Below are 67,761 nucleotides of genomic sequence, written 5' to 3' on the forward strand. Positions count from 1 at the left end.
AAAGCGTTCTATCAAATGGCGCCGCTGCACGCCGAAGGACTCTGGACATAACGTAATAACTGGAATACATCCATAAAAACCCCCTCCCTTACCTCATCATCTTTTTAATTTTCATTTCTCATTACATTACTAACTCTTTTACGTAATTTTTTCTACTAACAAATAACTGTGAGCCAAGTTTTGTTTATCTTCATTAGCACAGTCTAAGTACTCCGTAGGAATTTGAAGTACTAAACAGACAAAAGAGTCTCGGACGAGACTGAATTAGTAAGCACGCGAAACTAACCTGGAGTATCAACACTCCGGTTTTCGTGTGAGCCACTTTCCTTTTTCGATTACTTTTTGGGCTCTTTGGTCCTGTTTTTCTAGTAAGCATAAGCTTGGGAGTAGTCGATCGCTATACGAGGAATCGCGGGACGCCAGGTTTCAAACTCTTAAACTCCTCAAACTTTGTCGAGGATATTATTTGCTATAACCTGTTTTACCTCGTATATTTGTATGTTGGAATGAGAACTCTGTGCATGTAAAGGTGGTTCGTCATCACATATTCACGTAACACAATTAATATGATTCGTATATATTTTGATATATGCGTAGCACCAAACCACTTGCTTAGAATATTTTTGTATGTGTATGTTACATCAATTCACATACGCAGTATTCAATTGCATGAGTTCGTTCTTGACATTCCCCTAACTCACACATAGTTGCACGTATAGGTAATATAGATTTGCATGGGTAGACTTTTCAAGAAACTAGTATATGTTAGTTAGTTCTATTTTGGCATCTATCGCTTTTAATTGCATATTTCGTAATCAAGTCTCCATAATACACTAATCAATGAAAAAAAAAAAAAAAAAAAAAAAAAAAAAAAAAAATTAAAAATTAAAAATATTAAAAAAAAAAAAAAAAAAAAATCATAGTAATTAAAAATTTTCATCTAAATCATCTTAATAACACCCCGCATAATACACCATCATAAATCATCCTATTCCATCAGTGCCTAGGAAACTTGAAAAAAATTGAGGTTGCCTAATTAAGGAACGTGCTAGCACGAACAACCTCCCCTCAATTCTCTCGGAGACACCTCTGCTGGAATATTCACACGCTATCCTAGCTTCCCTCGCCGAAAGTTAGCAAATGTACCGAAGGCGTGTTTCAACTCCCTCCTAAAAACTCCAGTCATTATTCGTTCCTTATGAGCACTAAATTAAAATTTATATTTGTATGAGACTACGATCTGGAAAACATAAGGAATTAGAACTTACATATCATCGCCGAAAAATACAAGAAACAACTGCTTATGTTATCTCCTAGGCATAGTTCCTCCTCTCGTAAATCAACCTCGCCAAACATCTCCGCTTCCATTATCTCCTTTAATTATGGTCAAGAAAACCTCCACGGTCGAAAACCCCTTTCGATTTCTATCTCGCCTACTGGGAAGGACTCGCTTCTGCATTAAACTCGATCGCGATTGTAGGTGATTTTCAGATTCCGCCAAACATTTTCGGTTTGTTACCTGCTTACCATGGTTTAGACCATGAAAAACCGCATAAATCATCTTCGTCGGATGCAACAAGTAGTCACCACTTTCCGCCATCCGACCGTTACCAACGAACAAGTCTTGCTTAGGTTGTTCCCCTTCACCTTAGCTGATAAAGCTTCAGTTTGGCTCGCCGGACAAGCGCCGCAATCCATTGACACATGGGCCAAACTTGTTCAAGCATTCATGATAAAGTTCTATACTCAAAAGAAAACTACAGAAATGCTTCAAAAGATTCAATTCTTTCGCCAGCACCCCCAGGAATTCTTTTCGGAAGCGTGGAGCAGATTTACTGATCTACTTCTCGAATGTCCCCATCATCAACTCGACACCGCTGTATTAGTTCGTTCATTTTTCAATGGTCTCTCTGACCATCAAAAGGAAACATTAGACATCATGAACGGCGGTTGTTTCATGGACAAGGGCGCTACTGAAGCATACACTTTTCTTGAGAAACAAGCCTCACGAAGCACCCATTGGGGAAACACTGATTCTTCTAGATCTTCTAAAGACACTCCTACCAAAGTTACGTCTATGTTCGAGGTCAAACCCGATCCGGAATTAAAAACTCTAATCGAGACCTTAAACAAAAAGGTCGATGCTCTTTCGGTACAAGTAAATGAACAAAAACCCAAACAGGTCATGGCCGCCAACGCTTCCCCATGCCCTCTTTGCTTAAGTCCCGAAAGCACCCGATTCTTATTGTCCTTTGGTATACGAAAGTGTCCTCCCCAACCTTCTGAAGAGGCTTGTGCTTTCAACATCCCTAACGCACCTTGGCGACAACATCCGAATTTAGCTTGGGCACCCCGTCCCAACAACAAGCTCCTCCAGTGGCAACAACGCTCTGTCACGACCACCACCAATTACAATTCCTATCGTCAAGGAAATCCTCCACAATTTCAGCAAGGGCAAAGTAATTTTCCCAACAACGCAAATATGGGATACCAAAACAACCGCAACCTTGTTCCCGCTAACCAAGGATATGGCTACCAAAATCAACCCATAAATAATAACCGTGAACTAGTTCCCCGCCGCCCTTTGGTATAATCCACGTACCGATAAAACGGCCAAACTTTCCCCGACATACATGAATCAACATAATCAAATCCTAGCTTCTATCCAACAGTCTCTCCAGCTGTTAGCTCAGGATAAAAGTCAAAAGGGCGTGTTCCCTGGCCAAGCAGTTCCAAACCCTAAGCCTCCCAACACTGCCTTTGAACTCAACAATGCACCAGGACCTAGTAATCCAAGCCAGGGTGAGGTAAATGCCATTACCACTCTTCGTTCTGGCCGAACCATCGACAATAATATACTTATGCCAGACGAGGAATCGACGGAAGCCACGACTAACGTCCTTCCAACTCCTACCTCGCAACCTATAATGGACGAAGTTGTGCCATCAAAATCTACACCTACGTCCCTAGGAAAAGACACCACTGATCCTTATACGCGATTCCGTCCAAAAGCTCCGTTCCCTGCCCGTTTGGTGAAGAAAAAACATGATGAACATTTTGATGAGATCCGTGAAACCTTCAAAAATTTGACCATAAACTTACCTTTCCTAGATGCGCTAAAGCATTTACCCAAGCATGCCAAGTTTTTGAAGGACATGTGCACCACCAAACGACGTACAAATGTACCTCAACAAGCGCCTCATCGAAAGCGGTTTCCCATTACCACTACCAATGGTGTGGTGAAGTACAAGGACCTGTGTCGACCAACGGTACCATGCACGTTAGGGCGACAAGTATACCGCCATCGCGACTTTTAGACCTAGGTGCCGTGTTAACCTACTTCCCTACTACTTATTTAAGCAGTTAGGTCTTCATGAATTGAAACCTACCAATATGACTCGCGAACTCGCGGATCGCTCCATCAAGTACCCAAAAGGCATAGTAGAGAACGTTATAGTAAAGGTCCAAGATTTTACTATCCAAATTGATTTTGTCATTCTAGATAATCGGGCGTAGCTTGTGACTCCATCCCTATCATCTTGGGACGCCCCCTTTCCTTGCAACCGCTAACGCTCTCATAAATTGTCGGGATGGTTCAATGACATTGTCTTTTCGAACCTTTCTCCGAACTCAACGTATTCAAAATAATGAAACAATTTCCCGATCCTATAATGGAGGGCGAGATTAGCCTGGTTGATAGTCTGGAACATGATTATTTCAGAAACTCTTTTCCCCCAGACGAGATACACCAGTTTCTTTCTTTTGATAATCCGGAGTTTGACGATGACTCGTACATAAGGGATGTCCATGCATTATTAGAGTCAGTACCACTATTTGACCCTAATGCGTCGGTGCAAACTAATTCAGAAGAACCGGATTCGCTCTTTTCCATTGAAGAGATGATCCCTCACGAATCCTTGATCCCCAATCCTCCAACTCCGGATTTAAAACCTCTACCCCCTGATTTGAAGTACGTACATCTCGATCCCGATGGTAGTCACCCTATAATAATTTCTGCTCACTTGACTACAGACGAAGAGACACGTTTGATTCATGTCATTCGTGAACACCGCTCCGCTATCGGATGGTCCTTAGATGATATCAAGGGAATAGACCCTAGCATATGCACGCGATCGTATACATCTTGATGACGCACAAAGACATCACGAGAACCACAACGCCTTTAATCCCGCCATGAAGGAAGTAGTGAGAGAGGAAGTTCTACGCTTACTTGATGCGGTATCATATACCCTATCTCGATAGTGATCGGTTAGTCCCGGCCCACGTTGTTCCCAAAAAGTCCGCATTCAGGTTGTGCAAAATGAAAATGGTGAATGCATCTCCACTCGCATTCCTTTGAAATGGAGAATTTGCATTGACTATCGCAAACTTAATGTCGTAACCCGTAAAGATCATTTTCCTCTCCCATTCATTGACCCGGATGCTAGAACGCGTTTAGCCGATCATGCTTACTTACTACTTTTTTTTTGATGGCTATTCGATACTTCCAAATTGTCATCGATCCCGCCCGATCAAGAAAAGACAACTTTCACGTGTCCCTTTGGAACCTTTGCTTACGCATCGAATGCCTTTTGGTCTTTGTAATGCCCTGCACTTTCCAACCGCGCATGCTTCACATTTTTAGTGATATGGTGGAACGTTATATGGAAGTCTTCATGGACGGCTTTTCCATTTACGGAAATTCCTTTAACGACTGTTTATCCAACCTTGCCAAAGTCTTAACGCGTTGCGAGGAGAAAAATCTGGTACTCAATTGGGAGAAGTGTCATTTCATGGTTACCAAAGGACTTGTTCTAGGTCATATTGTTTCAAAAGACGGGATAGAGGTTGATAAAGCTAAAATTGTTAAAATTTCTTCGCTACCCTTCCCACGCACAGTTCGGGATATCCGTGCCTTTTTAGGCCACGCTGGGTTTTACAGGAGATTCATTCAGGATTTCTCTAAAGTTGCTCGACCCTTAACCAATCTCCTGCTTAAGGATGCAGTATTCGACTTCAATTTCAATTGCAAACAAGCTTTTGATACACTAAAAACCGCTCTGACTACCGCTCCTATTATTCAACCCCCTGATTGGTCTCAACCATTCGAAGAACTGATGTGTGACGCTAGCGACTTTGCTATTGGTGCCGTGCTAGGCCACGACGCCGACGACAAACCCGTTGTCATTTATTACGCTTAGTAAAACTCTTAACGACGCCAACGTAATTATACCACAACCGAGAAAGAGAGTTCCTCGCTGTTGTCTATGCTTTGGATAAGTTTCGCCCCTACCTAGTTGGAACATCGACCATAGTATATACTGACCATGCCGCAATTCGGTACTTACTCGCGAAAAAGGACGCAAAACAACGATTGTTCCGCTGGATCCTTCTCTTACAAGAATTCACCCTGGAAATCAAAGACAAGAAAGGAACCGAAAATGTCGTAGCCGACCATTTATCAAGGCTGGTTGGTGACATCGATAGTGATTCTCGGGTTATCGGCGATTCCTTCCCAGACGAATACTTGTACTCTATTTTCTCATCTCCATGGTACGCGGATATCGTTAACTACCTAGTTACTGAGGAAGTCCCCTCCTTTTGGTCACGTCCTGATCATAAAAAGTTCTTATCCACTGTAAAATATTATTTCTGGGATGAACCCTACCTCTTCAAGTATTGTTCCGACCAACTCATTCGTCGCTGCATTCCAGACTGGGAACACACCGACGTATTATCCTTTTGCCATGAACAATCTTGCGGAGGGCATTTCAGTGGAAAGAAAACTGCGGCCAAAGTGTTACAATGTGGTTTTTACTGGCCTACCCTTTTTCGCGATGCACATGAACATTGCGTAGCTTGCATTCGTTGTCAACACCTAGGTCGAATTACCAAACGAAATATGATGCCCCTAAGTCCTATCTTGATTGTGGAAATTTTTGATGTTTGGGGCATTGATTTTATGGGACCCTTCCCTATTTCTCAAGGTTTTCTATACATTTTAGTCGCTGTAGACTATGTGTCCAAATGGATTGAGGCACTCGCGATGTCGCCGAATGACCATAAGACTGTCGTGAGATTTGTAAAAGAAAACATTTTCTCTCATTTTGGTGTTCCCAAAGCTATCATCAGCGATGGGGGTACACATTTTTGTAACAAAATTTTTGGGTTTTTAATGAAGAAATATGGAGTTACTCACAAGGTTGCTACTCCATACCACCCACAAACGAGTGGCCAAGTGGAAGTCTCCAAATGCAGAGATAAAAGTCTATTCGGAGAAAACTGTCAACCCATCAAGAAAGGATTTGGTCTCTCCGCTTTATCGGATGCCTTGTGGGCATACCAAACAACATTTAAGACACCCATAGGGATGTCTCCTTACCGCATTGTTTTGGAAAACCTTGTCATCTGCCGATTGAACTTGAGCATCGTGCCTTTTTTGGCCATCAAAAGCCTCAATTACAATATCATCGAGGCAGGTGAGAAGCGAAAACTGCAATTAAATGAGCTTGAGGAGATTTGGAGTGATGCTTATGATCTCTCGAAATCCTACAAAGCTAATATGAAAAGAGTGCACGACAAGCACATTTTGCGTAAGGATTTCAATATTGGCCAAAAAGTTTTACTGTACAACTCCAGTTACATCTTTCCCCGTAAATTGAAAACACGATGGTCTGGTCCTTTCATTGTGTCAGCTGTGAAACATTATGGGGCAATCTCTTTGCTTAATCCAAAAGATAACAGTGAATTTCAAGTCAATGGACAACGCCTAAAACATTACCACGAATTACGCCACCGGATGTTGAAATGACTCTTTCTTCGAAACCCGGTATACACCGACTAGATGTTTAGCTTGGCGTACTCAATCTTGTTCTATAGAGTGCGCCATTTTGGTAGCCGGGCCATCTTCTATCTTATGATCTCCAAAGTTCTTTGAAGTGTGTGGTTGCAAGCGCGGAACCTTAGTCCACGGAAACTCTTTTACAGAAACGGAGTATAAATGTATTCGCAACACGAGCAAACGGTTGCTTTTCGTAAACGATGGGTACCTAAAATTTCACCTCCTTCCTTTTCTTCCCTTTTCTACTCTCTACCTCGCGAACTTCAGCTAATCATTTGGTGTAAGTCTCACTCATCACGAATAGGGAATGGTCGTAGTTCTTTTGCTCGTAAACGACGTGCGCGAAGGATGGGCTGGTGTATGCATTGCCAAACACCCTTCCCGTCTGTAGGCTGACTTCCTATCCGATACTAGCCGGTTTAAGGTATACTTTTGTCTAACACCAGCTGCGCAGGATAATCTTCGTCGCCGCGCCGTTTCTCCTACAGGATGGGATTCGTCTTGAGAATCTGACAATAAAAGACTCAATTCGTCTTGAGAATCTGACGATAAAAGACTCGATTCGTCTTGAGAATCTGACGTTAAAAGACTCACCTTGTAAATATGTTTATTTTGTTACCTTTTTCCCTTTGCATTAAGTTTTGCACAAGGGATGCGTGTCAAACCTCAGATGTTGCATACTTGGAACACAAACGGGCAATGGATTCCACCGGACCCAACCCTAGAATTGGTTACTTTGAGTCCCTTGGGGGGGCGGTTTGAGGATAACCGTATGTAAAAAGGGCAATTTTAATAGGCGTCAGAAGCGCGCCGCGGTCCAGATGGTACCGCCCCCGCCCCTAACCCCATAATACATAGAGGTGAAGCCACCGATCGGGATTGGATTGGGTTCGCTCGAGCCGACATGACAGTTGTCTACGATTTAAGATGGTGACTCCCCTGGACATTCAGTGTTTTTCACGTATATCTCCCTTGTATGTAAATAAAACCCTTACAATTTCCTTCTTAAAAAAAAAAAAAAAAAAAAAAAAAAAAAATGTGACTTTCAAGAATGACTCATACAATTGGATAGAATTTTTCGTGCCGATCATTTCGATATCTCATTCGTCCAATTCGGAGCCCAAACGAGTCATGGGTACGCGATTTAGATTTTAGGTTTAAATCGGGCTTTAGGCTTGATTTGGGCTTCGAAAAATTTTTGGCCCAACCCAAATATCGATTTCTCGCCCATTTAAACCCAACCAACCCGGTAACACGCCACACTATTCCACGATTCGCCTTCCTAAAAACCGGATCTTGCCCCTCTCGCATCGTCTCGCACGAGATAGGCCCACACTAAAACCAGGTCTCGCGCGAGACCCTCACAGCTCCGATCAAAATTTCCCTCCGTCAGATCATCCCAATTCTCCCCCTCATCAATAATCCATAGCCATCCTCCCTCTTAGATCAGCAATGGCTGGAAACAGACGGATTTGTGTGGAAAAAAATTTTGGAAATTTGTTTGAAAACGGGATGTTTGCTCCATTCTTTGATCACGAAATTCACTCTAGAGGATGGGAGAGTTTGTTATATGCCAATGGAGGGCTTTATTCTAAGGATTTGGTGATGAAATTCTACGACAATGGAAGCTTTAATGGCGACCATTTTTGGATCACCGTCGAGGGTGTGCGACACGAAGTCACACCGGTGTTGCTCTCCGGGATCACGGGCATTCCACTGGTCGACCACGGCCTGACTCAGCAGCAGTCCGTGTACCCACGGACTTACGACCTAATGCTCGACACGCTTATCGAGGGAGAGTACAACATCGACGGAAAATGCGCGTATCAGCGCTCGGTGCGACGAAACCAGCTAGCAGTAACTCAATGGCTGGGACTGAACGTCATTGGCACCTCGAAGCCTTCCGACATCAACAAGACCTTCCTCCACCTTCTTTGGATCCTCCAGGAGCGAAAGGGTAACTTCTGCATCGTTACCTTTCTTTTTGATATTATCACACATGCCACTCTTAGGTCAGCCCCCCTTGCCGTTCTAGTAACGCAAGTCATGATTAATCTGGGATTTTTGTCTGCCACCCCACTACTCCCTATACCACAATATGAGAATATGCTGGTGTTTAAGAAATGCATACAAGACCCTTGGGAACCCACAGCACCTAGGGCAGCCGAGCACGCTAGCGTAGGATCCTCTCACCCACCATACTTTGATGAGACTGCCATGAGTAAGATCACCCAACCCATAGAGGCCCTACGTGCAGTGAACAGTGGTCTGAGAGACATGTACACTCGCCAGGTATCGATGAGACGTACCTTGGGCGAGTTAAGGACAGATATGACCACTCGCCACGAGTCGATGACAGACAGCATGGGTGAATTCCAGCAGGAGATGAGAGCCTCCATGACTACATTTCAGACGGTATGCTTACTTTCGCCGGAACCCGGTTTCAGCGAATGTTCATGGCGAGCCAATCGATTCGAGCTCGGTGATGGATACTCTTGGTGATATCCAGAGCGGTTAGCCTCCACGGGAGCTCAGATCTTGCGACGTCGCGGACTCCTCGGTTCTTCTTCCTCGCAGCCCGAGGATTACGCTACAAAGCACCGAGGATCATCGGAGCTAGTTTTATTTATTCGGTCTTGTATAATATTATATCGACATTTTTATTTACGTGTTTGTACTTTCTAGCTTAATAGAGATAGTTCCTAAAATATTTTTATTTTGACATATTAGCTATATCTAATATTATAGTATATAGGTAGGAACATATATTAGTAGTAATAAATTATATACATATATATATATATATATATATATATATATATATATATATATATATATATATATATATATATATATATATATAAATATATTTCATATGTCATACTTAAACAACAAATTTTAACGTAACTAACACGTTCAGAAACCAATAATGAAAACGCATCTATAAAAACGGTCAGAAAACGGTCATGAACCACATCTAAAAAACGGTCAGAAAACGGTCATGACCACATCTAGAAAACGGTCAGAAAACGGTCAGAAAACGGCAATTTTCTTTCTATAAATAAGTTCAACTCTTCCTCCATATTCACTTATATTCTTCCCTCTACACTTCTTATTCTACAATCCGTTTTTGGATCACTCCAAGCTCAAGATTCATGGATGCACTAGAAAAGTTTGAGCAAAGAAATACTTGAATATGCTACTCAAGTTTTCATGCTCGGTCGGTTTTTTATTATAGTCATGTTGTTAATGTGGCATATAGTTCTATCTAATATTTAGGTTTGTAGTTAAGTCATCGTATCATTATGTTGTGTTTCCATACCATTGTACGTTCTTACATCCTATTGTGATAATATATCTACGTTTTCCTTGTCCTTCTACTACGTTTAAAAAATAATAATAAAAAAAAAAAAAAAATAATAATAATAATAATAATAATAAAAATAAAATAATAAAATAAAATAAAAAAGGGGCACTCCTTGTCATATGCCCCATTCTTCTTATCCACACTTCATCCACTTTTGCGCATATCTTAGAAGATACACGTGGTCTAACTACCCTGTGACACCTCAATACGTATCTTTTACATTTTTCGGATGGGTGCCTATTTATACCAAGGATAGACACCTCAAAAATTTAACTTCCCTGTTTCCAAAATAATTTTTCACCACTCCATCTTTAATGGCCCTCACTAGAAGTTTCGTGCCTGAGCAAAATTTTATGGAAAATTTTCAAAATGGTCTTTTTCATCCTTTCTTTGACACTGAAATATTACGTAGAGGATGGTACCCTCTTTTACACCATAAGCAAACATTTTATTCCAGAGAATTAGTCTTGTTATTTTATAAAAGCGGTTATTTCCAAAACGGACAATTCTTTGTCCGTGCTAATGGATGCGAGCGTGAATTGACTATGGAAATCATCTCTGAGGTACTTCAAATTCCTATTACAAACCAAGGAGTACACCTTCAGGATTCACCTTTCGATAATATCCGGCATCTGATATTTGCAACTATCCTTCACGGCGAATAAAACCGGAAGAACAGTATTGTTTATCAGCGATCCTTACAAAAGAACCAATTATCTGTGATCCAATGGGTAGCTCATAATGTCCTAGGCACATCTAAGACTTCCGAAATAACAAAACCACTCCTCCATTTACTCTGGGTGTTGCAGACTAACTGAAATGACTTTTGCATTATTAAATTTCTCTGGAATGCGATTGCACGTGCTAGGAAAAAGGCAGCTCCTTTACCAACCATTGTAACACTTATCATGATAAATTGGGGTTTTTCTAGCAGTTCTCCTCATACACCTCTTCGAACAGCTAACATTCTTACCATTCACTCAGTATGTAGGAACGGATTCTGGAACCCCGACGTTGCAAAGAACCATGTCGGTACAGGACCAAACGACGATTGTTCCACCGATAACATTTTTACTGAAAATGCATTATGCAACGTATTTAATCCAATGGAAGGGCTTCGCTTAATTCAACAAGGACTGATGACATTATTCAAACGTCAGAACATTATTATCACCAGCCTTCTTGAATTTCAGGACCTGCGGACAATAAACGAAGAGGAACAAGCACAATTTTTGCACGCGACCACAACCAGGTTCTTGGCAAATCACACTCTCATAATGGAGAACCACGCCAAGATTTACCAAACGAAAGCAAAATGTTGCAACAATACAGGTAACGGGATTGATTGGCATAGAAAATCTTATAAACGGATCCCTTCCACAACAGGATCCTCAAGTTACTTGGGCCAATGAAACCATTTAAATTTTGCAATTTTATATTATTTATCATTTTCTTTTTAGTTTTTAATTTTCGTATGGTAAATTGTTTCTACGTAATTATTCTCATCATGCTCTAATATTTGTTTATCCTTGTCTAAACAGGTCACATTTTTTCACACAATGGAAGCTCCAAAGATGATTCCAGAACAATCCTTCCATTCATTGTTGAATTCTCCGGCATATGGACATCTTTTCAGAGACTACATCACTCAAGTTGGGTGGAACTCTCTCATTTTACACCCGGAGCACACATACTCCCCAGGTTTGGCAGTTTATTTTTATAATAACATGGAAGATCTACCACCTGTCCAGGGTTTCCCTTTGAATGGGTTTACACTACGTATTGGAAACACCCGACACGCTTTTTATGAGCCAACAAATATGGCTCTAGACCTTCCTCCTCTTCAGCCAGACCTCCCCATCCAATACATGATAGAGAATGACCTTAATGACTACTCTAGGGAGGATTTTGCTGCCCGCTATGGCGATGGCCTTGCCCACGTCAAAGAACGTGCCGAAGCTGGCAGATGGCCAGAATTCACTATTCCACTAGCCATATGACCATGAATGTGGGAGCTGCCATGTTATTTATTCTTCCTCAACATCATGGGAGATTGGCATTTTTCCACGGCATCAAAGGAAGCGTGTAAGACATTCCATGCATTGGCCCAAAGAACGCATACCACCTTCGACATTCTGAGAACTAGTAATTGAGAATCTTAAGAAGGCTCGGTCTTTTCGGCAAGACTATATCACCCTGCCAGTTACAGCATGCAGGATAGTGAGGACATACTTCCCTGAGTTTGCAGCCACCTTTCAAGACTGGGTAAAGGTCGACTCTATGTGTCCAACAAACAAGATAATTCGTTCCTTGCGATTTCGGACATGGACACGCCCTGCAAGGTATCTCAAGAAAGTTCGTTCGTTCCCTAATGATGATAAAATGATAGCTCATCTAGACAATGCAAAGAAAAGGAAGTGGAGTGAAGTCTGGAAAGCTATGATAGATTGGCGGGATGCTTGAAGGAATGGCATTTCTACAGGGGGACGAGGCAAGGAAGGACTATCCCCGTTCAAGGTTTGGGGGCAATGTGAGTTGATGCATGTACATATTTGTTTTATGTTTTGATGTGAAATAAATAAGTGACCTAACAGTGTGCTACTCTAACGATTGTTCTTCTACTTTTTATGATGTATAATATATAGTGTGTTACAATAAATTTCTGTGGGCGATGTCGACTTTATTTTGCTCAAAGCCTCTCGTGGGTATACTCTTTCTTCCTCTTAAACACTTTGAGGACACGGTGTCCGACTGTTTGGGGTGGTGAGAACCTTTTGCAAAAATTAGGCATGCATAGTTGTATATAGTTTACTTAATATCTAAATAAACGTGTTAGTGACAAATTCTCGTTTCTCTTTCTATGATGAAAAATATTTAGAAATCTCACCCTAGCATCGAATTAGGACTTGTTCTTAGAAACTTAATTTAATACGTTATGCAATAGTTTTACATCTTTTCATGAGCATTCATGCACCGACTATCATTAAATGTATACGCATGAAGTTTAAGGACCCAAGGTTAGACAACTTAGTTTCCATATCCCGTAAGAATCTAACCAAAAGCCTCAAATGTATGATATATGAGTAATGACACAGAGGAGTAGTTCTTCCGAATAGAGAAGTTCACACATCTACTTACTTGATCACTACCCAAATCCTAGGCGAGAATTTAGGCCTTCTTTGGATCGATATAGCCAAAAATTCGCACCTGTAAAATTTTTTTTTTTTTTTTTACCGCTAATTAAGCCTTTGAACCTTTCATTAATCCTTTCTACTTCACCAATAAAATCATTACCCATCTAGTAACCACAAATAAATAAACTTACCTAGATGATGAGTATGAGAAATAGGATGAAGTCTGCAGAAAAATGAAGAGAAAAACCTTGTCACAAATCAAAATCGGTTACTGTTTTAAGAAAAAAGAAAAAAAAAAATAGAAATATGTTTCCAAAAATCAAAAAGAAATATCAAGGTTAGAATTTCCCCAAAGATCAAATAAAAAGGAATACAAAAGCTTGAAAAATCCAAGTGTGGAAACCATGTTAGAAGCAAGAAAAAAAAAAGGATTTCTCTAATATAAATATCTCAAAGACCTTATTCTCTCATACTTATCATTTTTTGAATTTTCTATTCCAGTTTTCTTTTACACTACCACCTAAGCCCCATAACACCTAATAAAGACCTCTAGCTCAATTAGGAATAGGATAGTGTGATAATAAGTAGTAGTTCGCGACTTCTTCGACCTCGGCTCCTCATTTTGTCATTGAGTATGTGAGGAAACGTGTGCCCACTGCACACTGGAGATAGCAAAACTTGGAGTGGAAAAATAAGAGAGAAATTGTGTTTCGACACATACCCCGAGAACCTAATTAAGGATACTATCCAAAGGATCCGAAAAACCCCGCTTCAGTACATTTCATTATTAGATTACTGCATGCACGCTCATACGTAGATGTTTCGATTATTGTATGTATATTAACTTGAATTTCGAAAGAATAAAATCCTTATTTCCCTTGCTAGTGAGATGTCTAGATACCTGAGATTAATTAAGGAAACAAGCCTTTGTTCTTGAAGTCGTTGTAGTATAAATGAAGTTTGTGAGTATCTTCTCTGGAAAACTCTCACGAGGCTATAACTCGTCCACTAGGGAATTCCTAGTGGTTCAAGGCCTTGTTGCATACGGTCAATGCAACCGCACTCTGCGAAATGAGAGTTAGCTTAGGACAACACATTTTTGATCACTTATCGTTTTAATGTCTCTTCTTTGCTTGAGGACAAGCAAAGTCTTTGTTTAGGGTGTGGTATAAGCACCCAAAACTGTAATATTAAACCCCGAGAGACATAGCATTTTGGTCGATTATGTGTTTAATAATCATGTAATAATTATATTTTCGTACTTTTGCAGGTTTCCGCAATTTAAATGAATATAGTGATAAAACGTGCATCAAAGTACAGGAATGCGGGAATATTTGGAGTTTCCCACTCGACCCCGTGAAGCCGAAGTTTCCAAAAGAACAGAACCAGTGCGGGACGGGCCCACATATGGAGAAGCACGGAACTTCCGAAGCTCAAATCGGATAAATCTAGGTGCCGACGTTGGCTAGTGAAGCTGCCAAGTACAAGAATACGGGAATATTTGGAATTCCCGCTCAATCTCCGTAAAGCCCAACAAAAGCCTGACTAGAGCCGAAGTTTCCAAAAAACGAACCCGGTCGCGGGGAAGGGCCCACATATAAAAGGCGGGAAACTTCCGAAGCTCAAATCGGGTAAATCTAGGTGCCGACGTTGGCTAGTGAAGCTGCTATGGCGACCCGGGCGGCGTCTTCTGTAGAGGACAAAAGTAGTAAAAGCGCCAATTTGGCCGCCCATTGGACACACTAAGTGGACCCACTCTGCTGGCCTCAAAGGCATGACGAAGGCATAGGCAGTGGCAAAGGATGGTTTCAATTTGGTACCACCTGGCAAGAGAGAAGACACGTACCAATTCAAACCAGGTGGTTTGAATTGAAATTAGCTAAAAGACAAAACACAAAAGTACAAAACATTAAATGAAAGTTTTGTTTCGTAACAAAACTTTGGGTCAAATTAATTCACATAGAGACAAAACTTAGATATTCAAAGTTTTGATTCTCTCAATTCAACAAAAGGCCAAAACCCAATTAAAACCGTCTCCAGTCTCCAGCCTATATATATGAGGGGGTCGCCTTCATTATTTCCCCTTCAGCATTTTCATGCTTTAGCTTCCGCTCAATTTAGTTTCTTTCAGTACTTATATTCTGTCATTTTTATTTCAGCAGCTTAATACAGTAAGTTATTTTACCCTTAATAACAGTCATTTCTTTTCTTGTTTAATTTCTGTCCTGCATTTATTTACTTAATGTATACAGCAAGTTTTATTATTCTGCTATGATGATGAGCTAATTCCCCCGGGGGAGGGTTATCTTTGCTTCGTGTGAAAATCGGATTGACTCGTTAATATTCTAGAATCACTACTTAGGAATTAGGCATAGAATTAACACCGGTCCCAAAATGATGAGGATCGTACAAAGTTAGATCTTGATGCTCGAACGATCTTCGCGACTCTGCAGTGTCGGACTGACTCCCGGTTAAATCGGTGATGTGAACTTGTGCGAGAGGCGGAGATAATATACCGTAGATCGCGGTATTATTAAAACTCCTTATGCTAGTGAAATGCGACCTAGAGATGTGGGCATGCACTAGGGATCAATACTCGACGTCGTCTCCGAAACGAGACGAACTAGAGATGTAGTGATTTAGTAATAAAAACTGTTGAAAAATGATTCTTGCATGAGCATGATTAACTCTCTCCCTGTTTCTCTACATTTTGTTTACCTATATTTAATCACCGTAGTAATTTACATTACCGTTAATTTAATTAAATCCAACTAAAAAGAAACCTAAAATCCTACTCACTTAAAGTTGTAATTCCAGTTGTGAACCTATCCGAGCCCTAAGGTTTGGATGATCCCTTACTCGACCTATCCTACCAATCCCACGTGAGTAAGGTAACTTGACTAAAACGTACGACTATACGGACGTTGGACTTTGGACTTTGGACTTGGACTGTGGACCTCGGACTTTGGACTGTGGACCTCGGACTTAAGGAAATAAGTAACTGAAACCAATAAACGTGCCTAAAAAGCGTTCTATCAATGAGTCTGATGAGCACAAGCCATGAGTGCAAGGCAATGTTTGTGTCTGACTTTTAGTTCAAGTAATAAGTGTTCTTCAATAAACAGATATATTCGGGCCTATTAGTGGTTTGGATGCCATAAAAAGAACGTTGATAGTGTTAATACTTTAATAAATAAATCACTTTCCTAGAGTGTAATGAATTTTACTCATACCCAACAAAAGCCTTCACAAGCCACATAAAACAGAGACATACAGGGCAAGGTTGGACAACGATATACTACCTGTACCAAAGATCTTAGTAGAAGATCAACTATAACTACCTTACCTATGGATGTGATCCTTTCTGGAATTCTGGAAAGCAAAATCCCCTAATATGGGATTAGTCTCCAATGATTGGTCACACCATTAGCCAAATACACTTACATTGTGATTGGGTGTTGTTGGTTAAGGTATAAATGATGTGCTCGAAACTGTTTTGCATTTAAATTTAACTATTTGGTTGGGTTGTTTGTTGTTAGTTGATTATCTATTTTGGGAATGGTCAATCATAATTAGAGAGGAATTTCAGACTTAAGTTAGCTTGCTATTAATATTATTGTTCGTCATAGTAATGCACCTCCCAATTGAAGGAGGAATTTTGGGATCAAGTAAGCCTACTACATGTATACTGAATATTATGTACACTTAGGCAGTGAAGTAATCACTACCAAAAAATTGATATCTACCAATGGATCCAATTTAGATACGCCAACGGACCCAATCCATAATTCTATTCTTGAGGCACATTATCCGTCGGCAAAAAGCCCAGGCCCCATCATAGGCAACTTTTTGCATATTCCAACCATAGCGACGGTCTTCCTAGGGATTTAATCCGCAACAAACTTCAACCCTAAAATCCTAAAATTTATTCTCGATGGCCGTATTGTTATTTCACAGCTAAATTTTTCAGTAAACCGCCGGCTTAACTTTGGGCGCCAAGGTGAAAATGTTCCCCCCCAAATTTCTATCCTAAAAAACATAAAAGAAAAGGAAGAAAAGCTTTTGCCCTATTACTTTTTAAAACTAAAAACGGTGGAGAAGGAAACCTTCAAGCTTAAAGCAGGTACATTTCAAATCAAAACTTTCCTTTTTGTTTATGTTAGTAATTTGTGTCAAGTTCGAATATTTTCTTCATATTTGAAAATGTTGGATTTTTCTTGGGTAATTTGTTACAAGTGAAGAAATAATCAAACAAGAAGAACACTTAACTTTGACGAAGAAGATAATAAGGATGTGAAGAAGCTATTAGTTAGATTATTTAATAAAAAGAGGTTTAAGAAAAGAAGAAGTGGGGTTTTGAAGAAACTGTTGAAACTAATTGAACAAGGGTAGAGTTGAAAAGGAAGAACCAAACTCGAAATGCTACTTTCAATTCTCTCTGAACTTATGAACTCACCTTTTTATTAAGTGGTTTTCAGCAAAAAATATGGTTGTTAGTAAGAGGTATATAATTTACGAACTCACCTTTTTTTATTTTCTATTTTTCTTTTTTCTGATTGACATGTTTTGGCTACTTAGTCTAGCTTTATACTAGGTTATCGAAAAAAAAGTCTAGCTTTATACTCTTTGATTTCGTAGGATTTGTGTGCATGTGCGTGTGTTTTGTTGCTGTTGTTTTTTTTTTCCTCCGCATATAATGGAACTTTGGGTTGTTATTGGAGAGAGGCCTTTGGTCTCACTCTCGCTATTCACATTCCTTTAAGGAGTGACTTATATATGTTTTACATGTATGTATTATATGTATTGCTTCCATATGGATTTTATAATTTTTATTGGCCTAGCTTGCAAGTGTTGAATTTTTAATAACTTTGTCGACTAGCATATAATTTTTACTATTTAGCATATTTAACCTTTTTACTTGCTTGCTTGATGGATAAAATCACTTGGCCAACTATGTTCACTGTGTATGGTACTTGAACAGTAAAATGTTATTATTCTTTTTTTGAAATGATTTGGCCAGCTATCTTAGATACCCTGTTTTGTTTCTAGCTCAACATCCATTGACATGTCCAGGACTGTACATACGCATTAAGTATCATTGCTTATATTTCTGGGTTTTGTATGTACCATGCATGGCCATGTTGAGATAAGTTATATCCTCACTTGAAACCAATCCTTATTCCTTAATGAAGTAATTGACTTGATTGTATACTTTCTTTCTCAGATTTGATTGGAAAGTCTGGTTTCTCAATTGCACGCTTGCTTTTGCTTAAGGTATGAAAAACTTTAGCTTTTCTTTTACAAATTTTAGTAAACTTTGTTATTGGTACACAAATATGAGTGAAATGTCAATTTACATGCTGATTCCTATGTCAGAAGACCACTCTTTCTATCTTGAGTAAAATTATTGTAATATAACTTCATTAATGTGTCTGAAGTGTTTGTTAGTTTTGTGTTTTGATTGGGATCTGATTTTGATTGATGCTTGTGTAATTTTCTTTATCATCTATAGTCACACCTAATGGAAGCCTCCAGTTCCTTGATAGACAAGAGTTGGATTAATTTGAGATACCCAGATAAACGTTTCATATCTGGTTTAGAAAAGTTTGTAGAGTTCACAAAGATACACCATCGCAATAAGGTCGTTATACCTTGTCCATATGGTACGTGCCGAAACCAAGGCCTGGCCAAGACGCATGATGAAGTCACTGTACATTGTTTCAAATATGGATTTGATAATACATATCACTTTGGTTTGTGCACGGTGAAGTAGTAGAAGAGCATAACGCAGAACCACCATCAAATTTTCAGGATGAAATCCATGATGAATGGGACATGGCAGATGCCCTTAATACTGTGGTGGGAGAACTTAGTGCTAATAACTTGGACACGCTCCTTCAATCGAATCCAACGGGTTCCACTGAACAAAATGAGTTATTTAAAGATGTGAAATTTAGTTCTAATTTGCATGAGGCCATGAGTGAATTATATCCAGGAAGTAGGGACTTCACTATTCTTAGGTTTGTTGTGAAGTTGTTTAATTTGAAAATCACACATGGTTGAACTGACCAAAGTTTCACTGCATTGCTTGAACTATTCAAGCTTGCTCTGCCAAGTGGGAATAACACGCCAAAAAACATGTATCATGCAGATAAAGTAATCAAGGATTTGGGACTTAAGTACGATAAAATTGATGCTTGTAGAAATGATTGTATGCTTTACTGGGGAGACCACAAATCTAAGGTATCTTGTCATATTTGTGGGGCCTCGAGGTTTAAATCTTTAAGCATTTATGAACGAAAGAAAGTGGTCAGGTCTACTGCTGCAAAGATCTTAAGGTACTTTCCACTTACAGATAGGTTAAAGAGATTATATAGAGTCAATTGGGTGGCGAAAGCTATGTGTTGGCATTCAATTGGGAAATCACAGCCATGTACAATGGGGCATCCAGTTGACTCGGGGTATGGAAGCTAATTGATACAGAATTTCCAGAGTTTGCTGCTGAGCCACGAAATGTTCACTTAGGGCTAGCAACTGATGGCTTTAATCCCTTTGGGTCTTTAAGCTCGTTACATAGTTCGTGGCCTGTGATGTGCGTGACTTACAACCTTCCACCTTGGTTGTGCATGAAACCCCAGTGCACCATGCTCACAGCACTCATCGAAGGTCCAAAACAACCAGGTAAAGATATCGGCGTGTTTTTGCAACCATTGGTCAAGGAGTTAAATGACTTGTGGCGTGAAGGGGTAATGGTAAAAGATGCTTCAAAAGGAGATGTATTTAAAATGTGTGCTATTTTGATGTGGACAATACATGACCTTCCTGCGTACGGAAACATCTCTGGTTGTAAGACTAAGGGGAAATTTGGTTGTCCAGTTTGTGGTCCAAATACTTCTTCTTTTTGGCTTCGTAATGGAGGTAAACATGTGTACATGAGAAGTAGATGTTGGCTGCCTTTGACGGATGAAGCCAGAAATGATACAAGAGAAAACACCTTTGATAAAAGTTGCGAGCTAGAGTAGCCACCAGCAAGGCTAACGGGGATTGAGGTTGATATCATGACGAAGAATTTGAAAGCGAAAATTGGAAAAGGCAAACAGAAATAGAATGTTACCGAGTGTGATAATGACCAAGAAAATGATGGTGGCTTGTGTTTTACCAATAGTTCCATATTCTTCAAGTTGGATTATTGGAAGTACATTGAAGTTCGTCACAATCTTGATGTCATGCATATTGAGAAGAACTTTTGTGAAATCTTGATTGCAATGATGATGAATACAAAAGATAAAACGAAGGATAATGTCAAGGCACGCAAAGATTTGAAGCGTTTGAAGATTAAAAAGAGGTATTGGTTATCCCAGGTGAATGGAAAAACAGTTATGAAGCCAGGTATTTTTTGGCTTAACAAAGTGGAGAAGAAATGTTTTCTTGATACTTTGCGTAATCTGAGTGTGCCTGTTAGTTTTAGTGGCAATTGGTCTAATATTGTCAAAGTTGATTTAGTGGATTTAAAGGGGTTGAAGTCTCATGACTACCACATTTTGATGCAACACTTGCTCCTAGTGTTGATTCAGCATGCCTATAGAGATAGCAGAAAGAAGGAAGCTCGATCCATCATCAATGGCATTTGTACTTTTTTTGTTGCTTTGTGTTCTAGAAGAATAGACATTGAAACTCTCAATGTACTTGAAAGAAATATGATCAAAATGTTATACGCGCTTGAGAAGCACTGCCCCCCATCACTTTTTGTTATCATGATGCATTTGCCCATTCACCTTGCCCACGAGGCTCGTGAATGTGGGCCTGTTTGGGCTAGATGGATGTATACATTTGAAAGGTACTCATTTTGTACTTATTATCTTCTCAATTTTGTTTCTTTACTTTCTGTTACTTCTCTAATGCACTATTTGTCGTTTAAACTTTAAAGGATGATGAAGACTTATAAGGATTATGACTCAAACAAAGCACATCCCGAGGGTTGCATTGCTGAGCGCTACTTGAAAGAAGAGACCCTTATTCATTGTGCAGTATATAAAGGAGGGGGTGGTATTCTAGAGAAACTTGATAGGTGATAACAGTGATTTTACGTATTCTAACTATCTATGTGTGAACACAAATAATCAAATTACGTAAATACGTGTTTATATCAATATTCCTACTCTCAATAATGAAGTAATATCAGAGAGTCAGGATTCGTTCCACTCTTAAACCCTCAAGACTTAAATTGAATTCAACTAATCAAACCCAAAAGGAACAATAGTGAGAGTAATGATTTGATGTGAATTTTCTATTCTACCATTCCCAACAATTGAATCTAAACAAGACATAATATAAAGATTTGAACTTTATTTGTTTAAACTCAATTTGAAACTACTCATGCAATAATTGAATTAAACTAATAATGACAAATAAGTAAATCTAAAGATTTAAGCTAATAAATAAATGAAAATGAAACTAGATTATGGAGAACTAATTAACTTTATTTATCTAATAGAACAATAAGAACAAGATATGATTGAATGAATAACAACTATTTTATTTATCTAATGAATGATATTCAATGATTTAAATAACTAAGCTAAAACAAAGAATGAAACTAATTAATGGAATGAAAACTTCAATTAATTAACTAATCTAGATCTAACTTTTTCTAACCCTAAACTCCATTAACATTAGCTTCCTAACCTAACTGCCATTAACAAAGAGTCAAGCTTTTGTTTTATACTTCCAGATCCAAAAATCGTGCATGGGCTTGGAGCCATGTTTTGGGCGGAAAAAAATCGGACCCAAAACCCAATTTCTTTTAGTCCAAAATGGGCTCTTCAGCTGCAGTTGGCTTCGACAGATGTTTCGTCCACTTTTGCTCCTTTGATTGGGCCAAGGCTTGGACCATTGGAAAGCTCTTTTCGAGCCGGTCATTTTGACATAAGCTACTCCCAATTCGAGATCCGAGTCCAAAGATACGGCCTTTGGAAGTTCTCACGACTTGTGCTTTTCAAGCCGCCCGTGTTGACTTTTCAGCTTTTGGTAGGCTTTACAAAGGCTTTGTCTCCTTGAATCTTGGCCTTTATTCACAGAACTCCTTAGCAACCGACCTTTGCTCCTTTATCTCGCTAAAGTGGCACATTTCGCACATAATAGACTTTGAAGCCCTGAAATGCATAAAACACAATGTCGATTATTAACTCTTAATTATTACTCACATAATTGGTCTAAAAGTATGATTGTTAAGGGGTTAAAACTACAGTTTTGGGCTCTTATCAATAGGGTAGTAGAAAATGAAGCACCGGTTTTGCCTTATTTGGTTGATAGTATTCCTAATCACATAGTCGACGAGATTGGGCCGCTTGGTGTGGGCCATGGCTATGGGTTGGAAGGGGTTGAGTATGAACAAGCACGTGGTTGGGTTTTAAAAAGCCATGTCAAATATGATTATTGGCATAGGTACGTATACCTTCACATTGATTGAAATTACACGTTAGCTAAAATGAATGCAATTTCTGATTTATTGAATAATTTGTAGGAAGTACACCAAATTCATTGAGGGCGATGAGACAAACCGAAGGAGGAGGGCGGGCCAGTCCGAGGTACCCTTGTCTAATGATTTCAAGACATGGTTGAAAAAAATAGCCTGAGTTTTAGAATCAAATGATGTCCAATTCAAAGACATTGTTAGAGGACCTACAAGATTTGCAACAACGCGTCGCATAAAATATTGTGTGAATGGTTTTCTCTTTGTCACCAAAGACCATGAACGAATGCAAAGAAACCAAAACAGTGGTGTTAGCACAAAGTGCATGACTACTCTTCATCTAGTTCTAAGGACAAAAATCCAGTTGAGGGCGATGTTGAATACTATGGTGTTCTTAGGCAAATTGTTCGATTCACGATATCGAGGGGGGTACAAGACTATTTTGTTCAAGTGTGATTGGGTTAAATGCACTCAAACTGGTGTGAAAATGGATTTAGAAGCAAACCTTAAGTTGGTGAACTTGTCTAACTTGATTAGTTCGGACCGCATGGCTGATAAACCATTTATTTTTGCAGAGCGTCTTTGTACAAGTTTTTATTCGGGGCGATCCTATGGATCCCGACCGCATGTAGTCTTAGAGGTTCCAAAAAAATGTATTCAGATCAAGATGAAATGTGTCTCCTATCGGATGATAGACCGGTGAATATTAATATAGATGTATGCCCTTCCAATACCATGGAGGGATGAGGTAGTACCAACCAAACCTAATCTTAAGATATGTTTGTGGTTGTGGAGAACAAGAAAACTAAGAAGAGAAAGAGATTTAGTAGACCATGACTTAGTAGTAGTTCTTTTTGTACTGTTTTTTTTCCCATGCTATATATTTTGTTGAATGGTCGCCATGCCTTACAGAATTTTAAGTGGTTATGTCCTTATATATAAATGAACTACTTAGCTTGAACTATGTATTGATTATTTAGTTGAATGGATGCATCCCTTGCACTCGATTTATTCTCGTCTTCATTGGTTATTTATTATTTTGTTATTTGCTTCATGGAATGTCTATTTGCTTTAGTGAACATGGACTCTCACTACTCAACACCAAGTGATTCAAACTCACCGGACGATAGTCGACTTATGAAGGAATGGGTAATGACTTTCAGTTTTACATTTAACATTCTTCTTAATATTTTTTACGCAATGGACGGACTTAATTGAATATTGTTTGTTTGTGCAGATGATGATGCCAATATCAGGTTCATCACCTGCTTCTAAAAGAGAGGCCCTTCAATTGGCATTGAAGAAGTTGAGGGTCACCCGTCCGAAACTCATAATGCTGAGACTAATAGAAAAGGCCAACCAGTCATGCCCATAGAAAATGTCACTAAATTTGGCACAAGATTGGGATATATTGCTCGCCGAGACATTCCAATATGTCATAGTGATTGGCAAAATATTGATAAGGAACTCATCAAGAAAGTAGTTAGTACTTTGGGACGCCAATTTGAGTTTGAATATGAGAAGACAATTGATATTGATTACACATGGCAAAAACTGAATGAAGCATGGAGGAATTACAAGCACACGTTGTATGAAGATTTTGTCCAAGATGAGGATCCTTCCTTGGTGAAGGAAGTCGCACCTTATAATATTCCATTGGAGGATTGACACCAATTTGTTGATTATTGCAATACGGATAAGTTTAAGGTATGTGTCTGTGTTTATAAATATTGTTTTATGTATTGTCATAGTTGGTTAATTATTTCTTTTCAATGTACGTGCTCTTGGTTTTTAGTAATTTTCAGTTTTTGATGATTTGTCATTACATTAAAATATGAAGGCCATGAGTGAAAGGAATAAAAAGAATCGCGAGCAACAAATTATGCCTTCATGTCTGGGAAGAACTTCAGTGGCTATAGCTTGGACTGAATTGGCTTTGGGGAAAGGTATTCCTGAATCAGAAATTACTAGGACTGAATCATATATGCTTATTCACAAACCAAAGGAAATGACTCCGCGGAGACAAGAATTAATGGTTAGTGTGTTATACTAGTTTTAATTTTTTTAGTACATAGTTAATTCTTTAGTACATAGTACATAGTTTTCAACTGATTTTGTTAATCTTAATAGAATTCAATTAAGAATCATGTTGCGGAGCATCTCGAGTCCCAAAATGATTTGGCTAGAGATGCTGTTGCCAAGGTATAGTTATTGGCATTTCATGGTAACTTGTTATTTGAGTTTGTCTACTTTCTCAATGTTGTTCACTGAAAACAGGTTGTTGGGCGAGATTGCAGGGTCGTTTTTGGGGCCTCGATGCGGGGGTTTGTAAAAGCGTGTGTTGTGAAAGGGGGACTCTTTGATGAAAAAGAATGATGGTTTGATGATGGCAAACTCTCAACTTGAGAGGAGGATTGAGGCCATGGAGGTGAATATGGATGCTAGAATGATGAGGCAGATGGAAGAGGTTAGAGCCATGTTCATGAGCCAAAGAGGAACTTGTACTGACAATGTTACATCACCTCATTCTCGTGCTAGTCATCAAAGCCCAAGTGCTCTGGTAAATATTTAAGTTGTCATCATTTTATTGAAAGTAGGTAGTTGAAGGGAAATGTGGTATGAGACCATAAGCACAAAGTATATGAGTGAGTGTCTAGTTTGAGGATGTGGTATGAGTTTGTAAGTACAAAGTCTGTGAAATTGACATAGGGTCTTAGGAACACTTAGAAGGAGCGGACATAGACCTAGTTTCCTTTGGCTCCCCCATTTGTACTCGTCCGAGCGAGGTGGCATCCATTTACATTGTTGGGTGGTTGGTTCTCTTGGACGACTTTACCAATGCGTGAATATGCAGGGATATTTCTGACTGCGCTTATAGTTAAATTTTTACTTTCTGCATTTGCATCTGCCTAGGATATTTGATTGTAGTGCTTGTAGTTAAATTTTGATTTTCTGAATTTGCATGAGACAGACCTATCTCTCCACATTTGCTTTTTCCTACTTCTTGCGCCTTTCATCCGGATCATAACTTTACACCTTTAGTTCTTATTGTTGTGAGGCATTGCCGTATAGTTGGAAGTGTTAAAAATTGAATAATATCCGAACACATAGAGGGAGTAGACTAATAACACAGACAGTCTTATACATTAATATCTTGTTTAATTCCTATTCAGGTAGTACAAATCGAAATTTGAAACATTTTTGAAAAAAAAACCTCTCATTTCTCAACTCTTGGGGATTTCAAAGTCTGTTTTCAAGCTTGATATAATGGAGTCTTTCCTATTTACATCTGAATCTGTGAACGAGGGACACCCAGACAAGCTTTGTGACTAGATTTCTGATGTAGTTCTTGATGCTTGTCTTGAACAAGACCCTGACAGTAAGGTGGCTTGTGACCTTAAGAGGTGGAAATGGAAGGTTTTTGAAGATAGCAACTCTTGTTACAGGCGCGCTATGGCTTGACTAAGCCTACTTCTAGATAGTGGAGTTTAGGGAGGCTGGTTGAGCTAGCTGTCGCTTCCTCTGCCTTTGGTGCTGATTCAACAAGATCAACAGAAACAACAGAATCAACAGCGACTGAATCTGCCTACCTAACGTCAACTCTAATGGTACTAACCTTTAGTTTAAGCGGTAAATAGTCAAAGTAGTCAGCTGCGGGCTGAGGCGCAAGAGGAGATATGATCCTTGGTTACCAGTAAATAGTCCCACCCTGTGCTTCTAGCTTTACTTAGGTTTTTTAAGTCAGGTCTCTCGAGCCTAACAAGTTGCTGAGTTCGGCTTTCGGGGCTACCTACTTGAATATTGCTTCTTCTTTTTTTCTGGTGGGGAAAGTCACTCCGCGGTACCCTTTGAGGAATGAATCATGACCTCAACTATAAAGCTTCCCACTAATTGGGCAGTAGCAGGAAGGACATGAATGAGGTAGTAGAAGCAAAGGTATATCGCCCTATCGAAGCGGCTTTCTCCTCTCCACAGTGTAGGCTGAGTTTGAGGGTTCGCAGTACCTCTCCAAGTTAATGTCTGGAGCAGCCTATGGTCATTTTGGTAGGGATGAGGCTGATTTCACATGGGAAGTTGTTAAGCCCCTCAAGTGGACAAAACCACCAAGCCTAACTATCCGGGAACTTGATGGTAGCCGTCTCGCTCGGTTCTCTTGTCATGAATAATGTGTTTGCAACTTGCTGCTATTTAGATACTATCTTTTGTCTTTATTTGACAACTTTTTACTTTCTTTTTCTTTTGTTTTATGTTGCATGTAATACCAGCTAGTGAAATTATTTGGATTGACGGGAGTATAAACTAGATAAATACTGCATTTGTATGGCATGTGGTACAAGGTTCTATGGCTTTATGTATACGGTTTAAACTTGAAATCCAGATTTTTAATTAAAATGTTTTCTTTGCAGCTGGGAAATGCGCAATACATTGGCAAAGATTGTGAATTGCGTGGAGGTTGGCCGCTTGATATTGTTGCTAGAGGTGTTGTACAAGACGTCGATCCTAACACAGAGTATGGGGAAAGGACTTTGGAAGAAGGGAACTTCAAAATTTTTGTCCAAGTTGTGCGTGACCATAACGCAACACTGCCATGCCATCATAATGGATGGGTAAGGACTCTTGGTCAGGTTGTGCAAGGAGGTGTTATATGGCCCAAGGAGTTGTTGGTGTTTGCATCCCATAGTTCGTCCTCTTGAACTGTTTATTGAATGAACTTTTTTGTCTAAAAACAATATGTGCTCTTAGGCTTTTTTTGCATGGTTAGCTGTTGGTTGTGGATGTATGGCTAGCTTGTCGGGGATGTGATGTGAATATTTGGTAATTTCAAGATGTGAAGTGAATATGTTTTTTGCCAAAATGAATGTTACTTGAGATATATGATTTGTGTTTGCAGATTTTGTAAGTTGGTTTGTGGTTTGGTGTTACATAGGATCTGTATCAACAGGAAAACTCTTTTCAATTTTCATGATACAATTTGAATTATGCAAATATATATAGAAAAAAAAATTAAAAAAAAAATTATTGTAAACCGACGGACATTATCTTTAGCTGATCTCATATTTACAAAATGGACACGTCAGTCCATCCTTGGGGACATTTACCGTAGGCGTAGGTAACCAATGCCTACAGACAAAATCCCAAACCAAACCGTCGGTATAGCCGTATAGGTAACCAATGCCAACAGATATTAACCCATATAAAACCGTCAGCGTAGTTAACCAATGCGGACGGATAAGATCCCTAATTAAACCGTCCCAATAGATAACCTGTGCCGACAGACAGTGCCGACGGATGTTATCCATGCCATAGGCTATGCCGACAGAACAAATTAGGGCGGTACGTGTTCTGAGATGAAGTTAAGTAGGCTTTAGATCTAAGGCTACGGCTCTTGTCCGTAGGTATATATCAATTATTTTGTAGTGAATGTTGTGGTAACCTTCTAATGTGGACATTAAATTCTCTGATGACATTTGTGAATATTGAGGTGGATCAAGAACTCAATTTGCTCTAAAAGGATATAATTTGAAGCAACATATATTAATTATTAGCCATTTGCTCACTCATTTGAAACCCACCTTGCAATGTAGCAACTTCCTAGTGTTTATTAATTTTGTATTTCTGATTTAAAAATGAATTGGCGATATCATACATGAAGTTATAATGCAAGCTATTCTCCATTCAATCACCTTAAATTTCATATCAGTAATTCAGTACAAGAAATTTGATGATTTAAGATGTTTATTTATATTACAAGGAAATGAAATATGCATTGATAATTATTATGTACTAGCATTTGTTATGAATGTTTTGCAGTTTTTCGTTGGGTCATTGCCGATTTTCGGTTTTGAAGTGGATGATTTCGATCAAAGGGAAGCAGTCTCAATTTCCTATAATGCTTATAGTCATCTAAATTTATCCCTAATAATATTCATCAGAGGATTGTTGAAGTACAAGCATTATGTAAATATGAAGAGAACAAAAATGAGTTTGGGTTTTCTTTATTTCTTTTTTTTTTCATGCATGTTTGCTTTTCCAATCAATCGACTTGATGAATGTACACGATCTTGCACAATAACAACACATACAAATAGTGAGAGATGAGATGGTTGAAAAGATAAGAGAGAGAGAGAGAGATGTGTTTGATTGAGGTACGTGAAGAGTACAGTTGTTGAGGGGTAACCTTTACTATAAGAGTCAAGTTTTAATGGACTCACGAGGGTCTCTCTCTGTGCTTCTCTTTCTCATTAATTCTGTACATTTCCTACAGCATCACCTGCCCAAGCCTTACTAGTTACAAATAGGATTCCTGTTACTACAGTAAGTCCCTTCTTTTTTTGTTGGAACCAACTAGAGTAATTCAATCACAGTGGTTGGAGTTAAAATTTCCGTATCTGTTTGTTCAGGAGACCTTGGGAGTTTACCAGGTTGTGTTTGGTTCAGTTTACACACCAAGAAAAACGCAACTCTTCAAAGAAGTAGAGGCTGCTGGAGCCATTGTTGTGAGTGGAGTAGAAATGTTCCTCCACCAGGAAATGGGCCAGTTCAATCTTTTCACTGGATGAAAAGGTGAGCTTAGAATCTACCTCTAGTTATTTTAAAAGCACATAAATACTCTAGAGTTTAGATTGATACTTGCTCATTAGCCAGTATTCCTAGCTAAAGTTATTAGCAATATGTGCTGCACCAGGCCAAATAATTTTCTGATATATGTTCATGTTCAATATTGCATTATGTGAACGAATATCTAACATAATCTTATATCTATGTTTGCAGCGCCAGACGACTTCGTGTGGGAAATTATTCTTGCGAAGTTCTGATTTAATGAAACAAGAAAAATGTTGTTTCATATATCTTAATAATTGTAAAACTGTTTATTGGTCTGAAATCGTACCCTTAATTGAAATCGATTATTTTTATACAAAGCTTCCTTGGTTACATTTCATGTATATTCACAAATCATTCTTTCTACTTATATAAGAGGCGTGGGCAGCCGCCGTTTGTGCCCTTCGTCCTCTATTTTGTCACATTTTCTTTCCTAATATCTAGCTTGGCCCCACTGCCCCACAAAACCTTCGCTACTATTTTTCCTTTTAATTTTTTTAAATGTTATATATACGACACGGAAAACATAAGTGCTGTTATTAATTATTGTCATTAGTTTTTCTTAGCAATATTTGGTTTAATTAATTTTGAAACTCTTGCATGTAAAATCAACTAAAAAATTGTTGATTCCTAACAAGACGTTTATAACTTGGGAAATGCTAGAATGTCACGAATTAAAATCGCAAAACATACACAATTTGGAAAAATAATCACAAATTAGAGTATGATGTTATTACTTATCACATGTTATTATATTATTTCAAGGTATTTTTTGAGGATCCCACGAAGTTAGAAATCAGAAACTGGATGCAACTGCTAAACGACAAAAAAGAATAATTAACGAAAAAATCAGAAATTGGATGCAAATGCATTAACTTAATCAGAAATCGGATGCAAATCCATCGTACTAACCTCAAAGAATAAATAGCTGGAAATCGAAAATTGGATGCAAATGCATAATTAACGAGAAATCAGAAAATAGATGCAAATGTATTGAACTAATCTCAAATAATAATTAACATAAAATCGGAAACTAGATGCAATTACATTGAACTAACATAAAAGAATAATTAACGAATAATTAACGTATGGGAAATCAGAAACTATATGCAAATATATTGTAACTTTTAAAAAATAATAATTAACGGGAAATCGAAAACTGGATGCAAATGCAGTGAACTAACCTCAAAAAAGAATAATTAACGGGAGATCAAAAACTGGATACAAATGTACTTAAATAACATCAAAGAAGAATAATTAACGAAAAATTGATAATTGGATGGAAATGCATTGAACTAACCTTAAAGAATAATAACTAATGAGAAATCAGAAACCGGATACAAATACATTTAACTAACCTTAAAGAATAATTAACTAAAAGTAAAAAAACTAGATGCAAATATATTGAACTATCTAACCTCAAAGAATAATTAACGGAAAATAAAAAACTGGATGTGCAAATGCATTGAACCAACCTCAAAAAAAAATTAACGAGAAATCAGAAACTGGATTTGCAAATGCATTGAACCAACCTCAAAAAATAATTAACGAGAAATCAGAAATTGGATTTGCAAATGCATTGAACTAAACTTAAAGAATACTTAACGGGAAATCAGAAACTAGATGCAAATGCATTGAACTAACCTAAAAAAAAATTAACATGAAATTGAAAACTGAATGGAAATGCATTGAACTAGCCTCAAAACATAGTTGTATTGGGAATGTCTGGACAAGTATAGTTTTACAGTTAAAATTTAGTTTATCATATCTATTTTTGTATGATTGAGAATGACTTGCTATTCAAGTAGCTTCAATATGATTTTTGCCTTATTGGGCATTCTTATAGAACTTTAATCAAACTTATTTTATTAAACAACTATTAAACAACAAAAACAAGTCGAAATGTTTTATCAAGGGCTGGGGTTTTTTTTTTTTTATTGAGAGTGGGGTTTTAACGTTACAAAAAATTTAGATGAATGATTAATATAATATTCATATTTTATAATTTTGCATAGTTGAAAATATTTTTCAAAATAATTTAATATAATGACACCCGTTCGTAGGACGGGTTCGAAAACTGATAAACATAAAATGAGTAGTTTACCTACGAAATGAACTATGAATTCAAAACGTAAGTAAACTAAAACTGAACTTTTACGAGTCTATTATCAAAGATTCTACTCTCGATGCGAATTGCACTAAGTGGAGTAGGAAGTTCGTTCCACTCCTAGTTCTCTAGCACGGATTGTTCTCTAAGTCTAAGAAATCAGTCTTAAGTCAATGAGAGTTTTACGAGGGGTGATTATACTACGATGCAATATGAAAAGCAATATGTTGAATGTCACTACGAACTATATGGAAATACTAATGTTCTTGAATCTAGATAAAGAATTAGAGGGGAATTGAATCCACCTCGAATCCAACTTAACAACCTAGTATAGATTGTCGTATCTCGATTCTTACGTTTTCACGGCAAGAATTTCGAGTCTAATCCCTAGTGTTCATGGCATTTCTACCGGATACTAACTAGCATGTGAGGTCGTCCACCCATTCTCATGGCGAAACACGACCTTCTAGAGTGGAATAGATTCTACAACCAATTCTATACTAACCACTAAGTTTTCATCAAGGCTTCATCAACCCCTCTAATGGAGGTTTTAGCCTTGATTCATCAAACTAACATTTCCCATTGAATCTAAACTAAACATAATGTTAGAATTTGAGGTTTACTTACTTAAACAATAATGAATCTAATTTAATGACTGGAATGAATTAAGGACAAGAATTTAAATTAGATCTAGAATGGAAATGACAAAATTCGAAATGGACAACTAACTATTTTATTTATCTAATCAATCAAGAACAATGATTCAAAGATTTAATCTAAAACAAGAATTGAAATAGAACTAAAACTTAATTTAATTAATAAAACTAGATCTAGAATTCTATATATTAATTTAGGTCTAACTAGCTACCATTAACAAAGAGCTAAGCTTTTGTTTTATACATCCAGATCTAAAAATCGTGCATGGGCTTGGAGCCATGTTTTGGGCGAGAATCGGGCCCAAAAACCCAATTCTTCGGTCCAAAAAGGCCTCTTCAGCTGCAGTTCGCTTCAACAGACTTTTTCGTCCACTTCTGCTCCTCTGATTGGGTCAAGGCTCGGACCATTGGAAAGCTCTTTCCGATCCGGTCGTTTTGACATAAGGTAGGCCCAATTCGAGGTCCGAGTCCAAAGATATGGCATTCGGAAGTTCTCAATTTGTTGCTCCTTTATCTCGCTAAAGTGGCACGATTACGCATATAATGGACTTTGAAGCCCGAAATGCATAAAAACACGTAATCAGTATTAACTCTTACTTATTATTCACATAATTGGTCTAACAGTATGATTATTAAGGGGTTAAAACTACAGTTTTGGGCTCTTATCAAAAACTAGTTTAAGTGAATAGTACTATATGCAAACATGTGCCTATTTGAACCCTAGATGTGTGATTTTTTTTTTGTTCTCTACTAGAAATTGACCGTGTCTTCGAGTACAATTTCTTCTCCCAAAATAGCTACATTGAATTTTAAAAAAAAAAAAAGCTTTCTTCTACCAACATTGTTATTTCTAGCAAATTAATTTAGTTTGTTGGTCAACAATGAGCGAGGCCTTTCGATCTAGACATAAATGATATTTGGGTATACTTCTTGTTAAATTTGTTACTAATTAAAATTTGAATTCGATAATTTGTTGAATGAAAAGTAAAGTTTCGCCCAAAAAAAATGTAAAGTAAATCCCATGTGAAACATAAATATTCAATTTTGAGGAAACTTTTTCATCAGGGTAAAATAAAATTCCATAAATAAGAAAAAGGAGTATGAAAACAAACAGAGATCACTGTATGAGGTAGATTCTCAAGAAAAACGAAGCGTACGCATACACTAACAATAATGAGAATTATATTTTTAGTTAAATAAATAAAAAATAGTTTTTGTCTCATTATAATAGCACACCTTATTTACTTGTGATATCCAAACAAATAATACTCCAAATCAACATATGCACATATATTTCATATTCCACCTTGCCAACACTCTTAAATTGATGATGATGAAATTAATCAGTCTTGACACCAGATGTTTGGATCGGAGATCCCTTCTTGCTTAGTGTTTCTCCTTGAGAAGTCCATGTTCCTTTGCTGAGCAAAAAGCGATGTTCCCATCCTGCAATTTTAGATAGAAGACTTGCCAAAATAAACACCTTGAACCAAGCTTGTTTCCTAACTTGTTTGTTCACGCGACATGCACCATTCACTATTGCTATTGTGCATTGTATTATCTAAATTTACACCCTCTGAACTCACTTCTATTCTTTTTCTCTCTCACCTCTCTGTCCCCCCCCCTCCTTTCTCTGCCTCTCTCTCCTCTTTATATCACCCCCCTTCTTTTGGTTCGTTGATTCCTTCTTCATCCAGCGTTCACTGCCTCTCTACGTGTCGCCTCGGTGTCCTATACCTTTAGGGTTCTGCATACTTGATGTACTGCACCATGTCTTCTCTTTACTATTCCGCATCTGGCCCACCTGCCATAAGGAACCTCATGTGTCACGAATATGGCTACTACAGATGCCCTCTCTCGGTCCCATTGATGGTCAGTGGATAGACAATGGGACCAAGATTTAACTTTTCCCAGTTTCCTCGTCCTTTCACGGTATATCTCTCTTTTGTTATGCTGTCATTTTATCATTAGATCTCACTTGCTCTTTCTTGGCACGTGTCCTATTTTTATTGACACGTGGGAAGGGCGCAAGTGAAGCAGAGCCTGGCTCTTCGAATTTCATGACGCCACGTGTCACATTCCCTCTAGTCTCTTTCTTGATATATTACCCTTTTACCCCTGTCGCTTTGAATCCCGCTCAAAATTCTCTCTTCCTTCAAAACCCACTCAATTCCCTTTCACTCTTCACTTTCTCTCCTATTCAACTTCCCCTTTATTTCTCTTCACTCTGGTGAGATCTTTCCAGCGCCGTTCGAGTTCTGGTTTGAGTTTACTCCCCGTTTGCCCCTTGTTGCTTCGCACTTCAAGTTTGTTCTCCTCCCTCTTTTCTTGCAACCGTTTTGTTTTCTATATTCATTTTGTCACTTTTCAGTAATGTTTCACACTCTTTGCCCTTTCCCTACTTTTACTCTCCTCCTTTTGGGTCAGTTTCCCCATCTTAGTGTTCATTTTACTATGTCTGAATCAGAATCGACGAATACCTCTACCACCAGATCCGACGGATCTGAGTCCTCTACGCCCAGATCTAGTAGTCACACCGCTGATAGATCTGAGTCCCCGTCTTCTGGCTATGCCAGCCCTGCCGCTGTCCCCTCTACTTCAGGGAGGAAGGCTACTCTTCCTCCACCCCCATCGTATTACCGTAGACCTAACTTAGATGCAGTTAAAGCCGCTTATGGCATTTCGGGAGACGTGGTCTTAGAGCACGTGCCTGGCATCACCCACTTTCCTTACTTGGTCGAACCGCGACCAGGTTGTCTTGTCGCTACCGTAGGCCAGATAGTGGCTGGCTTACGTTTTCCCTTAACTTTGCTGGACGTCGAAGTATGCAACCATTTCAACATTCCGCCATTTCAAGGCATAGACAACTTATGGCATGTCATGTATGCCGCTAACCATTATAACGAGACCAATTCTCCTAAAATCCAACTCCACGACATAATTGCCTATTATTATATATAGAAGAGCACCAAGTTTGGGAGTGTAGGGTATCAGTCCTACTGTACTCGTCCGTGGAAGAAGTCTTTTGTCCTCCGCCTCACAACTTCTGACAAGGTGTGGCATTACTACCCGTTGTATGTGTCTGGAAGTTTTATTTCTGTGGACCTTCCTTCAGTAGTTTCTCTAAGGCACCTCAATTTCCTTAAAAGTGGTAAGTAAAACTTTTTGATTCACATGGCTTCTGTCTAACTTTGTTTGTAACTTGTCTTTCTTTCTGTGATCCAGGCTGGAGATCTGATTCGCGATCTCAACTTTATGCTACCATTTCTTCAGAGATCTTTCAAGGGCTCCGTGAGTTTGGGAGTGCCCAGTGTGAGGTTCTCGGCATAGACCCCGATAAAGGCACTCTTCTACTTAACCCTTCTTTAAAAGACGTCGGTAAGTACCACGACCCACTCCACCGCCTGCCGCCCCCTAAGAAAGAAAACCAAATCATCACCCCTCTAAAAAGGAAAACGTAAGTCCCACAAGTCATTCAGATATACCACCAAGATTTAGCACTCCCAAGCCGTTGGCCAACGAGTTGTGGCCGCTCAATCTCACACTGCTACTCCTGACCCCGCCCCTACTTCATATTCCTTTTTGGCTAACTGGGAAGACGATTTTGCCAACCATACCTCTCCTTCACCTCCCACTGCCATGGACGTCAATAAGCTCAAACTCTGGGATAGCGACTCAGATGGTGACGAGCCCATCGAAGTTGCAGCAAAAGGCCCCCCCAGCAAAAAAGGCCAGGACCACGGCTCATGCCCCCTCTGAAACACGGTGGAGCCATCGCGGCCCTCGGCTCCACTGCGCCACTCTGGGAAGAACCCCGTCTCGTTTGGCCCCCTTTCCTTTGGTCCAGTTGAAGTCTGGCATCCATAATTCAGGGCTAGAGATCACGATGTTGCCGTGTTCTTGTTCTTCAGCTCCCATCTCCCTAGGGACCAGGTATATGGCGACTCTGGCTCGTTCGCCTCCCATAGGGCTTCCATCTACACCGGTTGGGAAAGGGTTCATTCTCCATCTCTCTTTTCTTTTCCTTACTTTTTTTATAACTCTTGCTAACACGTGTTTATATTCAGCTGAGTCTTGACATTTGCTATGTTGTGTGCGGGCTGACTAACACTCTGGAGACCCTAGACGTGGTGAAGCAGGAGATTCACGGTCCTGATGGCTGGAAAGCCAAGTATGAAAGGCTGGAAAAGGAAAGGGGTGATGCCCGCATCGTGGCTCTCAAGGCCCAAACGAAACTCCAATGGCTGAGGACAAGCACAGTGACTATGTAGCGGGGGTCACCTCCAAGATGGAAAGCCAGAAGGAGGCCGAGAATCTCACCGCTCAGGCTACCTTATACAAGACTTTGAAAGAAGCCACAGATCGCTTCCGAAGCTTGGCTACTGATAAGAGCCCAAAACTGTAGTTTTAACCCCTTAACAATATTACTTTTGGACTAATTATGTGATTAATAAATAAGAGTTAGTACTATTATCATGTTCTTATGTATTTCAGGCATTGGAGTCGAATATGTGCAGAAATGCGCCCCTTTTGCGAGATAATGGAGCAAAGGTTGGTTGCTAAGAAGTTCTATGATTAAATGCCAAGATTCAAGGAGAAAAAATCTTTTTAAAGCCCAGTCAAAGTCAACGCGGGCAGAAATAACTCACAAAAGTCAGTAGAACTTCTGAAAGCCGTATCTTTGGACTTAGACCTTGTCATTGGGCCTACCTTATGTCAAAACGACCGGCTCAGAAAGAAATTTCTAATGGTCCAAGTCTTGACCCAATCAGAGGAGCAAAAGTGGATGAAAAGGCTGTTGAAATCAAATCTAACTGAAAATCCCTTTGTAGACTGAAGTAATAAGGTTTTGGGCTCGATTTTTCAACCCAAAACATGGCTCCTCAGCTCATGCACGAATTTGTGGATCTTGTCTCCTCCATATGAGAGACAAAGACTTAACTCTTAAGCATATAGAGTTTTTTACTTAGCAAAAATCCAAGAACTTAGTTTAGATCTAGTTTTTTAACATTCAGTTAATTAGTTTTAGGACAAGGAATGAGTTTTATTTTAGAATCAGATTTAGTTTTATAATAAATAATTAGTTTTTCATTTCAATTTAGTTTTATGATTTAATTCTTATTTAGCTTTAGTTGTCTTAAATTCATAATTAGTTTGTCTTACTTTCATTTCCTAAATTCAGTTTTAATTTCAGTTGAATTCTTAAACTATTGTTAAATTAGATTTATAAAGTTTAATAATTTATTCAATAATGAGTTGTTCTATTTGTTCTTGTTTTAGAAATAATAGTATAATGATTCAAGGCTAAAACCTCCATTAGAGGGTTTGAGAAAGCCTTGATGAAACTTGATTGTTGTTAGCGTAGAATCATTTGTAATAATCTATTCCATTCTAGAAAGCAATTAGTTCACCATGAGAATGGGTTTGATTGCTTCACATGCTAGTTGTTAGTTGGTAGAGATTACCATGAACAATTAGGGATTAGAAAGACCCAATTGCTATGCGGAAGCATTGCAATTCGGATTACGACAATTTCTCGCTAGTTGATTAAGTCGAATTAAGGTGGAATCAAATCCCCCTAATTCCTCCTCATATTGTTAATTTAGTATTTCTGTAGTTTGAATTATCGTATCTTGATTAGTTGAATTACCATCGCAGTATAATTTCCATCGTTACTCTCATTGACTTTGATAGAACTGATAATCGTCGTTAACTTTAATTCTAAAAAACTAGGAGTGGAACGAATTCTCTACTCCACTTATTGCAATAGCATCGAGAGTGTAGAGAACTTTGATATAAGTTAGAGGAGAAATTAGTTCTAGTTTTACTTACATTTGAGTTTAATTACTTATTCATAGGTAAAACTAGCATTTTTACCTTCTATCAAATGGCGTCGCTGTCATCTTAGTTATGTTTAGAATTGTTTACATTAGTATTGTTGGTCTTCCCAAAGTCCCATTAAACCCACCCACCCTTGTTTGGTTGTAACAATGATTGTCTGGTTTAGAAACTAAAAAAAATTTCCGGAAAAAAGCCTGAGTGTAGCGCCATCCAAGGCTAAGTTCGAGCCCACTACCAAGAACACTGAACTCGAGTTGGACCTGAGCGCGACCCGCGCCCTATCTAGGCTATTTCTAAGTGCGACCCGCGCCCTCTTCTGGAGCAGCCCAATTTTCACAGGTCAGTTCAAACTTCCATTTCTTCAAGTTATTCAGTGTTTCTAACTTGTTAAATACACTGAGCTCGTATAAACAAAACGTTATTCATAAGCGAAGCAAGGAGGCATTCAAGTACTTCTTTCTTCCACTCCTTACATCTCTTGTTAGAGGATTTATACTAGCATATCAGGGTTGTTTTGACTGCTGTCGTGTTTATTTAATATTGAACTTAGCCTTGCATGAGATTAAAGTCAGGTAGAGAAAAAACGATTAACGTAATCTATCGTGAACGTCAACACACAAACCTATCTAGTATACCACACACTACACCTGAAATAATGGCTGAAGAAAGAGAGTCTCCTCTCTTTGACTTTTACAATGCCCTGAATGATAGCCCAAAATCTTGCATCGTTCTTGTAGACCCATTGGGGGATTTCCGAATCCCCCCAAATATATTTAATTTGTTACCCGTTTTTCATGGGTTAGACCATGAAAAACCTTATCAGCATATGCGTAGGATTGAACAAGTCCTTACCACATTCCATCATCCTACGATTAGTACGGAACAAATTAAACTGAGGGTGTTTCCTTTCACCCTAAATTTACAAAGCGGCGTCTTAGTTAACTGCCCAAGCGCCTAATTCTGTGGACTCATGGGCCAAACTTGTTCAACTATTTATGGAACATTTTTACCCACCATTGAAGACAGATGAAATGCTTTCCAAGATTCATTTTTTTCGACAGAATCCTCATGAATCCTTTTCAGAGGCTTGGAATCATTTCACTGACCTTCTTATAGAGTGTCCACATTATAACCTTGCGAAAGACACGTTAGTTCGTGCCTTTTTCAAGGGACTTTTACACCACCATAAAGAGGTCCTAGATATAATGAATGTGGGTAGTTTCCTCAGTAAAGGAGCCTCAAAGGCTTATAAGTTTTTGAAGATCAAACAAAGTGTAATAATAATTGGGGTGACGATATCCCCCGCTCCGCTAGTTCTTCTTCAATAGTTAAGGCTGCCGGTATGTTTGAGATTAAACCTGATCCTGAGTTTAAAACTTTAATCGAATCTCTCACTAGAAAGGTAAAAGTTATTTCTGTTCAACAAAAGCCTATTCCCATCATGAATGTCAACTCTAATCCCTGTAATTTCTGTTTGAGTCCTGCGCATCCCGACTCCTATTGTCCTTTAGTCTATGAAAATCAATCCGCTCAGCCGGACAATGTTTGTTCCATTAATAGCGAACCTAATGCATCTTGGCGCCAAAACCCTAACTACGGTTGGCAAAATAATCAACAAGTTACACCTCCAGCGTATAATAATCAAAATGTTAGGCCATCAAACAATTACAATCAAGCTCCACAGAGACAAAGACAAGGACAAGGTAATTATAATAATTATACCAATAATAATTATAATGCAAATAGAGGCACTACACCATAACAACTATTTTGTAACAGAGCTAATTTTCAATAAGTAACGGAAATAACTATTACTCTTTAAGTAAGAGATATATCCGTTACTTCTAAGTGCAAGTGTTACTTAAAGTCTTGAATTAATTTTTAATAATATATTAATGATTATATTTTGATATCCTAACATTTATTTCCATGAGAAAAGAAGAAAAATAGCCAACAAAATTAGGGAAATTAAAAAATGAAAAAGAAAAATCAATTTGGTCATGCGCATATCCTTTCCCATTCTTTTTTTCTGGCTAATGCTTAAACACTTAACAAAACTCTAAATTTCGGCTCCGCACGAAACAAAAAACCCCCTCTAAAGAACCCTACCTTCTGAAAACATCTTCTTTTGGGTTTTCCCTTTGCCTTGTAGAATCTCAAACTTTCATTTTCTCTCTCCTCTGTCTTTCTGACAACAAGTCCTCTGTTTTTTCCCACCTCCTTTTTTTTCCCCAACAATAATTTCATTTCATTTACTTTCTATCTCTCTCTCGATCTGTTGTATTTAAAGTGTTTTTATTATTATTGAGTAGTAAACTAGAGTAGTAAAAAACCATAATGCTATTCTTGAAGCAACCAAACACCATTACTCAAATAGGTATTGGACGACAAATAGCTATCTATCTATTTTAAGATCCGAGTGTTTTCTTTTGTCTATTTATTATTTGCATGTTTGTTTGAGTCTGACCCGAGCCTGTATAGGCTCAGGATTTTTTTTTTTTTTATGGCGGAAGAGAGCGAGGCATCATCTAGAAACTATTATTTGTAGAAATTCAGACTTTACGAAACTCGATCAGTAATTAATTTTCTTGATCCAAGATCTAATTATTATACTTTATTTTTATGTTTGTTCACATGATTACTGTTTTATGATGTATGAAAAAGTTGACTTGAATTATGATGTGTTTTTAGCTGTCAATTTAATACTGACGCAGTTCATATTATCATTTTGAAACAGAAATTTTATATGGTAGGAAGAGATAAGAGTAGGACATTATGGAAAGTGTCAAAGATTGATAGACTAGATCCTACCGAGCTAAACATTTGTGAGAATTCTACTACTTACTCGGAAGGTGAATGTTATGATCTCTTGAAGCAGATACATGAAGGGAACATCTCTACTGGGGGACTTAAATTTGTTACTACATGCTACGTAATTGTTGGTATGTCAAATCACATTTATGTTTGAGAACACTATCGACGTCCTATTTTACATACTCATGTTGCTTTTGTTATCTTCTTTTTAGGGTTCATCAAATTTTTGGGTCCTTATTATATGCTGGTCATCATGAAAAGAAGACAAATCGGTGTAATTTCTGGCCACACAGTATATTCTGTCACCAAGAGCGAGATGATTCCGCTACCAAACTCTACTGTTCGGTCCAATATGGCTAATTCTAAATATGAGAACAAGTATTTTGTTAATTCTTGATGTAAATGTACAATGTCGTGGTACTCATAAAGAGAACACTAGATGTCATTCTTCATAATTCTTCGTTCTTCTATGTAACTAGACAAATGATTGGTATAGTGTCAATATTTTCTTTACTTTTTGGTTTGGCTTTGGTGCAAGAAATACTTGGACGTATTATTACTAGTTCAATAGTTCTATCATATGTTGCTGCAGTTACACATGCAAACTCTTAGATACCCTTTTAACGGCAAATCAGTAAGAAATTGATACCGTAGTATAGTTCTTATAATCAACTTTATGAAAATTACATTAAAAAAGTTAGGTATTGACCACATCCACATTAGTTATCAGTATTTGTACATCTGTCAAGGCAATCATAATGTCCTTATAACATGTTTGAATAGCAAAAGTATCACCAAGGTTTGTAGGCTACACTATTTTCTTTTTTCTTGTTTTTTTTTTTATTTTTTATTTTTTATTTATTTTTTATTTATTTTTTATTTTGTTAGCCATTTGCTTCATATTTTATATAATCTAATTTTGATCTTGGTGGGCATGTTTTCATGTAATTTGTGCTTTTTTTGTTTTCTCTTATTGATGGCATAGATACAAGAAGCTCCTATGTACAATGGATCTTACAAAGGACTTCTTTTTCAGCTACTCATACCATGCTATGTGTAGTCTTCAAAAGAATTTGTCTGATGGTGAGACAGGGCAGGTCCTTTATGATACAATGTTCGTATGGAATGAGTTCTTTACACGAGGTATCCGCAATCACCTCAAGAACATTCTATGGACTGTTGCGTTGGTATATGGTTTTTTCAAACAGGTAAACACTTTTAGAGAATGATAGAAGCTGCTTTTGTGAATAAACTAATATAATGAAATCATTGAGTAACGCCACGATCAAAATGGTGTTCTTATGCCAACATCAAGTGAAATGACCCTCTTCAAAATGTTTACTAACCTGAATGGCAAGACATTGTTTGTTGTGTCAAATCTGTTATCCTGGTAGATAAAAAAAAATTCATGTTGCATTGTGCTTATTTGGAGGAGCCTTGAATCGAGGAGTCATTGGACACACAATTCTATGGCATCTTTCTTTTGTTCTTGTAGAAAGGATTTTGTAACTGATAGGTCTGAACTTTTTTTTTATTCCAGGCCAAACTTTCAATATCTGGGAAAGACTTCAGATTGACACTAATTGCTAGGTGCTCACGTCACTATGCTGGAACCAGGTTGGAAATTATCTTGTTGTGAAGGATATATTGGTATATGTAACTAGTCCTATCAATTATCCTTTATGTACTATTGAATACGTTCAAATTCCATACTTGTGATCTTTAAATCACTTCAATTGTGTGGTGGTCTTAATAGCCAAAAATGTATACTTTTTTTCCTGATAATACATCCTTAGATCTATGTGGCTGGTTAGGTTGAATCCAGTTTTAACACATCTCATGTTGCTGGTGAACCTACTGTCTTAAGTGTTTTGTCACACACATGAGGGGGGAAAAATACCTGCCATTTAAAAGTACCCGTGCTTTCCTTAACTTCTTGTATTGACATATATACTGAAAATTTGTATTTTCTCCTTACTGTATTGTCTTCTACAGGTACTTGAAGCGAGGTGTAAATGAGAAAGGTAGAGTAGCTAATGACGTTGAGACAGAACATATTGTGTTTGAAGATGTTCCTGAAGGAAGTCCAACACAAGTAAGTTCGGTAGTGCAGAACAGGGGATCCATTCCCCTCTTCTGGTCACAGGAAACTTTGCGCTTGAATATAAAGCCTGATATAATGTGTAAGTCTTGTGCTTATTAATTTGATTACACAGAGGGACACCTCTTTTCATCTTTATGCTAACAAAAAAACTTGCTAATTGTGACAAGGAGTATATACTTGGTGGATTATTCATATAGCAAATTAAGCCCAAGGGTGTGCTAGTAACTTATAGATCGAACCCAAGGAATTGAACGATATATATATATTAATTTAAAATAACCATGCCAATTTCCAGGTCACTACAAGCCACTCGCCAGGCCGCATCCAAGTCACTCATATGCCATTTGCTAGGGACAATGCTAGGCCACGTGTAATTTATTGTTTATTTTTCTCGCATAATTATATTTTTACTAGTTCAAATAAAAATAAGTTAATATTCTTTTATTGGTATTGAGAGTATTATGTCAAGACCATGTACATATGCATAGGTGAGAGAATATTTGATTGGCTTCGCTCGAACTCCTTACTGGATAATAACTGAATTTCGGATAATTATGGACAGGTAAGATGCCTTACTATTTTAGAAGTACTTTTGACTCCGTCTTTTTTAATATGAAGGATTGGAAATTATGTCTTCCCTAAATTGTTTACAAAACTTTGGTTTATTCATGGTTCTGATTGATGGTTGAGTAACTTAGTCTATGGTTGTGTACATGCATTCTTGTTGGAAGTTATAATTTGATAGAGATATTTTGGAAGTTCTCTACTCAATATCTTATCATTTGTGGGATTAATTACGGAATGATTGCTAAAGGGAAGGCTAGTGGCTATTTTGATATAACTTTTTACTGGCTATAAAACAAATGACAAGCTTGGGTTTCTTTTAGGTTTCTTAAATATGTGGCTGGTAATTAATCTTATTAGATAAATTTCATTTTACTAAAGACATGCAAGGTTCTTGGGTTCGTTAGAAATTCTTGTTATTCATTGTCTTTTTGCTTCAATGTCAAGGACAAAAAACTTTTGGTAAGTTTTAAATATATTTCCGTTTTTGCATTTACCCAAGTTGCATTGCTTATTGAAAGGTTGTTGCTTTGCTGCAATTTTTTTTTGAATTCTTTCTCAAATGCTTTTTGAGGCAAAAAACTATCCTTTATGCAGGTTGTTTTATTGCAATTGTGGAGCTCCTCATTTTCAACATGAAGATAATACAGAAGAATGTTGAAAGGCTAGACTATGCAAATTGACTTTTCTTGTTATGTTTGTAAATATATGTCTATTTGTATATAGTTGAAATGAATCACGGAAGGAAGTAGCAAAACTTATTGAGACTTGGTTTTTGATTCTATGTAAATTGTGATTTGGATTGGAGGCTTTGTTTCTATGTAAATTTAGATTTGGATTGGTGGCTTTGTTTATATAAAGTTTAATTGGTTGGTTTTTCTTCTTATTTAATTGTTGGCTTGAGATGTTGTGGAGTGTGAATGTGTGATGTCTATGTGAGATGGAATAGTGAGTTATGGTAGAGGTATGTGCAGGGTGGAAATTTTTTGACTTTCCCCCAGAATTTAATTTAATTTTTTTTATTCTGGACTAAATTTTAGTAACGGATATATTCGTTACATTAAAGTTAACTAATCGTATGTCACACATCCATTACTAACGGTTATTTTCGTGACAAACCAAATATTTAAAACGTTAGTGGCCGAAACGCGCCAAACTTTAGTAACACTTGTATCCATTACAAATAACCAATTTTAAAGGATAATCAACAGTTTACTATCCGTTACAAATATTTATAGTAACGGATATAACCGTTACTATAATTAATTTAAGTAACGGATATATCGATTAGTAATTTTTGCCTAAGTGAGAGTAACACCCCAGAGTTAACGGATATAATCGTTAGTAAAAATATACGTAACGGATATAGCTGTTGATAAACACCTTTTCTGGTGTAGTGAGGTATCATTCCGGTTAATCAAAATTATCACAACCCACCTGTTAATAATCAACGTGATATAGTTCCTATCACACAATCTATAGCAAACACTCCTCCACAACGGGATCGTTTCGACGCTTTTATACAAACCCAACAACAGATTTTACAATCCATCCAACTTTCCTTACAGCAGTTAACCGAAGAGAAAGTACAACCAAAAGGTGTGTTTCCAGGTCAAGCGGTACCTAATCCTAAAACAACAAACACAGCCTTTGAGGTGAACGGTAATACTAGTAATAAAAATGGAAACGTAGGTGAGCTAAAAGCCATCACCACTCTCCGTTCTGGCAGAGTGGTTGATAACGCTGTAACTATGCCTGTAGTTACCCCATCAGTAGTCCCTACACCTGATATTTTACTAGATACCGAAGTAATAATTGAAGATCCTCCCCAAGAGGAGTACCGGGTTAAACCACAACCTAAGAAACAAAAAGCCAAGGTTAAACATCCTGTTGATCCATATGCTAAATATAAAGAGAAACCACCGTTTCCCCAGATATTAGCTATAACACCCTGAGTATTTCTTTTATTTTTGCTGGTACCATAATAATAATAATAATAATAATAATAGATAATAATAATAATAGATAATAGATAATACAAAAATATGATAGATATTAGTTAAGGATAGGAAACCCCGTAGGTAAAAAGATAAACCTTCATCCTTGTTTTTTGGGAGGTTTGAAAAACAAAAAGGAGTTCTCACGTAGTGTTTTTGGGAAGACATAGAGTTATACACATAAAAGAAAAAAAAAAGAAAAAGAAGAGACAGAAAGGAGAGTAACATCAGTGAGTGGTCGCTATGTGAGAATAAAAAGAAAAAGGTCCGAACGAGGAAGACCATCTTCTTTGCGCGACAGTCGACTTCGGTCTTTTGGGGTTTTTTCCGCTTTCAGAAATCTAGCTGTTCGGTTTACAAACAGTGAGTAGTCTGAACATGTTATTTAAAATTTTAGTTGACTGCTAATCATATCTGTTAGTGATTTCCTTATTTGATATATTGGAACATTGTTATAAAAATGTTGATTTAATAAAAAAGGATTTAATTTCCATTAATGCATAGATATGATTCCTCGCATGTTCTTTGTAGTCAATGGTGGCCGGCGGTTATAGAAATTTTGAAGTACTGCATCTACACCAAATTATATTTTTTCTTGATTGTTATGCTATGATGATGATGACAATGTGGTATTATTAGATACCAAATCATTGTTTAATTTGTCTCGAATAGAATTTCTATTACGAGGGTTTGGTTTCATTACTCCTGATGTCTTAAGGATTTTGTTGGTGGTTGGAAGTGTTTTGTGGTAATGAGATGATCTATATGGATTTTGTGGGTTGCCGGGGAATGATTGGTAGTGGTGGAATTGTTGTATGAGCACTATGAAGCATTGAACAACCATTAATGGCGTCGATCGCGATTTTTGAAGTGTAAGGGAATTGAAATTTTATGGTATAGAAAGGTTGGGTTTTTAATAAGAATTAAAACTGTGGGGTTTATAGTGGAGTTAGGTTTGTGGTTTGTGGTGGTTGATCGGTGGTGAAGGTGTTTTGGTGAGGAAGAAGAAGAGACAACGATTCTGTCTCTTTTGTATTAGTTGGGCTTGGGAGGTGGACCAGCCTCTAATGTCTTTTAGTTGGGTTTGGTCCGATTTCTTTTATTTTTTGTGGGCTGGGTCCTTTTTGTGTTAAATGGACCGGATTCTATTAATTTAGATGGGCCTTGGGTTAGAGTTTGTTTTTGGGCCGAATCTATGTCTGGTTTGGAATCGAGTTTTCACCTAGTTAGGGTCAGATTCAAACTCTGGCCAAAACATGAAAAAGTGAGTTTTCTGAGTCTTCTTTCCAACCCAATTATTCTCGTCACATTCCGAGGTGTTTGGTGGTAGTTATGATGTCTGGAAGTTTGGTTGACAGAAAATAGTGCATCAAAAATCAGTTTCTACGCACTCTGTTCAAGTCCAGTTTTAAAATAGTTAGGGTGAGAGTTAGAAATTTTATAAAACATAAAAGAGTAAGATCTGAAAGTCTGCATTCTATTCCAATTGGTCTCATTGCATTCTAAGGCCTGTGGAATTAATTATGATGTTTGGAAGTTTGACTGGCAGAAAACAGTGCGTCAGAAATCAGTTTCTTCGCACTGTGTTCGAGCCTAGTTTTGGCACATTTAAAATGAGATTGGGTATTTGTGTAAAACATAAGAAAATAAGTTCTGTGTATCAGATATTCAACACAAAAAGCCTCGATACGTTTGGATAACTGTGGAAAGAGTTGTGTCATTCGGAAGATAGTCCATCAGAAATTTAGTTTGCTGAATATTAGGATTTTTACCGTTTTTGACCAAAGTTTTCTTCTAGATGGGCTGAGGTTGGGACTTCAAGTTATACATGAAAAAGTATATCTACATATCTCAGTTTCTAAATAATTAAGTTACATGTCATTTGGATGAATGTAGGAAAAACTATAGCATTGACTATGTGGCTGATAAGAATTACGAAGGCTTGATTCCAATCTTGAAAGATTTGGATACGTAGGCAGCTTTGAGTAAAAGTGCAGCCACTACACTATACTATATTATATATTAGTTATTAGTTATTAGTTATTGTGATAACTATATGTGTACAATGTTAGTACTTAATGGTGTACGTGATTGTGGTTATTTAAAATGTATTCATGGGACATTTAATTAATACGTTATTCCTGATTGAACCTTTTGATAACTATGATTTATATAATTGATAATGAGGTGAGTTGATTAGTTATTGTGTTTAGAATCTTTAGTAATGATTCTATTGTTTCAGACGATGTTTGTTTTGTAATGAAAATATTATAAAAAAATGAGAACTCTTGAGTGTTAAAATCCGGTGTAAAAGTGTCTGGTGAAAATTTAATGTGTCGCCCACATCTTTAGATCTCTCCACGCCTCTTTGATGAAAAGAAATGAAATGAAATGTTTATGACTAATGATGTCATGTGAAAAGCCGCCTTAGAGAGGAACTAATGCATTCGCCTTGCAGGTTGGCTGTATTCCTTGAATGTACAGGAATGTAGGTGGGTATTCCTTGAATGTGGCGGGAATGACCTAAGGTATTCATTAAATGTGCCATGAATGACATGTTAGTATTATGATGGGTATTCCTTGAATGTGGCGGGAATGACCTAAGGTATTCATTGAATGTGCCATGAATGACCTGATATTTTGTTATGCCCAAAGGAGGCTTTGTGATTATGTGTATGGAAAGCCCAGAGATGGCTGTGACTCACAAGTTACGAGTTTACAAGATGAAAATATGTTTCCTGGAGGCGATATCCCCGCTTGGGACGTATGCCTTGTAGTGGTACTCGGTGTGAGTGATGCACACAGATATGTGTGATTTGGCAAATGTGTGTAGTGAAAATCGTGGAGTAGGAACTAAAGGTTGGGCTGTGGATGTGTTAATAAATGAGTCAACTAGATAATTAATAAACAAAGTAAAATATTGATTTTACGTGTGATTGAGTTATTGCATATGAATATTTATGTATTATGATGTACATGATTTCTTATGAGAAATGTATACATGGTTTGTGTGAGTTAATACTCACGAAGGATGAATGTACTCCCTAGTTGTGATATATTTCCTCGTTCTCATAAGTAGATGAGTGGTTTTTAAGAACAATATTGGCTTTAAGTATGAGCGAGTTGTTAGACATGATTGGTGATATATTATGATATGATGCATATAATTTCTTACGAAGGAATGTGAATATGGTTAACGTGATATGATGGATATGTTGGTGTGATATGAATATTAGTTAATATTGGTGATATATTATGATATAATGGATATGGTGGTGTGACATGAATGTTAATATTGGCGATATATTATGCCAGATTATCTATACTCATGATGGTTGCAGTGAGAGTGAAATAGATGTATATTATAAATGATTATGTTTGGGAAATCTAACTTTGTTTTGCAGGAGGGTAGGACTTATTAAATTTTTATGCAGAGACGCTGCCCTACCTTTATACAGAAGTGGATATCGGTAAGATTTAATTAAATTACTAAGTTATTAAAATGAGTTATTATAATGAGTTAATGGAATGGGTGTCTTGCTTGGGAAGAAACTATACCGGTTGAAATGACGGAACTACCTGTCTTCCAAGCTGAGAATGGTTAAGTTATGGGTACATATAAAGTGTTTGTTTGGATAATTAAAGTAGTGAATTTGTTTTTATGTTGTTAGTCTACTCATACCAGCAAATTCAATTTGCTAACCCATGTTTGCTTTCTTTTGCAACGTGGGTGTGTTCTTGGAAACATAGATGGTAGAATGCAGTGGATGAAGACGCTTGATTTGGATTCGCTCTTGGAGTCTTACTGGTATAAGTTTTATGAAGTATAAAGTCTTGATTTGAAACAGATGTAATAGAGTTGTTTAGTAATTCTTGAATTCGTTCATTAAGAGTTGTTCTTTTGGTTTTCTATTGATTTCAGTTTTTTTTTATATCTTGTTTGATAACAGGGTATTGGGTTTTGTTTCACCCCGTGTTTCCAGATGATTGATTTTAAATATTAAATGGAAACTTGGGGTGTGACATTAGTCATGTTAACCAAGGATACGAATTTCGATGAGATTAGGGAAGTTTTCAAAAATCTAATGATAAACCTACCCTTTCTTGAAGAGATTAAAAAGTTACCTCACCATGCTAAGTTTCTTAAAGAGTTGTGCACTACTAGGCGTAAAACAAATATTCCTAAAGATGCCTTTTTAACTGAACAGTTTCCAACTTTAACCGAACATAATGGCATCGTTAAAGTATACAAGGACCACGGTCGCCCTACTCTGATAATGCACCTTAGGAGATTCCCACACGACGACTGTGCTATTAGACCTGGGGGTGAGTGTTAACTTAGTCCCTTATTATTTATATAAACAAATAGGTTTACAGGAGATGCAACCTACTAAAATGACGTTGCAATTAGTTGATTGATCTATTAAGTATCCTAAGGGTGTGGTTGAAAACGTGCTTGTTAAGGTTCAAGATTTCTACTATCCTACTGATTTTGTTATTCTCGATACAGAAGTCGTTAATGACTATGTTTCGATCATTTTAGGGCGCCCTTTCTTGGCAACTGCCAACGCTCTCATAAATTGCTGATAAGAGCCCAAAACTGTAGTTTTAACCTCTTAACAATATTACTTTTAGAGCAATTATGTGATTAATAAGTAAGAGTTCGTACTGTTATCGTGTTCTTATGTATTTCAGGCATTGGAGTCAAATATGTGCATAAATGCGCCCCTTTTGTGAAATAAAGGAGCAAGGGTTGGTTGCTAAGAAGTTCTATGATAAAAAGTCAAGATCCAAAGACAAAAAGCCTTTTTAAATCCCGGTCAAAGCTGAAAAGTCAAAGTCAACGCGGGCATAAACAACACCAAAAAATCAGTAGAACTTCTGAAAGCCGTATCTTTGGACCCGGACCTCGGAAGTGGGCCTACTTTATGTCAAAACGACCGGCATGGAAAGAGCTTTCCAATGGTCTAAGCCTTGACCCAATCATAGGAGCAAAAGTGGATGAATAGGATATTGAAGTCATTTCCAGTTGAAAAGCCCTCTGTGAATTGAAGAAATTGGGTTTTAGGCTCGATTTTTCGGCCCAACACATGGCTCCTCAGCCCATGCATGAAAAAGTGGATCTAGCTCTACAAGATCAGAAAACAAAAGCCTAGCTCTTAAGCAATTCTAGATCTAGTTCAGAAAATAGTTTTTTTTATTGAATTTTTACTTGGAGATTGAAATAATTTTAGTTTAGACTTCATTTTAGTTAGTGATTACTTGTTTTTAATTCAGTTTTTCGAATCATTAGATTATTATTCATTAGATCAATAAAGTTAGTTAGTTATTCATAAATCTAGTTTTAGTTCATTAAATCACTTAGATCTCAATTCAATTATTTAGTTATTAATCATTACTTAGTTTTGAATTCAGTTTTGAATCCATGATTAGATCTATATATTAAATTTATAATCTTTTTATCATGTCTTGTTATTATTTATATATTAATGATAGTATAATGATTCAAGGATAAAACCTCCATTAGAGGGGTTTGAAGAAGCCTTGATGAAAACTTGATTGTTGTTAACGTAGAATAGTTTGTAATATTCTATTTCATTCTAGAAAGTAATTAGCTCACCATGAGAATGGGTTTGATTGCTTCACATGCTAGTTGTTAGTTGGTAGAGATTACCATAAACAATTAGGGATTAAAAACACCCAATTGTTATACGAAAGCTTTACAATTCGGATTATGACATTTCTTCGTTAGTTTATTAAGTCGAATCATGGTGGAATCAAATTCCCCTAATTCATTACCATTTTGTCAATTTAGTATTTCTGTATTTGAATTATCGTATCTTGATTAGTTGAATTACCATAGTAGTATAATTTCCATTGTTACTCTCATTGACTTTGATAGAACTGATAATCTTAGTTAACGTGAATTCTAAAGAACTAGGAGTGGAACTAGGAGTGAATTCTATCGCTCCATTCTATTTCGTCGCTTATTCGTAGGTAAAACTATCGTTTTTACCTGTTATCAAATGGCACCGCTGCCATCTTAGTTCTGTTTAGAATTGTTTACATTAGTATTGTTAGTCTTCCCAAAGTCCCATTAAACCCACCCACCCTTTTTTGGTTTTAATAGTGATTGTCTGGTTCAGAAACTAAAAAACTTTTCCCAAGAAAAGCCTGAGCGCGCCCCGCGCCCATCTAAGGCTAAGTTTGAGTGTGCCCTGCGTTGAAGCGCCTGGAACTCGAGTTGGACCTAAACGCAACCCACGCCCTATCAACACAAATTTCGAGCACCCCCTACACTGAAGCGCCTGGAACTCCAGTTACACAAGGAGCGCGACTCGCGCCCTATCTAGGCTATTTCTGAGCGCGACCTGCGCCCTCTTCTGGAGCAGCCCGATTTTCACAAGTCAGTTCAAACTTCCATTTCTTCAATTTATTCAGTGTTTCTAACTTGTTAAATACACTGAGCTCGCGTAAACAAGACGCTATTCATAAGCAAAGCAAGGATGCATTCAAGTACTTCTTTCTTCCACTCCTCGCATCTCCTGTTAGAGGATTTATACTAGCATATCAGGGTTGTTTTGACTGTTGTCGTGTTTATTTAATATTGGACTTAGCCTTGCATGAAATTAAGGTCAGATAGAGAAAAAACAATTAACGTAATCTATCGTGAATGTCAACACAAACCTATCTAGTATACCACACACTGCACCTAAAATAATGACTGAAGAAAGAGAGTCTCCTCTCTCTGACTTTTACAAAGCTTTGAACGATAGCCCAAAATCTTGCATCGTTCTTACAGACCCAGTGGGGGATTTCCGAATCCCCCCAAATATATTTAATTTGTTACCCATTTTTCATGGGTTAGACCATGAAAAACCTTATCAGCATATGCATAGGATTGAACAAATCCTTACCACATTCCATCATCCTACGGTTGGTGCAGAACAAATGAAACTGAGGGTGTTTCCTTTTACCCTAGCCGACAAGGCGGCGTCTTGGTTAACTGCCCAAGCGCCTAATTCTGTGGACTCATGGGCCAAACTTGTTCAACTATTTATGGAACATTTTTACCCACCACTAAAGACAGATGAAATGCCTTCCAAGATTCATTTTTTTTCGACAAAATCCTCATAAATCCTTTTCAGAGGCTTGGAATCGTTCCACTGACCTTCTTATATAGTGTCCACATCATAACCTTGCGAAAGACACGTTAGTTCGTGCCTTTTTCAAGGGACTTTTACACCACCATAAAGAGGTCCTAGATATAATGAATGGGGGTAGTTTCCTCAGTAAAGGAGCCTCATAGGCTTATAAGTTTTTAGAAGATCAAACAAAGCGTAATAATAACTGGGGGGTAGTGACGATATCCCCCGCTCCGCTAGTTATTCTTCAACAGTTAAGGCTGCCGGTATGTTTGAGATTAAACCCGATCCTAAGCTTAAAACTTTAATCGAATCTCTCACTTGAAAGGTAGAAGCTAATCTGTTCAACAAAAGCCTGTCCCCGTAATGAATGTCAACTCTAATCCATGTAATTTCTGTTTGAGTCCTGAGCATCCCGACTCCTATTGTCCTCTCGCATATAAACAACAAACATCACAACAGGATAATGTTTGCTCTATTAATAGCTATCATGTTCCTAACGCCCCTTGGAGACAACATCCCAACTTCAGTTAGAGAAATAATCAACAAGTTACAACTCCAGGGTTTAATAATCAAAATGTTAGGCTAGCAAACAATTACAACTAAGACAAGGACAAGGACAAGGACAAGGACAAGGGAATTATAATAATTATAACAATAATAATTATAATGCTAATAGAGGTATCATTCCGTTTAATCATAACTATCACAACCACCTGTTAATAATCAACGTGACATAGTTCCTATCACACAACCTGTAACAAACACTCCTCCACAACCGGATCATTTTGACGCCTTTATGCAAACCCAACAACAGATTTTACAGTCCATGCAACTTTCCTTACAGCAGTTAGATCAAGAGAAAGTACAACCCAAAGGTATGTTTCCAAGACAAGAGATACCTAATCCTAAAACAACAAACACATCCTTTGAGGTAAACGGTAATACTAGTAATGAAAATGGAAACGTAGGTGAGCTAAATGCCATCACCACTCTCCATTCTGGCAGAGTGGTTAATAGCATCGGAACTATGTCTGTAGTTACCCCACTAGTAGTCCCTACACTGGATATTGAACTAGATACCAAAATAGAAACTGAAGATCTTATCCCTGTAAAGGTACCAATTAAACCACAACCTAAGAAACAAAAAGCCAAGGTTAGACATCCTGTTGATCCATACACTAAATATAGAGAGAAACCACTGTTTCCCCAAAGATTAGCCATGTTAACCAAATATACAAATTTCGATGAGATTAGGAAGGTTTTCAAAAATCTAATGATAAACCTACCATTTCTGGAAGCAATTAAAAAGTTATCTCACCATGCTAATTTTCTTAAAGAGTTGTACACTACTAGGCGTAAGACAAATATTCCTAAAGACACCTTTTTAACTAAACAGTTTTCAACCTTATCTGAACATAATGGAATCGTTAAGTACAAGGACCCTGGTCGTCCGACTGTACAATGCACCTTAGGAGATTCCCACACGACGACCACGCTATTAGACCTAGGGGCAAGTGTTAACTTACTCCCATTTTATTTATATAAACAAATAGGTATATAGGAGATGCATCCTACTAAAATGACGTTGCAATTAGCGGATCGGTCTCTTAAGTATCCTAAGGGTGTGGTTGAAAACGTATTTGTTAAGGTTCAAGATTTCCACTATCATGCTGATTTTGTTATCCTTGATACAGAAGTCGCTAACGACTCTGTTCCAATCATTTTAGGGCGTCCTTTCTTGGCTACTGCCAACACGCTCATAAACTACCACGATGGTTCGATGTCCATGTCTTTTGGCTATTTTTTTGTTAAGGTAAATGTTTTTAAAACGATGAAACAGTTCACAGATACGATTTCGGATGGAAAGGTTAGCATGATCGAGAGCTTAGCTCAAGATTATTTCAAAACCACATTTCCTGATAATCAGATGCACAAATTTCTTTCCTTTAGAAGTTCCAACTTCGACGAGAACTCCCTGGAAGTCGAGGAAGAATTCGTTCGACTCTTTTGCAACTCTTCCTTGCCACCTCGCGAGTCCCTCCTTGTCAACATCCCTTCATCCCTTGACGCTATGATGGAAGATGAATTTTTCCCCCTCTATCCCAGTGATTCTTTTGACCCACCTATTGAGGAATGTCTTGCATATCTCAAAGCTTTTGATGATCTAGACTTGAGAGCTCTAGCCGAGCCCCATTCATCCACCTCACATCATCCTGTCACTCATTTATCTTCCATCACACATTTTCCCCACCTTCCACCTTTTCAAAGGAACCTTGAGTTTGCACTTGACCCTCTTGTTTCTCTTGTGCTTCATGATTTTCTAAATCCTCATAATACGGAAATAATTCCCAAGGAAAAGGCACTTGACACCTTTATTTTTAGAATTGAGACAGTTCCTACCTACACCATGTATGAGTTTTATGCTAAACCCACATTTCCATTTTTTCCATTCTTTCCTTCTAAAACTTATACATATCCAACATATCTTCCATAAACATCTATTTTCTCAAGATCATTCACTTGGACACCTTTTCGTCCAAATATGAAGAAGAAGGTGTATGCTCAGTTACGTTCTAGGTCTATCAGACTTCGCTTTCATTTCAGTAAGTTGCGTTGTAGAAAATCTTGGTGCTTGATTCTGTTTGGGGGTGAATTCCATGTTAATTATTTATGGCAAGATCCACAACTATTTCAGTTGTTGATATATGGTAAACTGCATGTTCATTATATACATATGTTTTAGATAAAGTCTCGGGAATCTGACTTTAAAAGACCCACATTTAAAACAAATTTTCTAAACTCTGTTCTATAAAATTTGTTTAGGGGGTGGGGTGTTGGTATTTCCATCCTTGATTGATAAACTTTCCATTTTTGTTGCTTATGCCGTTTAATCGTATTTTGATTCAGGTTGACATTATCTATGAATTTAGATTTCATTTGTTCACATAACTTACGTCATTCACACACTACGAGGCATTTTCCACCTTTTTATATGTCAACCACGGTTAGAATAGAATATTTTATAGATTATTGGATTCGAAATTCTCTCTTGATCGTTTTCATATCTCATTCGCAAAATTCGGACCGGTAACGAATTGAGAAGTTTAGTTTGAAGTTTGCGCGCATAAGGACAAAATGGGTATTTTTTGAAATTTATTGGGCTTGGGACCATCTTCATCTCGTGGCTAGTGGTTTAAGAATTTTTTGTTTTGATGCTGTTTTTATTGTTTTTAGTAGATTGGATATTAAGTTGTTAAATTTAGTAGTTAAATTTGAATTCTATAGTTAATTGTTATTTGAATTTCTATTTTAATTTAATTCGGTTTTTTATCTAAGCATGCGATGATTTTAGCATAAATCCCACCTTCCCAAATTGTTTGGGGGTGGTATTATTATTTTTAGCATTGCTTTTATATGATCCACCATTTTAGAAGTAATTTTGCAATGAGTTGGTCGAGAATGTTGCTATTATTGGTGTGGCTATGATTAGATATTGTGATAGGATGAAATTTCAATGAGTTAGGAAGTTGTTATTCTAAATTCAATCTAAAAGATATTAGGTTGGTTTTGGAATAATAAATCTGGGTTGTTTCCGTTTTAGGTTTTGGAAATATTTTATTTCCGGCAATTGCCTTAAAATTTTTGGCAACTTGTTAATTCGTTTTAGAAACTAAAACCCTATATAAACTTAATTCATTCTACACACAAAACCTACACATCTCACGCTCATCTCTCACCCTGAACCTCTACATTTTTCTTTTTATTTTTAACTTCACCCCTCGCTTTCTTCACACACGGGCCACTACTTCAACAACACAGCCCATTTCGAAAGTGCACCTCAAGGGTGAAAACATTGTAACTCGAATTTGACAGGAGCGCTACCCGCGCCCTACCAATACCATTTTTGAGTGCACCCTGCGCCCTGACCTTCGTAACCCCAGATATTTCTGATTTTTTGTGAGTTGTTCTAGGGTTGTTTGCAGCACTTCAAGAGTGTGTTTATTGTGATGACATCTCCTACAATCATACCGGAGTAGTCTTTTGAAGATTTGTTCCAAAGCGACACCTATGGTGCTTGGTTTCGCGAGGTGATCATACACATAGGCTGGGAACCGCTAATGGTAACACCTGATGAACATTATTCTCCGGCACTTACATCTTATTTTTATGATAATTGTAAGTTTTTTGATAGACCGGATGGAGAACAAGTGTTCTCCATCACCATTGAGGATGAACCAATGGAAATTACCAAGTTCTTGCTAGCCTTTTGTTCTTGGACTTGCTATGCCCGCTGAAAAACAAGACCCATGGGGCTATTGGGTAGATAATATGTATATCTACACCTATGAGTTTTTGCATGAAGCTTATGGGGCAGGAATTTTCTGTATCGAGGCCAAGGGGAATATAACGTCGCCCTTGGTAGTCTGTCCATGAACGTGGGCACTGTTTGGATCATGCTAAACATATTAGGGGAATGGCATTTTTCTTCTGTGAATGACACCACTTGCAGCATCTTCCTTGCTTTAGCCACGGGACGTATGTTCTATGACCTTTCCCGAACCTTAGTTTCTAGTTTAGCATGAGCCCATAGCATGAGGCATAAGTACCTTCTTATGCCTATTTTAGTTTGTCGTATTATGTTATGTTTCTTCCCTATTTTTTGTACCCGTTTCACGGATTGGGTTGGGAGACCCACCAATTGTATTATTCGATCTTTCCGTGCAATGACTTGGCAAAGGTGGAGGATAAAACCTCATCAGGTTGCACCTTACACCCTATCCGACCAAGTGGCACTTAATATGTTAGCGATCGTAGATGATAAATGGCGTGAAGCCTGGCAAATCATCATGGCATGGCAGGATGCGAAGGAACCTCTTTTATTTATAAAAGAGGAGGATAATGACATTTAAAATGCTTGAGATAAGATAAGTTTTTTTTTTTAGTTTCAGTTAGTATCTGCTTATGTCCCAAGCAATTTGATTCTTGTTATCCCCATAACGGGTGGAACTCATATAGAGTTGCGTCTGTTTTTCTTTATCTATATTAGTATGTTTTAACTTTGTTTTGCAGATGCTCTAAATTTTCACACGTTTCAATGGTAACTCCTATCCTCCTTAAATTCTTTACTTTGAGGACAAAACATGTTTTTGTTTGGGGGTGGCATAGAAACACACGTAAGTTAAGGCACCTGATAGGACATAGATATGTACAATATGCATTTGTTTTCTAGTAAAAAGTTCAAAATTTTTTTAAAAAAATAAAAAAAAAATATGTTATACACTTAGGAATATTGGTATTGTTTTCTTTCTCTATGCTTTTAATAATCTAGAAGTCTCACGTTAGCTTTTGTATTATAATAGTTTTTAGAAACTTAGGTTAATATGTAGGTAATAATCTTTACATCTTTCTATAAATATATTACATGAGTATCTATGATTGTTTGGCAGTAAATTTCTGAAATCTAGGCTAGAGTACTTATTCTACAAAACCTGTGAGAATATAGCCTAAAGCCTTATATGATTGAAATATTTGATAAATTAAAGCCTTATATGATTGAAATATTTGATAAATTCCAGATAGAGAAATCACACGTCCACTTGCTTGATCACTATACCATATCCTAAGCGAGAATTTAGGCCCTCTTTGGATCGATATAGCCAACAATTCAAACCTATGAATTATTTTCCGCTAGTCGCCCCTCTAAGCCTTTCTTTAGCCTTTCATAAACCACAATTCCTTTACCATTTTACAAAAACAAAACAAAATAAAAAATCAACCTACCCATTTTAGAACAAGTCTGAGAAGAGCAAAGAGAAGAAAAGAGAATAGAAAAACCTGTGTAAACAAAAATTAGTTAGTTGCTTCCGAAAAGAAAAAGAAAAGAAAAATAAAAATAGAAACAAAATAAAAACTCCAAAAATAGAATAAAAGGAGTCAAATATCCAAAATAAAAAGGCTAAGGATGGAAACAAAGTTTAGAAGCAAAAGAACAAGGTTTTCTCTAGTTACAGAATATGAAGATTCTATTATCTCAGACTGGTTCTTTTTGAATATCCATTTCCTTCATTCTTAAACCATCACCTAATCCCCGCAATACCTACTCAATACCTCTAGCTCAATTAGGAATAGGTTAGTGTGATAGTAAGTGGCAGATGTGTTTGATCGACTTCAGCTTTCTTGTGTGTCATTGAGTTTGTAACATAAAGTGTGCCCACTGTAAACTAGAGTAGCGAAACTTGAGTGGAAAAATCAGAGTATTTTTGTCTTGACTTTTATGTGAGGACCAACTTAAGGACGCTATTCTAAAGTTTTATAAACGGACCTGTTAGTGCATTTCATAGTATTACTCATTGTATATATGTTTATTCGTAGATTTTTTATTATTATGCTTATATTAGCTTAGGTTTCAACTTGATTATTCTGTATTCATTGCTAGTGAGATGTATAAGATAATTGAGACATAAATAAAGAAACAATAGTTTTATTTCTTAGTTGTTGTAGTATAGATGAAGTTTGTGAATATCTTCACTGGGAAAATCTCACGAGGCTATAACTCGTCCACTAGGGAATTCCTAGTGGTTTAAAGTCTTGTTGCATATGGTCAATGCAATCGCACTCGGCAAAACGAGATTAGTTAGAACTCCATTTTTGGTCACTTATTATAATTTCTCATATTTCCTGAAGGACAAGCAAAATGCTGTTTAGGGATGGTTTGATAAGAGCCTAAAACTGTAGTTTTAACCTCTTAACAATATTACTTTAGACCAATTATGTGATTAATAAGTAAGAGTTAGTAATGTTATCGTGTTCTTATGTATTTCAGGCATTGAAGTCAAATATGTGCAGAAATGTGCTCCTTTTACGAGATAAAGGAGCAAGGGTTGGTTGCTAAGAAATTACATGATTAAAGGTCAAGATCCAAGGAGAAAAAGCCTTTTTAAAGCCCGGTCAAAGCTAAAAAGTCAAAGTCAACGCGGGCAGGAACAACACACAAAAATCAACAGAACTTCCGAAGGCCGTATCTTTGGACTTAGACCTCGGAATTAGGTCTACCATATGTCAAAACGACCGGCTTGGAAAGAGATTTCCAATGGTCCAAGCCTTGACCCAATCATAGGAGCAAAAGTGGACAAAAAGGATGCTGAAGTCATTTCTAGCTGAAAAGCCCTCTGTGGACTGAAGAAATTGGGTTTTGGGCATGATTTTCGGCCCAACACATGGCTCCTCAGCCCATGCACGAAAAAGTGGATCTAGTTCTTCAAGATCAGAAAACAAAAGCCTCGCTCTTCAGCAATTCTAGATCTAGTTTAGAAAATAGTTTTTTTTAGTCAATTTTTACTTGGAGATTGAAATAATTTTAGTTTAGACTTCATTTTAATTAGTGATTACTTGTTTTTAATTCATTTTTTCAAATCATTAGATTATTATTCATTAGATCAATAAAGTTAGTTAGTTATTCATAAATGTAGTTTTAGTTCATTAAATCATTTAGATCTCAATTCAGTTATTTAGTTATTAATCATTACTTAGTTTTGAATTCAGTTTTGAATCCTTGATTAGATCTATATATTAAATTTATAATCTTTTTATCATGTCTTGTTATTATTTAAATATTAATGATAGTATAATGATTCAAGGCTAAAACCTCCATTAGAGGGGTTTGAAGAAGCCTTGATGAAAACTTGATTGTTGTGAACGTAGAATAGTTCGTAATATTCTATTTCATTCTAGAAAGTAATTAGTTCACCATGAGAATGGGTTTGACTGCTTCACATACTAGTTGTTAGTTGGTAGAGATTACCATCAACAATTAGGGATTAGAAACAGCCAATTGTTATGCGAAAGCTTTACAATTCGGATTACGATATTTCTTCGTTAGTTTATTAAGTCGAATCAAGGTGGAATCAAATTCCCCTAATTCATTATCATATTGTCAATTTAGTATTTTCGTAGTTGAATTATAGTATCTTGATTAGTTGAATTACCATAGTAGTATAATTTCCATTGTTACTCTCATTGACTTTGATAGAACTGATAATCTTAGTTAACGTGAATTCTAAAGAACTAGGAGTGGAACGAATTCTCTACTCCACTTATTGCAATAGCATCGAGAGTGTAGAAAACTTTGATAATATTAAGCTCCTCGATAGTTTTAGTTTTACTTACTTTGAGTTTCGTCACTTATTCATAGGTAAAACTATCGTTTTTACATTTTATCTATTGTCGCGATGGTTTGATGTCCTTGTCATTTCGCCATCTTTCTGTTTAGGTAAATGTTTTTAAAATGATGCAACAGGTCCCAAATACGACTGTCGATGGAGAGGTTAGCATGATCGACAGCTTAGCTCAAGATTATTTCGACAACACGTTTCCTGATAATCAGATGCACCAATTTCTTTCCTTTGGAAGTTCCAATATTGACGCCATGACAGAAGAAGAATTTTTTACCCACTATCCCAGTGATTCTTCTAACCCACCTGTTGAAGAATGTCTTGCATATCTAAAAACTTCTGATGATATAGAGCTGAGAGCTCTGGCTTTGTACCATTCACCCACCTCACATTATTCTGTCACTCATTCACGTTCCATCAATGTTCCCCACCCTCCACATTTTCAAAAAAAACCTTGAGTTTACACTTGACCCTCTTGCTTCTCCTGTGCTTCATGATTTTCTAAACTCTCCTAGTAAGGAAATACTATCTAAAGAGCCACCTGATACTTTCATTTTCAGTTGTGTGATTATACCAACCCACGCCACCAATAAGTTTTATGATAAATCCACATTCTCCCTTTTTCCATTCCATACTTCTACAATTTATCCATATTCACCATATCTTCCACAAGCATCCATTCATTCATGATCATTCACTTATAAGAAATTGCATCCTCGATTAGGATCTAGATCCATCAGTATTCACTCTCATTCCGCTAGGCCACATTTTGGGAAATCATGGTGCTTAATTGTGTTTGGGTGTGTTTCCTGTGATCATTATTTATGGAACAATCCACAACTATTTCGTTTGTTGATATATGGTAAACTGCATGTTCATTACATACATATTTTTTAGATATAGTCTTGAGTATCTGACTATAAAAGACTCATTTTGTTGTTTGATGTACTTCCTTTCACTTCCAGACATTGGTAAGTGCACCATTCAGGTAATCGGGCCCTCCCTATAGAGTGTGTGGTTGTAAGTACCGGATCCTAAGTCCACATTTAACGTAATTCAAGCTTTCCACTCTCGCATGTTTTCTCGGTTTTTGAAGTTATGTTTATCTATGGAGTGACTTACGTCTTTACTTCTTATTGTTTTTCTTATAGTAATCCGTATTCATAAAAAATAATAATAAAATATATTAAATCCATAAAAATAGTAATCTAGGAAGTCTTGGGAATCTGACTTTAAAAGACCCACGATTAAAACAAATTTTCTAAACTCTGTTCTATAAAATTTGTTTGGGGGTGGATTATTGGTATTTCCATCCTTGATTCTTAAACTTTCCTTTTTTGTTGCTTATACCGTTTAATCGTATTTTGATTTGGGTTGACATTATTTATGAATTTAGATTTCATTTGTTCGCATACCTTACGTTATTCACGCACTTTGAGGCATTTTCCACCTTTTTATATGTCAACCACGGTTAGAATAGAATGCTTTATGGATCATTGGATAGGAAATTCTCTCATGATCATTTTCATATCTCATTTGCATAAATCAGACCGGTAACGAGTCGAGAATTTCATTTTTAATTTTACGCGCATAGGGACAAAATGGGTATTTCCAAATTTGTTGTTTTGATGTTGTTTTTATTGTTTTTAGTAGATTGGATGTTAAGTTGTTAAATTCAGTAGTTAAATTTGAATTATGTAGTTAATTGTTATTTGAATTTCTATTTTAATTTAAATTGGGTTTTGTCTAAGCATGTGATGAGTTTTGCGTAAATCCCACATTCCCGAATTGTTTAGGGGTGGGATTATTATTTTTAGCATTGTTTTTATCTGATACACCATTTTAGAAGTAATTTTGCAATGAGTTGGTTGAGAATGTTGCCAATATTGGTATGGCTAGGATTCGATATTGTAGTAGGATGAAATTTCAATAAGTTAGGAAGTTGCTATTCTAAATTCAATCTAAAAGATATTAGGTTTGTTTTGGAATAATGAATCTGGGTTGTTTCCTTTTTAGGTTTTGGAAATATTTTGTTTCCAGCAATTGCCTTAAAATTTTTAGGCAACTTGTTAATTCGTTTTAGAAACTAAAACCATATATATACTTGATTCATTCTATACTCACAACCCACACATCTCACTTGCATCTCTCACCTTGAACCTCTAAATTTTTCCTTTTGTTTTTCACTTCATCCTGCTCAGAGCACACAGAGCGCGCCCCGCGCCCTATATGGGCTCTTCTGAGCGCGCCTAGCGCTGAAACGCCTAGAACTCGAGTTAGAAAGGAGCGCGACCTGCACCCTTCAAAGGCCATTACGGAGCGCACCCCGCGCCCTGCACTCGTAGCCACTGAAATTTAGGATTTTTTGTGAGTTGTTCTAGGGCTGTTCGTAGCACTTCTAGAGTATATTTTTGTGATGACACTGCCTCGTATCATACCGGAATAGTCTTTTGAGATTTGTTCCAAAGCGACATCTATGGTGCTTGGTTTCGCGAGGTGATCATAAACGTAGGCTGGGAACCGCTAATGGTAAGACCAGATGAACTTTATTCTCCTGCACTTACATCTTATTTTTATGATAATTGTGAGTTCTCCATCACCATTGAGGATGAACCAATGGAAATTACAAGGTTCTTGCTAGCCTTTGTTCTTAGACTTGCTATGCCTGCTGAAATACAAGACCCATGGGGCTATTGGGTAGATAATATGTATATCTACACCTATGAGTTTTTGCATGAGGCTTATAGGGCAGGAATTTTCTGTATCGAGGACTAAGGGGAATATAACATCGCCCTTGGTAGCCTGTCCATGAACGTGGGAACTGTTATGTTTTGGATCATGCTAAACATATTAGGGGAATGGCATTTTTCTTCTGTGAATGACGCCACTTGCGACGTCTTCCTTGCTTTAGCCACGGGACGTATGCTCTATGACCTTCCCCGAACCTTAGTTTCTAGTTTAGCACGAGCCCATAGCATGAGTCATAAGTACCTTCTTATACCTGTTTTAGTTTGTCGTATTATGCTATGTTTCTTCCCTATTTTTTGTACCCGTTTCACGGATTGGGTTAGGAGACCCACAAATTGTATTATTCAATCTTTCCGTGCAATGACTTGGCAAGGGTGGAGGATACAACCTCATCAGGTTGTACCTTACATCCCATCCGACCAAGTGGCACTTAACAGGTTAGCGATCGTAGATGATAAATGGCGTGAAGCCTGGCAAATCATCATGGTGTGGCAGGATGCAAAGGAGCCTTATTTCTTTATAGAAGAGGTTGATGACGATTAAACGCTGGAGATAAGGTAAGTTTTTATTTCAGTTAGTGTCTGCTTATTTCCCAAGCAAATTACTTCTTGTAACCCCATAACGGGTGGAACTCATATAAAGCGTCTGTTTTTATTTTTCTATATTAGTATGTTTTAACTTTGTTTTGCAGATGTTCCAAAATTCACGCGTTTCCATGGTATTTTTTTCTACCATTTTATTTCAATACTTTGAGGACAAAGCATGCTTCTTGTTTGGGGGTGGCATAGAAACACGCGCAATTTAAGGCATCTGTTAGGATATAGATAGTATAATATGCATTTGTTTTCTAGTAAAAAAATCAAAAATTCAAAAATATAAATAAAAAGTTTATGCTATACACTTAGGAATATTGGTATTGTTTTCTTTCTATGCTCTTAATAATCTAGAAGTTTCACGTTAGCTTTTGCATTAGAATAGTTTTTCGAAACTTAGGTTAATATGTAGGTAATAATTTTTGCATCTTTCTATAAATATATTGCATGAGTATCTATGATTGTTGGTAGTAAGTTTCTGTAATCTAGGCTAGAGTACTTATTCTACAAATCCTGTGAGAATATAGCCTAAAGCCTTATATGAGTGAAACATTTGAGAAATGACACAAGGGAGAAATAAATTTCGGATAGAGAAATCACACGTCCACTTGCTTGATCATTATACCATATCATAAGCGATAATTTAGGCCCTCTTTGGATCGATATAGCCAAAAATTCAAACCTATGAATTATTTTTCACTAGTCGCCCACCTGAGCCTTTCTTTAGCCTTTCATAAACCACAATTTCTTTACCCTTTTACAAATTAAAAATCAACCTACCCATTCTTTGAATAAGTCTGAGAATAGAGATGAAGAATAGAAAAGAGAAAGACCCTTGAAATCAAGAATTAGTTAGTTGCTTCCGAAAAGAAAAAGAAAAGAAGTTTTCATCCAAAGAAAAGAAAATAAAAATAAAAATAGAAACAAAATAAAAACTCCAAAAATAGAATAAAATGAGTCAAAAAGCCAAAATAAAAAGGCTAAGAATAGAAACAAAGTGTAGAAGCAAAAGAACAAGGTTTTCTCTAGTTACAGAATATGAAGATTATATTATCTCAGACTGGTTCTTTTTTAATATCCATTTCCTTCATTCTTAAACCATTACCTAATCCCCACAATACCTAATAAAGACCTCTAGCTCAAATAGGAATAGGTTAGTGTGATAGTAAGTGGCAGATGTGCTAAATTGACTTCGGCTTCTTTGTGTGTCATTGAGTTTGTAAGATAAAGTGTGCCAACTACACACTGGAGTAGCAAAACTTGAGTGGAAAAATCAGAGTGTTTATTTCTTGACTTTTATGTGAGGACCTACTTAAGGACGTTATTCTAAAGTTTCAGAAACGGACTTGTTACTGCATTTCATAGTATTACTCATTATATATATGTTTATTCGTAGATGATTGATTATTATGCTTATATTAGCTTAGGTTTTGACTTGATTATTATGTATTCATTGCTAGTGAGATGTATAGATAATTGAGACATAAATAAAGAAACAATAGTTTTATTTCTTAGTCGTTGTAGTATAGATGAAGTTTGTGAGTATCTTCACTGGAAAACTCTCACAAGGCTATAACTCGTCCACTAGGGAATTCCTAGTGGTTTAAGGCCTTGTTGCATATGGTCAATGCAATCGCACTCGGCGAAACGAGATTAGTTAGAACTCCATTTTTGGTCACTTATTATAATTTCTCATATTTGCTTGAGGACAAGCAAAATGCTGTTTGCGGGTGGTTTGATAAGAGCCCAAAACTGTAGTTTTAACCCCTTAACAATATTACTTTTAGACCAATTGTGTGATTAATAAGTAAAAGTTAGTAGTGTTATCGTGTTCTTGTGTATTTCAAGCATTAAAGTCGAATATGTGCTGAAATGCGCCTTTTTTGCAAGATAATAGAGCAAAGGTTGGTTGTTACGAAGTTCTATGATTAAAGGCCAAGATTCAAGGAGAAAAAGCCTTTTTAAAGATCGGTCAAAGCTGAAAAGTCAAAGTCAACGAGGGTAGAAATAGCGAACAAAAGTCAACATAACTTCCAAAGACCGTATCTTTGGACTCAGACCTCGAAATTGGGTCTACCTTATGTCAAAACAACCGGCTCGGAAAGATCGTTCTAATGGTTGAAGCCTTGTCCCAATCATAGGAGTGGAAGTAGACGAAAAAACTGTTGAAATCAAATCCAGCTGAAAATCCCTTTGTGGACTGAAGTAATAAGGTTTTAGACTCAATTTTTCAACCCAAAACATGGCTCCTCAGCCCATGCATGAATTTTTGGATCTTGTCTCCTCCATATGAGAGACAAAGACTTAGCTCTTAACCATATAGAGTTTTTTTACTTAGCAAAAATCCAATAACTTAGTTTAGATCTAGTTTTTTTACATTCAGTTAATTAGTTTTAGAACAAGGAATGAGTTTTACTTTAGAATCAGATTTAGTTTTATAATAAAGAATTAGTTTTTCATTTCAATTTAGTTTTATGATTCAATTCTTATTTAGGTTTAGTTGTCTTAAATTCATAATTAGTTTGTCTTACTTTCATTTCCTAAATTCAGTTTTAATTTCAGTTGAATTCTTAGACTATTATTAAATTAGATTTATAAATTTTAATCATTTATTCAATAATGAGTTGTTCTATTTGTTCTTGTTTTATAAATGATAGTATAATGATTCAAGACTAAAACCTCCATTAGAAGGGTTTGAGGAAGCCTTAATGAAACTTAATTGTTGTTAGCGTAGAATCATTTGTAATAATCTATTCCATTCTAGAAAGCAATTATTTCATTATGAGAATGGGTTTGATTGCTTCACATGCTAGTTGTTAGTTGGTAGAGATTATCATGAACAATTAGGGATTAGAAAGACCCAATTGTTATGCAGAAGCATTGCAATTCGGATTATGACAATTCCTCGCTAGTTGATTAAGTAGAATTAAGGTGGAATCAAATCCCCCTAATTCCTCCTCATATTGTCAATTTAGTATTTTCGTAGTTTGAATTATCATTTCTTGATTAGTTGAATTACCATCGTAGTATAATTTCCATCGTTACTCTTATTGACTTTGATAGAACTGATAATCGTCGTTAACTTTAATTCTAAAGAACTAAGAGTGGAACGAATTCTCTACTCCACTTATTGCAATAGCATCGAAAGTGTAGAAAACTTTGATAATATAAAGCTCCTTGATAGTTTTAGTTTTACTTACGTTGAGTTTCGTTACTTATTCGTAGGTAAAACTATCGTTTTACATTTTATCAGCTGTGAAGAAGATAGCCCACGAACTTAAGCAACATCTTGAAGATCATAGTGCAGCCAGCCGTCTACTCCCCATTCAGCCTCCAGTTCCTGACCCTGGAGCTTTATCAACTCCATCTGTCGTCCATGAGGCTGATACACCTCTGTTGCCTCTAGACACTCCCAGTGCAGAAACCTCCCCTATTGAGGTGGCAAATGATCAGGCCACAGCTACGGATGTGGATGAGGTCCCTCCACAGGAGAATGTGACTGAGGGACAAAAGTGAACATTTGTGTCTTTGTTTCTTTGTGTCTTTGTTTGTATCTTCATATACTTCGAATGCTTGTACGTTTGCATGTTTGTATTTAAACCTT

General features: G+C 37.2%; 2 protein-coding genes and 1 long non-coding RNA gene across 4 annotated transcripts; all 3 read left to right on the top strand.

The window, feature by feature from the left end:
• Nucleotides 1-24,166: 24,166 nt before the first annotated feature.
• LOC147516079 (uncharacterized) lies at nucleotides 24,167-25,070 on the top strand. The gene is made up of 3 exons (XR_015213576.1): nucleotides 24,167-24,521; nucleotides 24,655-24,849; nucleotides 24,945-25,070. It is a non-coding gene; the product is annotated as an uncharacterized LOC147516079 (long non-coding RNA).
• Nucleotides 25,071-25,157: 87 nt separating this feature from the next.
• LOC147516080 (uncharacterized) lies at nucleotides 25,158-27,687 on the top strand. Its single transcript, XM_086594538.1, has 2 exons — nucleotides 25,158-25,374; nucleotides 27,221-27,687. Exons 1-2 carry the CDS (start codon nucleotides 25,177-25,179, stop codon nucleotides 27,506-27,508), a joined length of 486 nt encoding a protein of 161 aa, XP_086450664.1. The 5' UTR covers nucleotides 25,158-25,176; the 3' UTR covers nucleotides 27,509-27,687.
• Nucleotides 27,688-39,939: 12,252 nt separating this feature from the next.
• On the top strand, nucleotides 39,940-44,374 carry LOC147516081 (phosphoinositide phosphatase SAC2-like). Of its 2 annotated transcripts, none has more exons than XM_086594540.1 (7): nucleotides 39,940-40,395; nucleotides 40,756-40,960; nucleotides 41,045-41,210; nucleotides 41,818-42,040; nucleotides 42,373-42,449; nucleotides 42,828-42,927; nucleotides 44,098-44,374. In XM_086594540.1, exons 2-7 carry the CDS (start codon nucleotides 40,765-40,767, stop codon nucleotides 44,137-44,139), a joined length of 804 nt encoding a protein of 267 aa, XP_086450666.1. In that variant the 5' UTR covers nucleotides 39,940-40,395; nucleotides 40,756-40,764; the 3' UTR covers nucleotides 44,140-44,374. The 2 variants fall into 2 exon arrangements, with proteins under 2 accessions (XP_086450666.1, XP_086450665.1); XM_086594539.1 differs by having other exon boundaries at nucleotides 39,991-40,395; nucleotides 42,828-43,015.
• Nucleotides 44,375-67,761: the final 23,387 nt, after the last annotated feature.

This window comes from Coptis chinensis, chromosome 2, assembly GCF_015680905.1.
Source record: "Coptis chinensis isolate HL-2020 chromosome 2, ASM1568090v1, whole genome shotgun sequence".
Classification (NCBI taxonomy): domain Eukaryota; kingdom Viridiplantae; phylum Streptophyta; class Magnoliopsida; order Ranunculales; family Ranunculaceae; genus Coptis; species Coptis chinensis.

Coding starts and splice junctions, on each gene's coding strand:
- LOC147516081 (XM_086594539.1), top strand. CDS start 40,765: ATGGTAGGAAGAGATAAGAGTAGGACATTATGGAAAGTGTCAAAGATT. Junction 42,041..42,372: donor TATATGGTTTTTTCAAACAG/GTAAACACTTTT, acceptor TTTTTATTCCAG/GCCAAACTTTCAATATCTGG. Junction 43,016..44,097: donor TATAAAGCCTGATATAATGT/GTAAGTCTTGTG, acceptor TCCTTTATGCAG/GTTGTTTTATTGCAATTGTG.
- LOC147516080 (XM_086594538.1), top strand. CDS start 25,177: ATGAAAAAGAATGATGGTTTGATGATGGCAAACTCTCAACTTGAGAGG. Junction 25,375..27,220: donor ATCAAAGCCCAAGTGCTCTG/GTAAATATTTAA, acceptor TTTTCTTTGCAG/CTGGGAAATGCGCAATACAT.